General features: G+C 32.8%; 7 protein-coding genes and 1 long non-coding RNA gene across 10 annotated transcripts; 4 read left to right on the top strand and 4 right to left on the bottom strand.

Annotated features, from left to right (window-relative positions):
- Positions 1–1,726: 1,726 nt before the first annotated feature.
- On the bottom strand, positions 1,727–4,775 carry LOC122588844 (transcription initiation factor TFIID subunit 9-like). 2 transcript variants are annotated; one of them, XM_043761059.1, is made up of 4 exons: positions 4,674–4,760; positions 4,042–4,259; positions 2,288–2,554; positions 1,727–2,164 (listed from the first exon to the last, which is right to left on the bottom strand). In XM_043761059.1, the coding sequence occupies exons 3-4, from the start codon at positions 2,543–2,545 to the stop codon at positions 1,886–1,888; spliced, it is 537 nt and encodes a 178-aa protein (XP_043616994.1). In that variant the 5' UTR covers positions 2,546–2,554; positions 4,042–4,259; positions 4,674–4,760; the 3' UTR covers positions 1,727–1,885. The 2 variants fall into 2 exon arrangements, with proteins under 2 accessions (XP_043616994.1, XP_043616993.1); XM_043761058.1 differs by lacking the exon at positions 4,042–4,259 and having other exon boundaries at positions 4,674–4,775.
- Positions 4,776–4,960: 185 nt separating this feature from the next.
- Positions 4,961–8,475, top strand: LOC122588770 (pentatricopeptide repeat-containing protein At5g42310, chloroplastic). 2 transcript variants are annotated; one of them, XM_043760965.1, is made up of 7 exons: positions 4,961–6,305; positions 6,484–6,636; positions 6,720–6,791; positions 7,184–7,388; positions 7,513–7,658; positions 7,925–8,170; positions 8,254–8,475. In XM_043760965.1, the coding sequence occupies exons 1-4, from the start codon at positions 5,124–5,126 to the stop codon at positions 7,286–7,288; spliced, it is 1,512 nt and encodes a 503-aa protein (XP_043616900.1). In that variant the 5' UTR covers positions 4,961–5,123; the 3' UTR covers positions 7,289–7,388; positions 7,513–7,658; positions 7,925–8,170; positions 8,254–8,475. The 2 variants fall into 2 exon arrangements, with proteins under 2 accessions (XP_043616900.1, XP_043616901.1); XM_043760966.1 differs by lacking the exon at positions 7,513–7,658.
- Positions 8,476–13,806: 5,331 nt separating this feature from the next.
- Positions 13,807–16,801, top strand: LOC122587415 (ribosomal protein S7, mitochondrial). Its single transcript, XM_043759577.1, has 3 exons — positions 13,807–13,920; positions 14,057–14,695; positions 16,489–16,801. Exon 2 carries the CDS (start codon positions 14,062–14,064, stop codon positions 14,647–14,649), a length of 588 nt encoding a protein of 195 aa, XP_043615512.1. The 5' UTR covers positions 13,807–13,920; positions 14,057–14,061; the 3' UTR covers positions 14,650–14,695; positions 16,489–16,801.
- A 1,861-nt stretch (positions 16,802–18,662) lies between these two features.
- Positions 18,663–25,930, top strand: LOC122586878 (protein translocase subunit SECA2, chloroplastic). The gene is made up of 31 exons (XM_043758893.1): positions 18,663–18,975; positions 19,083–19,217; positions 19,317–19,386; positions 19,489–19,553; positions 19,703–19,823; positions 19,990–20,081; positions 20,170–20,235; positions 20,313–20,377; positions 20,458–20,545; positions 20,642–20,707; positions 20,800–20,915; positions 21,004–21,094; positions 21,237–21,320; positions 21,423–21,515; positions 21,621–21,716; positions 21,818–21,903; positions 22,005–22,083; positions 22,214–22,327; positions 22,426–22,518; positions 22,585–22,648; positions 22,735–23,024; positions 23,122–23,177; positions 23,354–23,471; positions 23,565–23,645; positions 23,968–24,047; positions 24,284–24,338; positions 24,409–24,478; positions 24,574–24,763; positions 24,847–24,970; positions 25,056–25,130; positions 25,478–25,930. Exons 1-31 carry the CDS (start codon positions 18,796–18,798, stop codon positions 25,640–25,642), a joined length of 3,168 nt encoding a protein of 1,055 aa, XP_043614828.1. The 5' UTR covers positions 18,663–18,795; the 3' UTR covers positions 25,643–25,930.
- Positions 25,931–26,386: 456 nt separating this feature from the next.
- On the bottom strand, positions 26,387–28,104 carry LOC122589534. Its single transcript, XM_043761833.1, has 6 exons — positions 27,916–28,104; positions 27,399–27,584; positions 27,163–27,237; positions 26,921–27,046; positions 26,752–26,835; positions 26,387–26,624 (listed from the first exon to the last, which is right to left on the bottom strand). Exons 1-6 carry the CDS (start codon positions 28,028–28,030, stop codon positions 26,548–26,550), a joined length of 663 nt encoding a protein of 220 aa, XP_043617768.1. The 5' UTR covers positions 28,031–28,104; the 3' UTR covers positions 26,387–26,547.
- An 8,310-nt stretch (positions 28,105–36,414) lies between these two features.
- LOC122586898 (NAD kinase 2, chloroplastic) lies at positions 36,415–42,534 on the top strand. Its single transcript, XM_043758919.1, has 8 exons — positions 36,415–36,783; positions 37,783–39,546; positions 40,164–40,285; positions 40,904–41,045; positions 41,135–41,359; positions 41,694–41,768; positions 41,897–41,998; positions 42,146–42,534. Exons 1-8 carry the CDS (start codon positions 36,559–36,561, stop codon positions 42,347–42,349), a joined length of 2,859 nt encoding a protein of 952 aa, XP_043614854.1. The 5' UTR covers positions 36,415–36,558; the 3' UTR covers positions 42,350–42,534.
- Positions 42,535–43,276: 742 nt separating this feature from the next.
- On the bottom strand, positions 43,277–47,567 carry LOC122589357. Its single transcript, XR_006322252.1, has 2 exons — positions 47,494–47,567; positions 43,277–43,586 (listed from the first exon to the last, which is right to left on the bottom strand). It is a non-coding gene; the product is annotated as an uncharacterized LOC122589357 (long non-coding RNA).
- Positions 47,568–49,914: 2,347 nt separating this feature from the next.
- LOC122589354 (cycloartenol Synthase) lies at positions 49,915–57,965 on the bottom strand. Its single transcript, XM_043761642.1, has 19 exons — positions 57,791–57,965; positions 57,469–57,682; positions 55,531–55,716; positions 55,239–55,328; positions 54,888–55,082; positions 54,729–54,813; positions 54,406–54,572; positions 53,118–53,306; positions 52,862–52,975; positions 52,598–52,720; positions 52,397–52,519; positions 52,215–52,313; positions 51,961–52,017; positions 51,811–51,857; positions 51,586–51,729; positions 51,299–51,476; positions 51,118–51,198; positions 50,686–50,769; positions 49,915–50,155 (listed from the first exon to the last, which is right to left on the bottom strand). Exons 2-19 carry the CDS (start codon positions 57,664–57,666, stop codon positions 50,039–50,041), a joined length of 2,277 nt encoding a protein of 758 aa, XP_043617577.1. The 5' UTR covers positions 57,667–57,682; positions 57,791–57,965; the 3' UTR covers positions 49,915–50,038.
- Positions 57,966–71,258: the final 13,293 nt, after the last annotated feature.

Genomic DNA, 71,258 nt, shown 5'->3' with positions numbered 1-71,258 from the left:
CAAGAACAAAATAAATTCTGTAAAAATTCATTTAAGTATCTAACACATAAAAGTTACTGTGGTAAAAATTTAAGGACTTGGTTAGTTCGGGTGATCTAGAATAAAATTGATAAAGTTACCAAAAATTTCAGCGAATAAGAGCTTGTAGAACTAAATCATAAATCATTAAAACAAATACTCTATATTAAGTTATGTGACTTGTAACTTAATAATAGATGACAAATCAGTTGGGAATATTTTGAAAGTAGCCATATATGTATATATCATCAAATACGGGTTACAATGGATGGTTCTTGACCATGTCCATAATTGTAACTTGTTCATATATATGTTGTGTAGATTCTAGCGACCTTGTTGGACTTTGCATAACTACTTGCTTGTTGAGGTGAGTTTCGTGGCCCCTTTTTATTTTATTTGTTTAGGGGAAAATGATGCTCAAAACACTTTTCATTTCTTTAGTAGTTGTGCCAAAACTTTTTTGTTTTCTTGGACAAATACGTGTAATTATGAAATGTGTATGCTAGCTTGTTTGTGTTGATTCTATGATGCAATAGATGTCTGTTGATATCTATTGAAGACTATTGGAAAATTATCAACCAACTTTATACTCCAGCTGGTAGTTGTTGGTATTTAAAGCATGATTGAGTTGTTAACAGGAGTGATGGGGATTGTGTTGTTGGATAATTATGATGGCATTGATCAGTATTTAGTATGCTACTACATGTTTATATTTACACTATTGTCCAAAACTTGATATATCATGCACAGCAAACTCATTTGTATTCCTTTAAACCTACGAACTCACCAACGTTATGTTGACATTTTCGAGCATTCATTTTCAGGTGATAACAATGCTTAAGAAGATTGAGCTTATGGACTTTAGGAAGACCAATAAAGAGATCCTTCATGGACTCCTAGATTGCATGTGAAACATTGAACACTATTTGCAATTGTTACTTCTTTGCTATTTGAGGCGTGTTGCCTAGACTTTCCGTTTGTGAAAATTACATTTATTTGAATTTCATTTAGTATGACTCTATTATAAAGTCCATGTGCTATAACTATATCTTTTCGTCATATCCTACGATTCCGCCTAAGGTGGGGTGTGACAATCATAACCATTACCCCTTTTTTCTGCTCTAGTTCTGCCATTGGATACGCATTTGGTAACAAAAAGGAACTAGTTGACTATGTTAAATGAATCACCCTTCTACTTTATTTCGCCACATACAATACAAACAATTCTTTCAGGTTCTTCGTTAAAACCTTATCTCGTTGGAATTCCTATGGCTCTGGTCTTGGGGTTTTGTTGTAACCAGGGGGGAGGATCAGATCTGTAATGCAACGTATTCTGCTTACTCTTTTAACATGTCACAGTAACTGGGAAATACAGGTTCTTGATTTAACCCATAATTTCTTTGTGATCTTAGCCTCTGCTAGTCCCCCAATTGATCAATTAAAGGCGAGAGAACGGGTACATATATATGAACTGTAAAGACTTCTTTACTAACTAGAAATGAGAAAAGGCAAATAACCTATACTCTCATACTCGGATATATAAATAGAAATGTACACACAAGGGATCTTCAATGATGGTTTATTGGATGCTAAATGATGGTACTGTATTTGTGAAAGATTTTGTTTGCATTCATTTTCAATGATATCAATCAGTTATTGGACCCTGTATTCATGAATACACTTACATAGAGAATAAACAACACAATAATTTAAGAAACATCCCAAAGTTTGAGTTTCTCTTACTTTCATATAAAACATTTACCAACATTCTCTCTATGTAATCAGTATATATCATAAGTGATTTGAAGATCAACATTACGTGAATTTCCAATTTGTAAAACAAGTAAAATCAAACTTAACACATGGTTCACCTAGAGCGTTTGGAGCCAAGAGGAAAAGAAACTCGTTGACCGGGATTCTGGGTCAAGTCATTCCTCTGTTCTTGTGATGGGTTCATCTTAGAATCACTACCTTCTTCGTCTTCCTCTGTTTCTTCAACAGCTTCACTTGTTCGCTTCTTTGATATCACAAGCTGGTAATTTGGACTGATCAAGGTGTCTGACTCTGGAGGCAAGGCCATTCCTGGTGTATTTATCGACTTTGGCAATGGAATTTTGTTCCTGTTCCTTGCCAATTCTAGCAGGACCTTTCCAACCAAAAGAAGAAAAAGAAAATGGAAAAGAGCCTTTCAAAAAAAAAACCCATGTAATATAACAGTATACATGAGCAACACATGAAGCAAATATCCAAGTAAAATTTAGTGGATTACCTCTCGTGGAGGGGGTTGTGAGAAACTGAAATTCACTTTAGACTGAATAGCTAGTTTGACATCATCAGAATCAATAGTTGACTTTCCAGCATGTTCTGAGTATACCTGTGCATCTGTCAGCACATCTACCACATACCGATACCAAAGTTCTAGAAACTGGTGAATAACACGTGGTTCGTAGTTCTCAACCCCCATTGATTTCAGCAATGTTTTAACTATCTTGGCATCCCTTGGCAAGTCCTCTTCTCCATCAGCCATTCCTCAAACCTGATATCAGCAATTTAATCCTAAATTAAATTACTTCTTTTCTGGAATATCATTTTGCCATTCTGAAAACCAAAATTCATTCTGGAACAGATGATCTAACAAGTATAACGCTGGATAGTTATTGGAAATAAACAGAGGCAGTGCATATAAAAGAAAATGAAAATAACAATACTCTAAAATATAAGCATCTTCTAGTATCCTATAATTAAACATGTCTACAAGAAATATAACTATGTATGGCTGCAACAAATTTGACTTGTTTCAGTCGAAAGTTCCATCCACCAACTGAACTACCCCCGCCAATTACGTTTTGTTTTGAACTGAACCAACCAACCTATTCAACCTGACAACTTTTGATTCAGCCCAATATCAATGTGAGGTTTGAATAAAATTGAAGTATTTCTACCACCAAATATTTAAATCAATCTCAACTTCCAATCATAAATAGGTAGAAACCATCAAAGTAAACACTACAAATACGTGTCTTCTAGAGATGAACTACCAGATATCAGAGATTTAAGTATAATTGGACAAAACAAAACAAAAAAAATGCAGAAAACTGAAAGGATGAAGCCGAGTAAGAGCTCATGAGATGGCACAAAGTAATCAAGAAGATGGAGGGGATAATCTGAAGCATGACAAGTGTGGTTAAACTGTATAAGGACTGTTTAGTGCATCACAATCCAAGGTGAACAAAACCGTCTTGTTTGAAAACATGAGGAAACATTTATTATATCATGTAATTTATACAGGTGTATGATGATCTTGCCTTAACCACACCTACAAAATATACTGCCTGCTTTCCAGGAAACAAACATATATCTTTAGCTTAAAGGTAAGAGTTATTACGTTAATATTAAAAATTACTACACTTTTCTTAGCAAGCCCCCCAAAACATCTTCTGAATTGTCATATTTTATATGAAATTAACGTGAGAACCATGTTCTAGACTAACTGGTTTCATATCACAACCAAATGAAATTTACTTAATTGTACCTTAAAAGTAGAACTTAATTTTTATTACAAGTAAAGACTAAGGGGAAGCTTCAATCCTAATGTTCAAAAACACACGTCGAACCATAAAAAAAGAACTTCTTATATGGAACAGACCTAACTTCTGCAAAATCAACATTTCCGCAACTATAGATCACAAACTTCCTAATCAAAGAACAAAGGCCCTATATTCTCAAAAAAATCCCCTCACCTATACCATGTGAAGCATATGACAGGCAAAACATGTGAAGCATCCAATAATTAAAGTCTCACCAAAGTTGTAAGTTAAAAAATATAATGCCTACAATATAGAAAATGCAGTGCACAACAAAAGAACTGCATACAAAAACTTGATGATTTTCGCAGGCACAATTAAGGCAACGAAGCACAAAACAGATAAAGAACAATTACGAAGAAAAACCAAGTAAAAAACTCTCCTTAAAATATTTAATAAAAAGAGATAACTTTACAAAATTGTAGCCTAGAAAGGTTACCTCAGATTAACATTGTGTTCCGAGCTAAAACAAACGACACCCTTTTAAATGAGCTGGTCAACCTATCTGCCTATCTGGTTTCAAAGTCAAAAATACCACCGGCAGCTAAAGTTTCAATTTTTCTTATGCTAACTAAATCGAGTATCGTATGCATCGTAATACACACTCCATTGTTGGTATTTGGTGCCTTGGTGGTGTGTATTTCATCTGCGTATTACCTATTTTATAAGCCAAAACACAGTTTCAAGTGTTACTGCTCATTTTGACAGATTATATAGCAAGTATCATAGCACTAATTCTGACTCTGCTTATTTCAGAAAGAATTACCATATATAAAAAACAGTTAATTAGCTTAATCTAACTTATCGAGTAACCGATATTTCGATTAAAAACTTGCTATATCTCAGGGACCATCAAACAATACTATAAACAAAAGACTGGGGATAAATAAACTTATTTCATTTACGCATTTTATCAAACACTCACTATGGTAAAGATAGAAGGGATTAGAAGGTATGAGTGTAAAGCATAATAATCTGAGATCTCAATTTCTGAAAACTACAAAAGATTATAAATTTGGAATAAGATAGATAACTAAGAAAGGAAGAAAAAACAAAGATAAATCAGCTGACCTGAAACTGATTTCCTAAAAGTAATCAGTAAGGTTGATGTATGATGAGGAACAAGAAATAATGAAATAAAAGGATGAAGAAACAGGAAAATAGACATATGATGTAGCAGTTGAATATGGATAAAATAGACATTTGCATTTTAGAAAATAGAAAAGTGAATAAACAAATGTTTTAAAATTCGAACCCGCGTCTTGAAATGGTAAAGATTTCATCTAGACAGGAATCATCGTCTTAAATCTACCTTACATGAAGACTATCTTTACTTATATTTTTCAAAATCCTTTGTCTTTACAATCTCTCTGTAAAATCAAAGCTCCCTCACAGACCCATTTTAAAGGTATGTAACTGAACTCAACTTCCATATGTTTAACCATTTTTATTTTTTTTAATCTTTATAGAATTCCCTTTTTACATGAAAATTCATTCAATATATTTGCACTTGCTATAATCATGTCTATTGCTATCTTATCTTCCATTATTATAATCTCTAAACCCCAGTTTGCATTTTTCTTTAAACCCCACATCATAAAACCCAAAACCCTTAAATCTTCACACCAAAGAAACAGAGTAATTTTCCTAGCAAGCCCCATCAAAAGCCCGATTTTCGATACCCAAATCGATCAAACAACCTCACAAGAGCTCTCACCTGAGCTGTCCAACAGGTACATTCGTTTCCTCTGCGAAACAGGAAATATCGATAAAGCTATGGACTTTTTATCTCAGATGGAAGCTTTAGGGTTTCGTTTAAGTTATGTTTCATATATAGCTTTGTTAACTGGACTAGCAAGTGCAGGCAGGACAGTCGAAATTGAGGCAATTTTCAAAGAAATGGTTTTCTTAGGTTATCATCCAAGATTGAAACTTTTTAATGTTTTGCTTAAAGGGTTTTTGAAAAAAGGTCTTTTAACGCTTGCGGATAAGGTTGTGGAGTCGATGAATGAAATGGGTGTGTGGAAGAATCGAGAAACGTATGAGATTCTACTTGGGTATTGTGTTAGTAGTGGACGGTTGAAAGACTCGTGGGAGGTTGTAAATGAAATGAAAAAAGACGGGTTTGAGCCGGATTCGTTTGTTTATAGTAGGATTATTGAGCTGTATAGGGATAATGGGATGTGGAAGAAAGCGATAAGTCTTGTAGCGGAGATAAAGGATAGTGGAGTATTGATGGATAACAAGATTTTTAATAGCGTTATTGATATTTTTGGGAAGTCGGGTGAACTAGAGGATGCGTTACAAGTGTTTGAGAAAATGCAGCTAGAAGGGGTTACACCGGATATTAGTACGTGGAATTCTTTGATAAAGTGGCATTTTAAGCATGGTGATATCACGAATGCACTTGTGTTGTTTGATAGGATGCAAACACAAGGGATGTATCCTGATCCGACTATTTTTGTTACTATTATTAGTCGGTTAGGAGAGCAGGGGAAGTGGGATGTAATGGAGAGGACTTTTGAGCGTATGAAAAGTGGAGGGTTTGAACAAAGTGGAATTATATACGCGGTTTTGGTTGATATCTATGGGCAGTATGGAAAATTTGAGGATGCGGGGGAGTGTATAAGTGCACTAAAAGTGAAAGGAGTCCCCTTGTCGGCTAGAATCTTTTGTGTGCTTGCAAACGCCTATGCCCAACAGGCAAGTTATTCTTCTTCTTGTGTATTCTTAAGTTTGTAGTATTCTTATTTACCATTTTCACAGTGAGTTGTTGCTTTAGCATGTGAGTCATTTGTTTTTACATATAGAGATAGGTACTAGGCACAAACATTAGCTTTTAGCTTGTCTTCAAGAATTCTTGATTCATCTTTTTGTGCAGGGTATGTGTGAGCAGACAGTTAAAGTTCTGCAATTGATGGAACGTGAAGGAATCGAACCAAACCTGATTATGCTCAACGTTCTGATAAATGCATTTGGGATTGCAGGAAGGCATTTGGAGGCACTCTCAGTGTATCAACACATAAAAGAAAGTGTATGCCCTTCTGTCTATGTAATCTCTTGATACATCTTGTATTGAAGTTGTTTGTGCTAATTGTAGTTTAAATGCTTCTGAAGGGTGTAAGTCCAGATGTGGTTACCTACAGTACGCTTATGAAAGCTTTAATAAGGGCAAAGGAGTTCGACAAGGTGTGTAAATTGTAATTATGTGCTTCATCATTATCTTGTAATTCGACTTATTTTGCTCAGCAGTGGCACTTTTATCTCTAATACATCAACCAAGTATAATACTGTACCAAATTAACTTGGAATGAAATAGGTTAAACTGTTGAAAGTTGCCAAAAGTGCATTTCAAATGCATAAAACCTCTTAAATACTTTTATTCAAAGGATCTGATTAGTACTAAAAGAATATTATGTGGTCATGTTAAAAGAAGTTTGGGCAAAGTTTCCGGGTCAACCCAACTCAATGCTCACCCTTCCTACCTTCCAATTTCGCCACCTCTAGTTTCACTTCATTTTTCCAAAGCCTCTAATGTTGTCGTAGTTGATTAAATGTTAAGTGGATTGACACCATATCAGGTACCTGTAGTATACAAGGATATGCAGTTGGCTGGATGTTCACCGGATAGGAAAGCCAAAGAGTTGTTGCAAATTGCAATGATGGTTCTTGAACGTCGGCGTTAGTTATACCGACTAACGGACAGAGTTCTTGCCATCCAACGATTTAGCCAACAATGGGAGTTCACAACTTCACCTCCTTTGGATTTCTTCAAAGTCTGGTCAGGTACTTCATTTATATACTTTCTGTACACAAAATGGTGTTCTAAAAAAAATGCCATGATGATTATGGTTTCTAAAGAGGTGGCAATTTCAACCCATTTGTTTTGTATGGAAATGGATCAATGCAGGTTATATGTAATTGGTAATGGGACAAATTGGTAAACTGTATGAACTTATATAAACGTAAAAAGAGTCATTGGGCAACGACAAAGCAGCCAGAGGATGTCATTGGGCCTGAAAAGTTCATCGAAGGCATATTTTATTAGCATAAAGGGTAATGCTTGAATATATACTTCAATGAGATCTAGTGGGATTATAATAGATCATATTTCCATTGTTATTAGTTCCCCTTGATACATGTCTGTTCATTTTTAACTTGAATATGTAATCAGGCTGTAAATCCTGGTTGTTATCATGGCAAGCAACTCCATAATATGAATGCTCGTTTATTCATTTAATTCTGGATTTTGTGTTTTTTTTCTTCTTTTTTTGGGTATTGTCCCTCCTATAGAGAATTAGGTTTAACATTTTTTTTTCCAGGTATGCAGTTTATGCACGTTGAACATTGTACTTCTTCCAAAGCATTGCCCTAAAGAGGACATGAAAGGGTCTATAAACAAAGGCCCTGGGATGGTGGTAACAGTTGATTGATCGAGTCAATAAATCATTGTGTGTATCATTAAGAATTGGCCATTAGAAGAACACATATACCCTGAATATTGGAAATTTCTTGAATCAATTGCAAAAGCAGTATGAGTTAATCCCGAGTTCAAGAAGAAAGGAAAGGTATTTACTGCGCTTTTGGTTAATAGTACAAGCAAAGGTTGTTCCTGTCTAGCTGCTTACATACCACGCGTGTTGCAATGTAGGCCCTGCCATTATTGGACCATACCGCATGGAGTCTGCGCGTCACTGGCCAAGGATCGCAATTGCAGCCAATGCTATTATTTAGATTATAAGCGTTCCAGGAGGAATGTGCATTGTCTATGTTCATTGTTCACGGTATCGTTTCATTTTACGTTATTGAGATCCTGTTAGATACCTACGAATGAGTAACAATGATCCATTTTTTTGTATTTAGTTTTTGGTGATTTCGGTTAGAAGATTTATATTTTAATATGTCTGTGCATTGTCATGCAATGATTTTAATACACTTATGTGCTTTTTTTTTTCCGAAAATTCAGTCGGTATGCGACATCTGGGAAACCTCATTGTATAATGGTGAAGCCTTGCACGTACCCTAGCCAACGAGATGTTGACCATGGGCCGTTACAAGTATTCAGAGGAAAAAACCCCAAGACTTGCCAACCTGAGATGCCTCAAACCAGTTACTTAACCTAAACGAAGTGTTTAGGAGGGATATGTAAAAACTTTTATATTTTTCTTATGCGCTTGACAATAAGACGAAAGACATACAAGAATAACCAACCACGTTCCCCTTGAGCCATCGTTTGCTACCTAAAATAAAATATGCGGTATAAAAACTATACTTAATTCATCGTTTGTTATTAAAACCCTATATTATATATACGTTCATTACTCAATTTTTTTTTCTTTTTCCTATTGTATCTCAAATCCAATCCTCACACAACAATCATCTTTCACAACCATTTGTTGCTGTCTAGTTTGGTGAGCGTCATTTAAATTTATAAAAATTTATACATGTTTTCTGTTTTGTTTGTTTTTGTCATCATGAATACATTCTTTTTTGATAGTTAACAATCCAGTTAGTATTTTACTAGCAGATACACACACAGTATGATGGCAGAGGTTTCCGTTGATGATATCCTTGAGGAAATATTCGTTAGACTGTCCGTGGAGGATCTGACCCAATGCAAGGTGTTTGTAAGTCATGGTATTTTATAATCTCCGACCAGCGTTTCATTAAATTTCATCTTCTAAACAATGTCATTAAAAAAGCCAATCGAAACAATAACGATAATGGTATTGGAGATAGAAGGGTGTCACATTGTTGGTTCTTGCGACGGCCTTGTTTGTTTGACTCGTTACAATGTTGGGATTTTAGTAGTTAATCCCAGTGCTAGAGAGGCGAGAAAATTTACTAGTCCTCGAGTTAACAATACACTACGCCAATCATCATAATATTGTTGTGTAACACCCCAAAGATTATTAAGGTAAAAGAAATTAACCCCTTTTCATAGTTTTGACATTAAATTAAGTTCTTAGTATTTTATTTTTGGATATGGGGTTAATTTAGTTGGAACTTTAACGGATAGCGGGTAAAATAGCCACAAATTAGAAGTGGGTCGTGGCACCCCCAAAATGTGCCAGCCATCCAATTTTGCTTGGAGTCATCTTCCACTCACTCTTTTCTTTTCTCCACCATTTTTCTTCATGCAAGTTCAACTTATTCCTTTCAATTATCAAAGCAATTCTCCCTTTAATTCAAGAATAAGAACATTCATAAAAATCTTCACCATCAATAATCTTCAATCAAGTAATTAAAAAGTAAGGGTTTTGAGGTGTGGTGGTGGTGGCCAAATTATTCAAAGAAAAGAGGGAAGAAGAAGAATTTCCAATCTAAGTCTTGAATTAGCTCTTTGTGGTTGAGGTATTGATTTCCCTTAACTTAGTTTTCATCTTTCTTTTGAAATTATGGTTCATGGAGCGAACCAATTTAGAGATTTTGATAGAAATTATATTATGATTATTTTTCCCCAATACCTTAGATAACCTAGTTTGTCATTGATTTATATGTTAAGTTTGACTATGAAATTGATAAGTTCATATGAAAATTTTAGTTCTTGAGAAAAGATGAGTTTTGACTAGTTATTGAATTATTGATGAAAATGGTAGGTTGAACTACCTAGTATTATTGTTGAAGAAAGTGAGACTCAATGACAAATGGGTTGGGTTTTGGGTATAGGAAGGCTAGTGATTGAGAATGACTAGGTTGAACTAGTCAAGTTGTGAATATGAGCTTATACTTGTATGTTATGAGCATAGGTTGAAGCTTGTATGTGTGCATTATCTTTTAGCGTTAATATTGAAGTTGCGAAGGAGGTGAGTATATTTGCATACCTTTATGTTTATGTTGGGTCAATTGACCACCATGTTGAAGTTTGATTGTCCATGTGTGGAAAGACCACCATGTTGAAGTTTGATTGTCCATGTGTGGAAAGACCACCATGTTGAAGTTTGATTGTCCATGTGTGGAAAGACCACCATGTTGAAGTTTGATTGTCCATGTGTGGAAAGACCACCATGTTGAAGTTTGATTGTCCATGTGTGGAAAGACCACCATGTTGAAGTTTGATTGTCCATATGTGGAAAGACCACCATGTTGAAGTTATTTGTCCATGTGTGGAAAGACCACCATGTTGAAGTTGTTAGTCCATGTGTGGTAATTGATTGGCTTGTATGGATCCATATATGTGTTTAGTGTGCAAGGTGAGCAAGTGAATGTGACATGATCATGTTATAGGTTACTTGCAATAGTCCTTGTACTTTGCCCTCCTTCGTAATCGTAAATGTATGCAAGTATATTCACTAAGCTTTTGCTTATATTTTTAGATGTTTACCTCTTATAGGTAGTTCCGGAAGAAGGAACTAGTGTTGTTGAGTTGAAGGAAGTTGGATTAGAGCTTGAAGTTGGTTTTGGAAGCCTTGAAGGTATTAAGGTCATTCTTGGGTGAATGACTATCTTTTGGTGTAGAGACTTAGAGATCCCTCCCCTCTTGGCTCTTGGTACTTTTGGTTTTGAAAGTCATGTGTTGTAAATCTTCTGTAAACAATCAGGTATTAAGCTTTTTGGAAAGTTGGTGTAATTGCAATTTGGGCGAAAATCGTGTCAAAATGGGTAAACGACCCATTTGGTTGTGTTTATGGATGTTGTTTCAAATAAATATCATAACTATGTTTGTAAATGGGTAAAATTCTTGTTTGAACTCAAAAATGTTGTAATATGAGGTTTGGTTTTGAGTTGGAGAAGTTACAAGTTGAGTCAAGTATCAAATTGGGTCATTTTGTGTTCAGCATCAAATATGTGGCACGTACAGAAAGTAATGTGCCACATTTTAGGTCCTGTTCGGATTTAGGGTCTTTTGTGTGGCACACACACTTTGAGTGTGAGACATTGTAACTGAAGTCAGGATATGTGGCACATGAAATTATGCATGTGGCACATATTTGCTTCTGATCTGATTTTAACTCAAAGATGTGGCATATGCATATATGTGTGTGGCACATCTGGGTAAACAAAAAAAAAATCGAGTCTTGTCGTTTCATGTTGGGGTTTTGGTTATGATTCGTCCTCGGATGATTACAAGGTTGTATTAGGGTTTAAGGAAGCCCCATACAAGACACCTTTTCATGTGTTGACTTTGAAATCAGATATTTGGAAATCTGTAGGAAATTTAGACTATTGTTGTGAGAGTAGTAGCTGTAGCGATGCTATCTTTTACAGCGCGCGCTTCATTGGATTATGACAGATAAACAGAAAGATAAGCATATTATGTCTTTTGATTTATGTAAAGAGGAATTTAAAGAAATCCCCCTACCCCTTATGATCAGTCCTGGACTTCTTCGACTAGGTATGATCAAAGGCTGTCAGATGTGTTGCTTTGATAGTACCTTTAGTATATGGGTAATGAAAAACTACATTAGTGTAGAACATTGTTGGGAACTTTATGAATCTGCTCTACTGCTTAACCGATACCACAATTTTAGTACAGTGGTGAATTACACGTTACCCCATAGTTTCTTTGGTGGATGGCCGCCTATGGGCTTGTCTGCTTATTATTCGGAAGAATTGGCTACTCCTGTATATGTTCAAAGCCTTGTATCTCCTCATGGTAAATATGGGAGACTGATCAATAGAAAAAGGCAAAGCCCCCTTGTATCGACTGGCCGGATAGTAAAGAGACAAATGCAGACCCTTGAGAGCCTCAAGAGTTAATGGCAGGAAACGTATTCGGAATGGTGAGGTGGGTTCTAGTCATGTTATTTATCTAGTCATTATTTTTTTTAAACCCTTTTGTGCATATTGAGTTCTGTCATATTTTCTTTCCTGTCAAATGAGTCCTGATTTTTGTTGGTATTTTCTTCATACAAAGTGAAGACAAGAAGCTGATTAAAGTAAAGCCTTTAGATGGCATGCAAAAGTGAAGATCGAAGACTGTAGAGTTTTTGCTTGTTCTAGCCGGTTCGGATTGCCTTTGGAGTCGCTGTCTTATAATGAAACTTTGCATTTTGTAGTTTTTGCTTATCAATAAGCGTTCAATTGAATCAAAATCTATTTCTATCATTTCTGATCATTATTTGCTCACGGTTTTATTTACCTTGATAATTTAATTAGTTTCTTAATAATTAAGAAGCATAAAATATAGCATCAAAATAGCAAAGATACATATGTTTGATAGATACGAAACATGTTTTATATTTGAAATTATTAAATATATTTTCTTAATGTTTATTACGAGTATATGCAACTAGTCTTTACCTTTGTATTGACACATGAGCGATATAAGTCAATAATCTATAAATATTTAAAATATTTAAATTGAAATTATTTTAAGTCTAACTTATTTTGAGTCCAATTTGAGTTCATTGATTTTCTTGTATTTTCTCAAATCCCAACCACCTCCTACCACCACCACCATTATCTCTGACCACCACCATGATTTTTCTGCGATGACGACCACCGCCACCACGACTTACACATGTGTAAGTTAACTTACACAACTTACACATGTGTAAGTTACATGAACTCAAAATAAGTTGGACTCAAAATAACATGCTCCTATTTAAATAACCGATATATCCAATTGAAACTTTTGTTTATGTATATTATAAGAATTTGTATTATACTTAAATCTTTCGTTTTGATTAATGTGTCCAAATCTCTATTTCAGATTCAAATAACCCGAAACCCACCAATTGCCTCGTTTAAGCTTTATCTGACCTAACATGCAATTTTTGGATATTGAAGTTTACATCGGTTTTCTATTATATTATTTTAATTTTTCATTTTATTCATATCAATGTTTTAAAAGCTAAACTTAAGGTTGTACCGATTAAATTGGTCTTTTTGGGTTGTTCAATTCAAACTGTTTGTTTTTAGGTTTCAAACCATCCTTCGGTTGGACTTTTGAAATTTTCACTTTTTAGTTTTTGTAATTCTTTTATACTTGTAATAATGTAAAACAGTATCTTTGTTGAGTGAGTGTATTTATACTTTGATTATATTATCTAATGATAAACTTGATAGTATTTTTACAAAAGAAAACTTATATAAAATACTAATAAAACCTAAACGGTTCAACCCGACGATCCAAGTAACTGAAACGGATTTATTGGATTATCAATCCAAGTAATTGAAACCTAAACATTAATTCATATCCTTTGTTCCAAACACCAAGTTGTAAAATTAAAATAGTAAAAAACTCGTGGGAGTGAAAAGTTAAAAATCTCATCTTTACACAAAACCCCCTCTCTTTTTTTTTTCTAACCCTCCACCACCTATTTCCTTCATTTTTAGGGTTCCGATATCAAAGCTACAAAAGTCTCCATTTCAGGTAAATCCATTCTTTTAATTTATTACTTTTTTTAATCTTATAACTAAGTACAATTTAGTGTATATATTTAGCCTATATAAGTAATTTAAGTTTTATTTTCAGTTTTTGTATCTCATTTTAGGCTATTTAACCTTAGGTAAAATGATTCGAGTTGTTTCCGGTTACGGTCTCGTAAGACAACTATACGGTTCGTGTTCGCCGATCACACCACTTTTATCACACCATTATTCCACCACTAGTAACTCGAAAACCGTCTACACTGGCTCCGAAATACTCAACTATATGGGCGGTATAGATGGTGATAAGAAACAGTTAGTCCACAAACTAGTCAATTTTAGAATGAAACAGGGCAAAAAGACACGAGTTCGTGCTATTTTTAATGAAACGCTTCATCGTTTAGCTAAGACTGACCGCGATGGGGTTCAGATTATATCCGATGCGTTAGAGAATGTGAAACCGATTTGTGAAGTGGCTAGAGTGAGAATTGCTGGGAATGTATATGATGTTCCTGGAGTTGTGGCTAAGGATCGTCAGCAGACATTGGCTGTTCGTTGGATTCTCGATGCGGCTAAAAAAAGACGGACTAATCATAGCTCAGGATTGGATGAGTGTTTGTTTGCTGAGATAATGGATGCGTATAGGAAGAGGGGAACTGCTCGTAAGAAAAGGGAGAATCTTCACGATCTTGCTGCCAACAATAGGAGTTATGCACATTTTCGATGGTGGTAATACGGAGCTACGACAGGGCTGGTTTTTCGTTCTATCGGATTATCGAGTAAGATTTCTTCTTAAATTTCCAAGCTTTTTATTTATCTTTCGTTTTATATCACTTCTATTGTTGTACCTGTAATATTTTAGTAGGTGCCCAGTCACTTTGACCAGAAACCCTTAGTTTGACCTGAGTTTTAAGAAATGTTTCTTCGTCTTCATTTTTTTGATTTGGTTTGTAGTGAAAAAAATAATTCAAGTTTTTGTTAGTAGGCCCTGCTTTGTATCAGAGAATTTGTATGTACAATGCCCTTTTGCCCTCGAAGCATTGGAGCCGTGTGCACATAGGTCCTGCTTTGTATTGTGGTTTCATACTTTTATTATTTATCTGGAAGTTTTAGATTACATGGTGAGGCTGAGATGCCATGTACTGTTAATAACTAATCATTTGTAGTGCTAATTTAGTAGTCTTATGGAGTAGATGTAAGAGTGTTGTAATACACCCACAGATACATATGCTGACATAATTCAAGACTATTCTAGTTGCATGCAACCTAAAATTCTATTTACTTCAAGAGTATATGGTATGGAGACCCTCTCACACCACTATGCTAGGATCAGACCCTCTTTACTTTAACCCACTCATTTAATGGTATGGTTACACACCCGTCATACCAAATGAAACCAAACGTGGAGAATGGAAGCTTTCAAGCTTTTGAATAGAATAGCTGAAATCAGACCACAAACATATTATAAGTAGCGATATTGAAATAACCAATGATCAGAGAAACATGGCATCAGATGATGGTTTTTGGAGAGGTCACGGCACCAAATTTTGAACTATCACACATTCAAAAGGAGAACTGTTGTTATGGTCAATGGTCAACCAGAGCGATTTAGATTTAATCAGGATGCGATATTAGAACTTGCAACTCAGATATGATGTTTAGGAACATATTTTTGTCGTATAATAGCTTTATTATCCTATATCTCCATCATGTTAAGGAGTTCCTCACAAGTTGCAGTGCAGTCAGTACAAACTATTTTTGATGTATCATTTAACAATTGTGGGACACTAAAACTTGCCAAGCTCTCAAATAATTCCAACTTGATGTACCAGAACAACAAATAAGATGCACATAATTTGAAGTAATTCCTATTCTAAAAAACACGGGGTATAATTAGAATGAAATACAAGTGAAACTTGCCAAGCTCACCTTTTTTTTCTTCTTTCAATCTGGAGTTCATAGGCCTCTAAGCATGTTGATAGTCACTTGTGAATATATCTGCCGATGATGCATCTGTTGTTTTTTTGTATCAATTCTATGTTCCTAAACTTGTAAGTTTTCACCAATATACACAAAATGGTACAGTAAGTTTGCCCAGCATTTGGGTCTTTGGTTAGAGTAAATTTTTACATATCATGTCCTCATGTTCTGTGCTTGTACGGAAAACAATTTAATTATCAGTCTACATTGTTATGATACCACAACAATCATGATGGGACTTAACATCATTTTACAATGTTTCTATGATATAGACTAGCCTATCGTTCAATCAAAACGGGAGCTTGTAATCTATGATGTCTCTACCTTCTGCTTGTTTAGTTGTCAAATTATCTTGAGTTCTATTCTTCTTCAGTTCCAAACCTTGTCACCTATGGTCACTTCACTCACTTGTGTGTCCCCTCACCGCTTGAGTAGTCTCAGGAGTCTTGATGTGATACCTGTTGGTACATTGATCATCTGATATGTTGGTCTTTGCATTACTAATTTTATAATTACAACTTGAAGAAGGATTGGAACATTTCGCATCTTTAATAAAGTTATTCTTTTTTTTTTGTTTTGTCAAATTTTACAGGTTTTCTTTATCACTTATTGTTGCTCAGTACTATATTTTGGACTGGTGAAGATTGAGGATGCCAGGAAACTCCAATCCCAATTCCATGAATAAATGAATTTTGTTTACTGAACCACTGCTAGTAAGGATGTTGCTATTTTTTTAGCTCAAAATTTGCACCTGAACGGTTGAACCAACCATTTTACATCTTTTATAAATTTCATACCCTCTTGTGTGTTTAGCATTCCATATCTATGCGGATTTGTACGATGATTTTATACGAATCCTTGTGGCATAAATTTTAGTTTTTCATATGCAAACGTAACTTTGATTATGTTTCTAAGTGTCATTAACGTCGATTTTGGTTCTTGTTAGTAAATTTTCTAATGTAGAGATTAGTTGTAGGGCATCTTGGTTGATTATTATTATGTGTAAACAGTTTCTTTAATGTACTTAAAACGGTAGTGTAAGTGACATCTATTCCAAAATTTGGATGTTTTGTTTTGTAAGTTCAACAATCATATTCCCAAGACCCAGAGAAAAAGATAAATTGAGATGAGGACCCTATTTCGTATGAAACTAATGTGAATGTGGGGCAGTAATGTTACTATTTAGTTGGCTACTACGTCGCAAAAAATTTGATGTACGGAAATCCCTGAAACGCCAAAAAAAAAAGAACTTAATGGGTACCCTTCATGGTCTGATATAAGATGTATGTTTTGGTAAGAACATAATTTTCGTGTAATATCAAGAATCAAGAGAGCATACATCTCAGTGTTACAAATAACGGCCATATCGGCCGATGTATCGGTGATATATCGGATATCGGTCTTCAACTGATACGAAATGGGTTATTGGGTCAGCTTTTCGTTTGGTCAACTTTTGGTCAAACTCGACACTTATCGGTCATTTTGGTAAAAAAAAATTTTTTTTATTATTTTTTTGAAAATGAGTTAAAACAAAAATTAGGTTTCTAATTTCCATAGTTCCATTCACTACTTTCTCTTTCATAGGTCAATTCTTTAATTTTTTAATTCATCTTCAATAATTCTTTATCTTCAATGCTTCAGGCTTCCAACATTTATTTTGAACATTTTTGATCTTGATTATAACTATCTTTTTTTTTTTTTTATTAAGTGTATTATATATGCATTGTGATACATATTTAGAGATGATTTATGAAATTATTGACCGAAAACAAATCGAGTCAAAAACATGAGTTGAGGCACTATATTGTTATATAATACTTATGTTTAGATTGATGGTGGTTTTTATTTTTTAAAATAAATTCCTTTACAAGTTAAGGTACCCGATATATCGCTTATCGGTGGTCGACCAATTATCCTCACACTCAAAATAATGGAGTATAACGTGAGAATCATGATAATGAAATCTAAAATAATTATATTTTACTACATATTAAACAAACTGAAATAATCAAGCAAAGTATAAGTTTGATGAGTTCATAACGAAATTTGTGTCTTAGCATGACTTGTGGTTCAATCGTAACAAATCCTATGATAATGTTGCAGTTAACCATTTTCTAGATGACAGATACTTTGAAAGTTGGTAATAATTTATAGGAAAAATGATAAATCCCTTTAAATATTAACTTAAAAATCTCTTAAAACAATAAGAAAGTGACATGTGGTATTCACTAATTTTATTTCCTAATTTTGCCTCTGATTTTTTCACATGTCATCATCTCATTATAGGAAGATTTTTAAGCTATTTAGTTTGGTGGATTAATCATTTTATAATTTATAGAAATAGAACCATTTCTAATCTTCTATAAAATCAGATTTCTTAATCAAACTCCTACTCCTAAATTACACGTATGCCTAGAAACTACGACTCTCGAAAAAATCCATATTAATCCACCCCTATAAATGTGAAAAGTGAGACTCAAACCCAAGTGGATTCTCCAAAGTTAAAGACTTTACCAATAGATCACCAACCCATTATCCTTTACGTAAAAATGTTAGTTCATTTTTAAGAAGGAGAAATTTTTTTTAGAATGCTCATGTTATTTTCTTGCAAACTTTTTAAATTTTTTTTTTATTTTTTTATTGTACTACTACATCTTCATACTGGAGTACTATTTTATTTTCTTTCAAAACCATCTCCAAGACATAGAAATGTGTAAATCTAATAAAATTCTCGGATGCTTGGTGAAAAAACAAACATGACGGTTCGTGTATAAGAAACAACAAAATTTGGCACTTGTTTCTCATCCCTCCAACTGAGACCAACATAGATACAGTCAGATATATTTATACATACACACAAGGCTTACACTCAGCTCAGAGTGCAGCCTCCACACCGACAATGGCGTCTTTCTCTTCCACACTCACAACCCCCTCTTTTTTCACCAAACCCACTAACCCCCACCACCCCTCATCTCCTTCAAACTGTAAACTCCGCACAACTTCTTTCCCACTTCTTTCTTTCAACACCCAACGACGTCGTTTCACTCTAAAGACACCAATTCCAAAGGCATCTCTGAAAGTAACAGCCTATTCATTTGGTTTTTTCTATATATTCTAAAAGATTACATTTTTTCTTATGCCCACCAACTGTTTGATAAAATGTCTTGCTTTTTTCTTTTTCTTCAGGAGAATATTGGCAGAGTTACTAAAACATGGAGTGATTTCACTAGCTTGAATTATTGGGTTGTTCGAGATTATTATCGCCTTGTGGATTTCGTTAATTCGTTCGAAAATCGAATTCAAAAACTTTCTGATCAACAGGTTTTAGTGCTTAAAAAAGAAGACTTTTTTTTTTGTTTGCATTTTATGATGTTTGTGATGTTGTTTAGAATCTTGACTTATTTGTTAATGGTCAATCAGCTAACTGCAAAAACTGCTGAGTTTCGAAGGCGGTTGGGAAGTGGAGAGACACTTGCTGATATTCAAGCTGGTTGTTAGATGGTTTATTTTATGTTCATGGCATTAAAGTTTGTGTCTTTTTGTATATAATGATTATATAAATATATTTACTGAAGTTAGGATTATACTACAGAAGCGTTTGCTGTTGTTCGTGAAGCTGCTAAGAGGAAACTTGGCATGCGCCATTTTGATGTCCAGGTTTCTCTCTTTGTGTGTATGTTTGTTGTTGTCATTGTTGTATGAGAACTTTAACCAAACTAAATTAAGTTAATTTACTTATTTATACGTTTTTATGTGTTGGATTCCATTTAAGGAATTGATTAAAGTTTGGTGTTTGCTATTGCTAGATTATTGGTGGTGCTGTGCTTAATGACGGGTCTATTGCTGAGATGAAAACTGGAGAGGGGAAAACATTGGTTTCGACGTTGGCTGCATATCTTAATGCCTTGACTGGCGAGGGTGTTCATGGTATGGTTAATTTCGATGGTTGTTCATACAAGTTAGTTGACCTCTTCGTGTACCTTAGTTCTGTCAAATTATTGTGTGGAAGCTAGTTTCATGGAAATTTACAGTGTAAGCTGTCTGATACTGCAAAAGAATATGATTTGATTGGTATAAGTTTATTGATTTACAGTGGTGACCGTCAATGATTATCTTGCTCAACGTGATGCCGAGTGGATGGGACGTGTTCATCGCTTCTTAGGTCTCTCTGTTGGTCTTATTCAAGTATGTTATTAGACCATGAATCCGTATCTGATAATATATATAACTTAGAATTTCCTTTTTACTTCTTGTGTATTATCACTACATATAGAGAGGGATGAAATCTGAGGAAAGGAGGTCCAACTACAGATGTGATATTACATACACCAATAATTCTGTGAGTCCCTCTTAAGTTTTTTTAGCTAGAGTTTTCAGCACATTATGTTCTTACGGTGGTAAGTATGATTGTGCTAGGAACTTGGTTTTGACTATCTAAGAGACAATCTTGCTGGAAGTAGTGGCCAACTGGTTATGAGATGGTATTATCATACTTATACGCACAATGCATATATGATTTGATTTTAAGTTTCCCTGGAAGTAAAAGCACAATGTTTATCAGGCCAAAACCGTTTCATTTTGCAATAGTTGATGAAGTTGATTCCGTCCTAATCGATGAGGGGAGAAACCCATTGCTGATAAGTGGCGAGGTATATTTTTTTGTACTTTAAGGGAAGATGAAAGCATATTTATGTTCCAGACGAAAGTAGTATCTTAATAAATCTAAAGCTTTCTTTTCGGCTTAGGCTAGTAAAGATGCTGCACGTTATCCGGTTGCTGCCAAAGTAGCTGAGCTTCTCATTCGTGGCCTCGTACTCTACTTTCCTGCTCTTTCTTTTTGTGTGTATTCCTTTCTTTTAATATCCACTGTGCCTTACTGTTCTTTATTTCCTTTCATTCATAGCATTACAATATAGAGCTTAAGGATAATTCAGTGGAGCTGACTGAAGAAGGAATTAATTTAGCTGAGATGGCACTGGAAACAAAAGATCTATGGGATGAGAATGACCCTTGGGCCAGGTAGACTGAATTATTTATTTTATGATTTCATCTGATAGCTAGCTAGCCCGTCATTCAAATTCAGCTTGGTTTTATCTAAATATCGTAGATTTGTCATGAATGCTCTAAAAGCCAAGGAGTTCTATCGCCAAGATGTTCAATACATTGTTAAAAACGGGAAAGCTCTTATTATAAACGAGGTAATGAACACATCTTCATGTGGTAACTAGTTTATTGGTCTTATTTGGGGATTTTCAGTTATGTTTATTAGCCATAGCACAATAACATGGTTTAAACTACCATATTACCCTTCTTAATAAAATCCGCTTAATTATTTTGAAGTTGACGGGAAGAGTGGAAGAAAAACGGCGATGGTCAGAGGGCATTCACCAAGCTGTAGAGGCCAAAGAAGGTCTACAAATCCAGGTATCTGATTATGATTGATAGATTGTCATTTGGCATGGCATCTCACCATTCTTCTTGACAGCTCTTTAGAGTTATTAAAATTTTCCTTTCTGGACTTCTTAGGCGGATTCGGTTGTAGTGGCGCAAATCACATACCAATCTTTGTTTAAACTTTATCCAAAGCTCTCGGGGATGACAGGAACAGCAAAAACTGAAGTATTGACATTCTATTATTTTACTTAGACTTTAAACCCTGTGTGTCAATTACTTGCTGTCTTCACTTGATTTGTTAGGTCAACATTTTTTGTTACACTGTTATAGGAGAAGGAGTTCTTGAAAATGTTCCAGATGCCTGTTATTGAAGTGCCCACAAATATGCCAAACATTCGTAACGATTTGCCTATCCAAGCTTTTGCAGTAAGACATTAAGTGCCATTGACCATTCCACCATTATTCTATGTAAATAAGTTATATAATTATATTCGTTAACCATGCTTTAAATTTTTGTAATTACATAGACTGCGCGCGGTAAATGGGAATTTGTACGTGAAGAAGTTGTAAGTATGTTCAGAGTTGGTCGTCCTGTTTTAGTAGGAACTACTAGGTATTACAACAGTCTTCTCTCTTAAATTTGTTCGTCATATATGATTCATGGTGATCTGAACATGTCTATCATGTTATACTACTTTTTGCTTTTTGGTGCAGTGTCGAGAATTCAGAATATTTGTCTGCTCTTCTTAGGCAAAGCATGATCCCTCACAATGTCCTCAATGCACGACCAAAGGTTAATTTTTTAATGCAGCAATACTGTGGAATTTTTACTTCCAATAAGATTGATTATGGTTCTGAGGATATATTCATGTTCTTTTATAAAATTTAAAGTGAACATTGGAGCTCATTAATTATTGTTATAGTATGCTGCCAGAGAGGCTCAAACTGTCGCCCAAGCTGGACGAAAATATGCAATCACAATATCTACAAATATGGCTGGAAGGGGTACTGACATCATATTGGGAGGTAATCCAAAGGTGTGTTAGCTCGTATAATATCTTGTATTCTTGTAGATGGAGTAAATTTAAGGCAGAAAAGAATGTGGTGAAGACGTGAAGTATGTTGTTTATATCAGATGCTTGCACAAGAAGTTATAGAGGACAGCATACTTATGCATATGAGTAATGAAAATCCTGATGTTGAGGTTGACGAGCCAAAGTCACAAAAGGTAGTTTAATAAAATATTATTACTGTACCGTAGTATTCAGTTTCTTATCATCTCCCTGTGGTGTAGGTATTATCCAAAATGAAAATTGGACCATCAGCATTAGCTTTGCTAGCTAAGACGGCTCTGATGGGTTGGTGACCTTTAAACCCCTCGTTGTACGTACATGTTAATGTTAGTAGGACTATTTGACTGGATTTTTTTAAATATATTTTGCAGCTAAATATGTATCCAAAAGTGAGAATAAGAGTTGGACATATGAGAAAGCAAAATCTATTATTTTGGAGTCAATTGAGATGAGTCAGTCAGTGGGTTTGGATGAGCTGGAAAGACTTGTAGAGGAACAAGCAGAGATGTACCCTCTTGGTCCTTGCATTGCACTTGCCTATTTGTCAGTGTTAAAGGACTGTGAAATTCACTGTGTCAATGAAGGATTGGAAGTGAAACGACTTGGTGGGCTCCATGTGATTGGCACATCTTTGCATGAGTCCCGTAGAATCGATAATCAGGTATACCTACCAGAATATTTCAGGTTATTTGACTTTCATTCTTACATATAGAATCAGAAAGTAGGTAACCACTTTATATTTTTTGTGCTTCACAAAGCTTCGTGGAAGAGCAGGAAGGCAAGGAGATCCAGGCTCAACACGGTTCATGGTCAGGTAAGTTATTCTGTAAACTTATCAAAGCTGCAAGTGCAAATCAAGTAGTTGAATAAGTCCTTCATCCTGAATGTCTGTGCAAGTTGTATTTTCTTCAACTTTTTTTTTTTCTCTTTCTTTTCCTTATTGACTTCCATCAAAACAATGTAGGTAACTTTAACCAATCAATGTTACAGTTTGCAGGATGAAATGTTTCAAAAGTTCAACTTTGACACTGAGTGGGCTGTGAAACTCATCTCAAGGATTTCAAATGATGAGGATATCCCAATTGAAGGTGACTCAATTGTTCGTCAGGTGTGATTTTGCTGTTTAAACTAGAAAGAGTGATTCATATTAACATGTATTGTATAATCTTCTAACTTGTTTGATATTACTAAAAAATTTCAGCTTCTGTCTCTCCAAGTTTCGGCTGAAAAGTATTTTTTTAACATAAGAAAGAGCCTTGTAGAGTTTGACGAGGTGTTAGAGGTACCTACTTGTCAGCATACATCATCATGTCACTTGTATTCATTTTGCCTCTACTTTGAACTAGGGTTCTCAGTGATAATTGCTGTTTCTTTCCATAAAATCTTTTTATTGTTCGATTACCTATGGTTATTTATGTTGAGTTGCTATTAGAGTGTTGAGCTGGAAAATATAGCTTGTATAGATGAAGGAAATGTAGTTATACACTTATGCTGTTTGAAGTGCCAGATTATCTCTTTAAATATGTATTCTTTTTCAGTTTTCCAGTGCATAATTTAGCATTCTTGTTGTTGGCACTACTGAATACATGATATTCTGGTTACAGGTGCAAAGGAAACATGTTTATGATCTCCGACAGTTAATTTTAACTGGCGATTTTGAGAGTTGCTCACATCACATTTTCCAGTGAGTTCCCATCATACCTCTTATAATTTAAGCCATCTTCTGGATGCATTGAAATCCCTGCCATCCATTTTTTGGGATAAAAAATGGTAGATTTTATAGTGAACATCTGATGTAACAGATTAGATCACTATTTTCGGCATATTCAAAATCAAAATGAATGGAACTCAAAATAATTTGGAATTTTTTTTCAAGCTCGTAATTGCATGCATGCTGACTGTGCTAGTAATGTTTGTTAGGTACATGCAAGCAGTTGTAGATGAAATTGTTCTGGCAAATGTTAATCCATTAAAGGTACTGAATCTCTTTACCTAAATTCAAATTCTGACTAGTTGTATATTTCTAATCTCTGTAATCTACACAGCATCCAAAAAGCTGGAACTTAGACAAACTATTAAAGGAGTTTATTGCTATTTCTGGGAAGATTTTAGATGGTGAGGCCTAATTTTAGTCTTATCTAAACTTGGCGATCTTAGTTTGGAAATTTTGTTTCATATTTTAGAATAAATCATATGTGCTCTTTCTCCAGATTCGTGTATGGGAATTACCGTGGAATCCTTAGTGCAATCACTTGCCAATGTTCATGAAATGAGTGATGTAGATATTAATGACTTCAGGTTTTCAAATTTACCTCAACCTCCTAATGCCTTCAGAGGTATACGTAAAAAAACTTCTTCACTGAAGCGCTGGCTAGCCATATGCTCAGACGATTCACTCAAGTGCGTAGAATATTCATTTTTGATAATTTAGGTTTCCTTTTCATTTGAGCATTAAAGGTTTTTACTTGAGATGTCAACTGCAGAGAGGGAAGATATCGAGTTACTGCCAATCTTCTGCGCAAGTACCTTGGTGATCTATTAATTACTTCATATATGAACATAATTGAAGAGTCTGGTTATGCTGAAGAATATGTGAAAGAAGTTGAGGTAGTTTTTTCTCTAAAGCTACCATTATAGCTTGTCAGTTTTTCTTCTGTGTTCTTTTCATAATATATTTTAACCTTGAATCCAGAGAGCGGTTCTTGTGAAGTCCCTGGATTGTTTCTGGAGGGATCATCTTGTGAACATGAATCGATTAAATTCTGCGGTAGGCTACTATGATAGATTATTAATTGCAATATTTTCATTTTCCAGTGAAAAAAGCAAGTCTCTGAAATAGTTATTTCTCCCAAAGTAAATTTGTGCTCGTTAAAAATATGAAAAGAAGTTTTTTGGACCATCAGATTTCTCACTTAGTTGTAAAATAACCTTTGCACTTGCTAAAGCAGAGTTTAAACATTTTAATTTGTCAATTTCCTCAATTTTCCTCATTGGTTTAATAACAGATAAATGGTTATCATTACAACTATTGGTCTATATTTGATGTTGCTGTTCCCTTCATTATTTCTTTGCATAGGACATATGTTTTAAGTATAAGTTATGAGTAATTTGCAGGTGAATGTGAGGAGTTTTGGGCACAGGGACCCATTAGAAGAATACAAAATTGATGGTTGTCGGTTTTTCATTTCGATGCTTAGTGCAACACGAAGGTTGACAGTGGAATCGCTTGTGAGGCACTGGTCATCTTCAATGGAGTCTGAAGAAGTATATGCACGATGATCGTAGAATTAGAAAGATTATATGCATATATATACAATAATACAAACCACACATGCATGTATTATAGAATAGGTCTTACGTTTTAGTCTTCTTGTAGATTTAGTTGTAACATTAATGTCGAACACAAATTATTTGGTCATGTGTTTTTTTGTATGTAGTCGGAATTGTTGATATAGTTTTGAGATCAAAAGTGAATGTACCATTTACGTACAAATTTGGTCAGTACTTTCTAAGTTTAAAGAACTCATCTCAAATTATATAATACAGTATCTGTTCTTTTGGAAGTGAGGTTTAAACATCTATATTCATATATCATATCTATTCTATAGAGTTTGAAATTTTATGATCAAAAAATATATTAAGAAAGTTTACATTTTTTTTAAAAGTTGTAATATTTCATAGAGATCATAGATGAATCTATTGAAGTCAATATATTTGACATTTGAACTCTAGATCAAAGTTTCATTGGTGCATAATATCATCATTCTCTTTGTGGCCCCCTACCACAAACATATAAGATCAAAATTTCAAAATACAACACAATGTAATCACATTGTTGTATCAATGAACATTAATAATTATAGGTTAATTTCAGAAATTTAGGATCAAAAGTTAAGCACAACTAACTGAAGTTCACGCGTTTTTATATTATTTTTCTGAACTTTATGATTTTTGGAAGAAAAAAAAAATTATTCTATATGATTGTATCAATTAGTGTGTATCAATTGTCTATGCATGTATATATACAATCTACAAATATAATTCTTCATTTCTACTAGGTAATGATCTTATTTTATACACAAACAATCATCAATACATATAATATGTCAATCAAAACATCAATGACAACTCAACAAGCTAGACCTCTTAACAAAACAATCAACCCAAGCATATATATGTGTGTCCTATTTCCATAAAGCCATGGTCACAGTCATGACTGTGATTCCAATCCAATAGAAGCCTCCATGAAGAAATTTGTTACCTATGAAACCAAAAGTCAACAACAAAAAGTCAGAGTCAAAGTCGACAGATTGGACGACTTTTAATTTGATTTTGTACATTTCACATTGAAGTTTTTCAATTTCATGCTCAACAAGTATTAGCCAAACCTTGATTACTATCACCAGAAGGAGATGTTGCGTTTGCGTCTAATAATCGTACTCCAAGTCTACTGCAATCGCTACCAATAGCACCTGCATCGAAATTTAAACTCTTATATATCATAAGGTCTAACTAGGATATTATATATTCTACGACAAAGGATATCAATAATCGTACAGCTGCTGAAGCACGGAAAATGGGAAATGTTCATGAGATTGGTGTATCCGGGCTTGCAGTCGCATGTATGCTTATACGTATGATTCATGTTGCATGTCCCTTCTCCACAGTATGTCCAGTAACAAGCTAAAAATTATAAGACCATATAAACCTAATGTTAGAACACCCCAATATATAATTAGTTATATAATTCATCTTATATATCTCTCAGGCTTATAAAAAAAAAGAATTAGAGAAATTACGATCAAAGGCAGAAATATTATTAGGGACTGGAGGAGTCGGAGGAGGAGCCGGCATGCATGTATAGTCAAGAGAACCTGCAATATATAGAGAGAGAGATCGAGAGCAACAGCTTACATCAAAAGGTTATCGATCTTTAATTAGTATCAAAAATGGCTGCTAGTAAATACATAAGTAACAAACACTTTAATTTTTATGACATATAACACTTTTAACTATGAAAAGTGATGTTGTGTACAGTTGGGAATAACGCAAGGAAGGAACTGAAGATCATCTTCATCATGATCATCATCATCATGATCATCAGGGCGAGTGCGTCGCCATCCAGGATCACACTTGCAAACAAAACTAAATGGCTTAGTAACATCAATTGAGCAGTTCCCTTTTCCACAATTGACTTCTTCACATAGCTTACGGTTGTTATCTATACAATACATGTACAAGTTGTTATCAATATATATCATACAACATAAAGTATTAATGTCACCCTAGCTAGCTCATATAGCTAGGATATGATATATAAAAGTTTATATAAATAACTTTTTTTTCTAAGATTTTCCGGCCATTTGTCAAAGATTAATTATCCCAAGATGGCGAGCCATTTTTGGCTCACTATTGTAGCGTCTAACCGGGCTTTGCCCATGTATGGACGTTTCCAAACAGTCTAGGTAAGATCCAAACCTGAAATCTCTTATGTGCAAAAATGACTCTTCAAAATTAATTAGACCATATGGAAGGACATAATAATTACTTACCAAAGAGAGGAGAGAAAGTAGGTGCTAAATTGAAGTCTAGGCTAGCCATGGAAGATTGGATCATTACAAGAACAAGTAGTAACATAGTAAGTGAAAATATGGAAGAAGCAGCCATAATTATATTTTCTCTTAAGCAACACACATACACTTAAGAGGAGATATGTGTTTTACCAAATAGTACTAGTGACTTAGCATATGTTATGCTTATATATAATCATATCCTACTCCACATAGCGCGCTAGGCTTAGATTTTAATTCATCAATATGTTTATATTATATCTAATAGTAGGTATTGAACAGGCAATTAAATTTCATATCTTTTTACAAGCATGTCAAGTCGGGCATTATATTATCAAAATTTAAATTAATATATATAGAGTCATTTTTTTTATATTCTGTTACCAACTAATTGTAAAGTAATATTTAAGCACAATAGCATGAATTTCATTTGTTTAGGTATCATACATCACGTTCTATATTGTTATGTTCATATTATTCTATTCATCTGACCGACCTGGTCATGCATTTTGGCAAACTTATAAGTGATACTAATTAATAATTAAGTTGATATTTATCTATACTAAGATCATCATCACTTAATTTATTTTTCTAATAACAAACAATTTTAACAACTCAATTTGTATAACATATCAAACCCATCCATCATTAGATGGGTTCAATCCTTGGAAATGATTAAAGCATGTGGGAATTAAGTGAATGTATTTTATCGGTATCATAACTCTTACGGGGTGAGATGATGGGGATCCAATCTGGTTCTAGGGACAGGGCGTCATCCTTTATCTTTTTTTTATAACATGTATCAATAGTTTAGATTTAATTAGTTAGATATATGAAAAGTAACCAACTCCGCTTAGGTGGGTTGGCCAATGGTATCTTCTAAATTCACTATGTGGGCCCTAGAGGTGAGTTATCCCCAAGGTCTCGGGTTCGAGTCTTGGGTTTTTCATCTCAAGGTATTTTCAATGAGGAGAGGGTTGGAGGTCCAACAAATAGTTGGTTAAAATTATCTGCAGCACGTTTGAATTGAAACTAACTTTACAAAAAGATATATGAAAAGTAAATAAAAATTAAATTATAGCATGACATAAAAAAAAATGTGTACGAAATTTACTTCACAATCAAATTTAAACATTTCAAGACATCAACATAATTTGTCAATTAATACACAACTAGAACTAGCCATCAAATAATGAAGTTTGTATAGCCCAAATCAAAGTCAATATATGATATTAAGTGGTATAAAATGATAGCTTTTATAATGTCATATATAACAAAAAACGAGTAATAAAAGTTAAGACGTAAACCGAAAATACAGTTACTATTAACTACTTTTATGTTTTATCAAACTTAATCATGCATTAACATTAACATAAGATAAAGACTAAAAGGTGTTTGCTAAATTGTGTCATCGTGATAAATGCTAATGTTTACTTAATAGTTATCGCGTTGCTGGTTACATATATGCTAATGTTTGCTAAACTGTGTCATCGTGTTTGCTAAAAATCATTTAAATTAAAAAACAATTATAATTTCTAAATTATAATTTTTTATTCATATATGAATGTATATATATGTGAACAAATTTCGTTCACAAATGAGCATATCAGTTTATAACTAATACTAGTATTTATATGTGACCACAGGGCCGTCTCCGAGGATTTATAATTAAACCTCGGCCGAAAAAACAAAAATGGGCCCGTAAATAAGGTACACCAAACGATTATATTATATAAAATAATTTTTAAAACGACAATAAATGTTATATAAATTGACGATATAAAAAATAAACAATTTAAAGATATAAAACAAAATAAAATCTAAAACATAAAATGTAACACCCCGAGCTAGGCTCGAAATGAATCGAAAAGCATGACACAACATGGAGTTACCGTAGAACGAAACTATATGAAATTAAAAGGATTCCGTGAACCCAACAATTTAGTTATAATGTCACAAAAGCATAAGGAGCATTCATGATTCAACCATCAAAAGTTTACAAAAATAACATTCAAAAGATGACTCATGATCCTAAGCAAATCCCATCAACGGGTAATGAATCACGGATCCATGGTCAAGTCCATCATCTAGCAAAAGCACATCAAGCTCTAGGATTCTCTTGATTACCTGAAAAGTGTACTAAACAATGTCAACACTAGGTTGGTGAGTTCGTAGGGAAGAATGAACAAGAACACATATCAATGTAATCCAATACATAATTAGCATCAAACATGATCTAAGATTTGCACACTTGTACTCAATGTCCCTCAACGTCCACATATCATTAACAATTGTCATCAAGTACTAAAAGTACCTGTAAAATGTCATCAAGTACATATCGTACCCGTATAATGTCATCAAGTACTAAAAGTACCCGTTTGAAATGTCATCATGCACTCCATTATGCTCATTGCACGTAACTTGATCGTCATTGTCTACACAAAATCAACACCTTGTGTATATACTTTGTACGTTACTACTTTTGAAAGGCCTTTGATGTTTATATATAGGGTCACCCACAACCTTCTCACCACATCTCCAACCTTTCAAAGGCATTAACGTCTTCCATATATACCCAACTATCCTAAAAACATCTCAACATACACATACAATAACCATACAATGAAACACCTACTTGCACGTCAACAAATTCATCACACAACATGTAAATCACAAATGTCATCAATGAACAAAGTACATTTTCAGTCCGACTCTCAAGGGAGTAAGGGAAACTACGAAAACTCACATTTGCCTTGCAAATGTTAAGTTTAGAATGAGCTACAACTTCAATTGTTCACCAAAAGTTCCCGACCTATCAATGTATAACATAATGTCATCAATGTCACCTCTAAACCCTAGGACAAGTTAGTCTAGTTGATTCAAGTCGAGTCGCAAACCCACTAACGCTACAATGATCTTCCCGAGTAAGAACAAGACACTTTGGATCAACATTTTTAGAAATGAAGGAAGATTCGACCCAAATGAATGTTACCACAAGAAACTAGGCTCTCATACGATTCTAACGATAGGTCATATGACTCGATTGGACTCACGGTTTAAAAGTTACGATCGTTTAACGAAAAGTAAGTTTACTGGTACAAGGAAGAGGTGCGACGCACCAAGAAGGAGGTGCGACGCATTTTTTGATCAGAAGTGTGGGTCGGGACATTGGTGCGGTGCACCATTGAGGAGGTACGACGCACCTTTGCCCAGATCAGTCCCAAATCAGCAAAACACGAACAAAACTCAACCCAAACTCAAATCTTGACCTTGAAATCGATTTAGGAGGTTTCAAGACTCATTTTAAAGCATAAATAAACATCATTAAGTATAACTAAACATGTTTCATCATTCAAATCCAATTCTTTAACACATTTACATGTTTAAACCGTTCTTGACCCATTTGAACACAAAATTGACCCAAAACCTAGTTTTTGGCTTAGAATTAGTTTTGAGAAGTTCTTGAACTTGTTTTTGCACAAAATAAACTCATTTGAACATAACCCACTCAAGAATTTCACTTCATAACATCATTTTCAACCGAAAACGATTTTGACCTAATTTTTAACCCTTTGAAACCCTAGTTTTGATTTTTGAAGTTAAAAAGACCAAGAGTGCTTAGAGTTAGATGAAATACAAGTTTAATAACTAGAAATGATGAGTTTGAGATAGAAAACACTTACCAAAACTTCCACAAGCAACCAAACCCGAATTTGACCTAAATGGAGCTTTTTCTTGCACTTGAAACCTTGAATTTTTGATATGATGCTAGAATGATGATGAGGATGATGATTTTGTTATGATTTCTACTTGAATACCATTAAATTTGTGAATTAAATTAGAGAGAGATTGAGAGCTTGAGTGTGTGTGATTTGTAAGTAAATAAGAAAGAGAAAAAGATGGGGAAATGGATGGGGAAAAAGGGATAGGGTTGGGTTAACTTGGGTGGGTCATGGGTTGGGCACAACCCATGGGTAGGATCCATTTACATTTTACTAGTTAACTTGAATGTCATCTAAGTGAAAAATCGATTAGCACCTATTAATGATCTCAACTAGCACATAATTCTCAACTTGAACAATAAATTGGCCCATATGAACACATTGCACTCAATTGAACCTTAAATTGCACTAGAACATATATTGATTAACTAATACTTAGTCAAAAATACACATAGTCTAAGAGTCAAGAACCACATTTGTTACATAAAAGTACACCGTTTTTATTCAATCCAAATTAAATAAAAAATTTGGTTAAAAAAAATACATAATCATTCTATACATCAACACGTTTGTGGTAGTTGCATGTTTTTTTTCACCAATAAGCGTAAGTTTTTATCCGCGAAAGATATGTAAGTGAGTTTTTCTTATGTGTTAATTAGTTATCTAGTTTAATTTTTGGATGATTGTTAGGATTTGTAATAGACTTAGTTGATTACATATACAATTTATATATATAACACACACACACATATATATATAGGGTAGAGATCCAGGGAGAAGGTTCTTAAGGAGAGAATGTTCATTTTTTTTTAGCTTGTTTTTTTATTTTATTTTTCACTTTTTTATTCTTTTTTTAATTAATTCAATTCATAAAAAAATTTTACTAAATAAATAAAAATAAAAAATTTCTAAACCGAGTTAGTAAGTTATATATGTAAGGGTACGGTACGGGATTCGCCCTTAAGGATATTAATAAGGGGTAGTGATAGGTCATAGAGGGTGATAGGTCATAGGAGGTAATCGGTGATGGAGTGATCTATCTAACGGGTTTTGCCCTTAGCTATTATGGCTCCGTCATAAGCCGAGAAGCTTCACCTATAACTTACGGGCTATGCCCTTTGAAAAAAAAATATTTTTAAAATTTTTATATGGAATAAGTTAATTAAATAGAGAATGAAAAGAGTGATAAAAGAAAAAAAGTTAAAAAAAAATCAAAAACTAACCTTCTCACCCTTCTCTCCTTAAGGTTCATTCTCATTTGATCTCTATCCTATATACATATATATATACATATATATATATATTAGAAAATATAAAAAATCGGACATCGGCTCATCGTCCGCTTTGTTCCATGTGTTAGCCGACCTTGTGTGAACAGTTCTCACATGAATCTGACACTATATGTATTTGTATGTAACTTTATTATTAACATATATATTCTTCCAGAAAGTGTGCCTCATCTTCGTATATTGAGGCTCAATTTTCTTCTTTCTTTCTTATGAGAAAATTTATTTAGTTTTAAAAAATAAGATTGAATGTTTCATACACAGAAGCTTCTAATTTGAAAGACCAAAGGCAAAGTAGTTAAAACGTCAAAGGTCAAATCCGGCTGAGACGAAAATATTAGTTCTTCTCACAGTTATATTCTAATTTTTACAAGTTAAATTATATTGTATTTTATAATGATAAAAAGATGACACGTTTTCTCGTGTATAAATCAAAAAAAGATATATTTATGGGAGAAGAAAAAAAAGCATGTAAGCATTTAGATATTTATCCAAGAATAATATCATTGTTTTAGTTCTACAAGATAAATTTTACATGATGAAATATTTTCTCTTTTGACAGTTGGTATTTAATATCAAGAAAAATCTTAAAATACAATAAATCGTTACAAGTGATTTGAAAAAAATTCATAGACTTGTCCCGACAAAACTATGAAATAAAACCAATAATACATCTACTAATTAAGCTGACAAAATCATTTTCATAAAAAGTATCATATACCGACCCACATTCAATTTCTACAACAATATTTTGCACCAATAAACTTTTGACTTTATTATCTTAATAAACGAGTTACTAGAAATCACTCTATATATGTTGGGGGTAAAAAATAATTTAAAAATTAAATAAAATGATTATAATAGAACTTAATTGTTATAAAAATCTAGAATGATATTTGATGTTAATCAACTTTAGCTTAGAATCAATTAACATAAATTTTAGTATTGCACCAAGATCTCATCATTTTAATATATCTTAATTAATTAGAGGTAACTTTTTGCACCAAAATACATATATCAACCATCTAATTAACGACTCATATGTGTTTCATTAAAAAATAATAATAATAAATTTAAAAAAGAAAACAAAAAAAAAAAAAAAAAAAAAAAAAAAAAACTAACCTTCAAAAGTGAAATTTCAAGCATATATTTGAGTCACAAATCATGATATGTAAATGTAATGCGAGCATAATATCTTTTCGACTCATCTAAATGTCATTTTCGACCATTGTATTATTCCACCTTTTCACACTTCTGATTTGTGGAAAATCATGAAATTAATGTAAAGCTAGCTTCCTTGTATACACTTGACCAATTCTATAGTTAAAAAATTTTCAAATTGGTTATACTTTTATTACTTTGTCTGGTTCAAACTTGAGACTTATAACAGCCAAAGTGCCAAGTCTTGCTTAGGATATATATATCTCGATCTTGATGTAAACTCTAATGTAAAATATAGTGTAACATTTGATAACAACTACCTTTGAAGTTTGATAGTTATTAAACATCTCTATCGTATTTATAAAAGTTGGTTCAGCAAAGATCATTTTGTTACTCGTACATATTTATCAACAAATAGAAAGAAAGACAGTCTCGATCTGTCTTTTTTATTCAAAGATAAGTTTATTACTCGCATATATGTGAACAAGTAAAAAGCAGCAGTACGTCTTTTGCAATATAACATTATTTGCATTTTGCAAATTATAAAAATCTTTGTCTCTCACACTCACACATGCTCAAGTCCGACGACGATGGTAATGGTGTAGCTCAGATTATACCACACTAATGAAGTACTATAAGAGAAGACGACGATGATGAAATGGTGTAGATCCTACTCGATAAGCAACTTGTCACACAAGGATTCGTGACATTAATGTTCCTTTTTATCTCTCACTCTTAGAAGTGTCTGACATGTACTTAATATATATGACATATATCTAATATCATAATCCATCCAAAATTAAGAAGCACACACTCAAAATGTGATTATACTCAAAAACCCGTTAAACTAACACATCGAAAAGTCTTGGATTTGATTAAGTTTGTTGGTGAAAACTGAAAACATATTCGTTTGTGTTCATGAACAGCTACGAACAAAAGTAAACAAGCTAACATGTTAACTAATAATTAATGAATTGAGCAAAACAAATTACAATATATCAAAATTAGAAGAAATAGTTACAAATAGTTATATATATAAAAAAAAGTCTAAATTTCATATGAACCAGTGGGTTTGGCCGTTTGGCCCCGTGCTACGGGGCTTCAATAGTCGTCTTGATACAATTTCGTTATATTAGTGTATTTGCGTTGAACCTACAACAATCTAACTAAAAATCATTCTACCATAGATATAAAAAGTAGATAGTTATTTAAAAGCAATACCACAAACGTGTTGAAAAGTTTACGACATCAGATACACATATGCAAGAAAAAACCAAAAGCCAAAATAAAAAAACATGGATGAAAATCACAAACACTTTTGCAATATTGAGCACATAAATTTAGTTTTAATGCAAGAAAAAAAAAATCAAAAAAGATAGGAAAAACAAAATGTTAAATAAAAGTTTTCCATATACAAGTATTAATTAGTTGAGAACATAAAAGATAAAAAAGTTGTGGAAACCCCCCAGACCATATATATGAGTATGCAATATCGAATTCAACAAAATCATGCCATAATAAATCTCCCCCATATTACATATTTTGAAAGTAGTGGTGGTTTCAAACAAAGATAGGTGTGAAATTAGTACTGTTTTACATTAGTATCGAAAATCATAGTGTTTTGATTCATTTCGTTCCAATTTGTAATTCGGTACCATTTTTTTGATATTGTTTCTCGGTATTGAGGTCGATCGAAAATCCCACAAACCAACAAATATGGATATTGATCGGAGTCCCATCTGGAATTTGATACCATGATACCATACCGAGATGGAAATGAAAGAAAGAAACTGCTCAGAGCCGACGTTTTTGGATTTTGAGTCTCAATATCTTAGCGGTGTGTAGGAGAGGTTAAGATATAGACATATCTTACTTTTATCTAAGTAGAGAGACTATTTTCATTTTCTATTTCTAACGGTAGAAAAAGCCCTCTAATTTTCATATAGGATCGAGAATTAATTCCGTGACTTATGTCTATAGAAACCAAGGTGTCACCATTAATCTAATTATTTGGGTTGTGAGATGGAAATGAGATGATCGAAATTTATTATGCTCATCCTTCCTTGGTTTCACAATGTAAGAAAAGAATAGTAGTTTGGAGATAAGTCGAAAGTTGTTTGGCAATCGTTTCTCCATGTGTCGTTATCCGACATTTCCATATCGAGAATAAGTAAAAGTATATTATATCATTATCTATCTATCTAGAATAATTCGGGTAACTGAAATATAAATATCCACAAAATAATGTCAAACAAGCACAATAAAAACCAAATCAAATCGAACTCAACACCACCACCTTTTTATCTCCTCTTGTTATTATCCACACTCCCCAAATTTCCTCAATCCACACACACACGCACACATATACATACAAAAACTACATATATATATATAAATTAAACAAACACACAGAGACAGACATTGATTGTGTTACGTTATAATAATTCTATGGTGGCATGGCGTCATCATCATGTCACCTGGTGATTGTCGACATGAATCATCCAACATCATTTCTACACAGGCCATTTCCCACCCCCAAACCCCATCTGTCCGAGCTTCACAGATTCAGTACTTTATTAACAAAATGGAGATTTCCTGAACGACGTCGTATCAGTGTGGTGGTTGCTGCCGGTGCTGAGCTTTCTAATCCTTTTTCAGTCAACATTGGCTTGGATTCTCAGGTTCATTTTTATTTTATTTTTCCTTCTAAAATTAAATAAATACTTTATTGGGGTTTTCATTATTATGGATATGTTTTTTGTATGCATTTAGCTATAATATTTGAATCGATATTTGTATTATATAAATTCAGGGTTACTTGGTACATATGGAACCCAAAAGGCCCAATGCCCTTGTATATTGCTAGTGAAATGAAAGGATTTAAGTTGTATTTGGATACGGGTTAGGAGGTTCCGAGTGTGTACAGCTATATAAGTCGATATAATCCCCGTGGACCGAAATAACAGCGTTGCCCTAATTGGCTAATTAGCAAACCCCTTGTGGTTGTCTCACTAAAAGTAAGCTGATCAGGGGACTCCAAGTTGATCAACAACTATACCGATTTGTAAACATTCAGATTTGTAACTTTTAGGAATCGTTTTGGACAGTTTTTACTGTCATATCCTTTTTTTAGGTGTTCTGTATATATGGAACAAAGACTAATTTGGCATTTCTCTTGTGACCAGACTGCCAAAACAAGAATATAATACTTTGTAATATCCCAAGACAATACCACCCATGTACCCAAGCCTTAAAGGGTCGAATTGTTGTTTTTGAAACATGATCTCACGATTTGAAGTCATATCTCATCACTTGATTTTGTCATTTGTAATAATCTTGTAGTTAAGAGGATTATTAGGAGGTTGCTTTAGGAGGATATAACATTACTCTATACTAAATTACAAAGGGGCGAGCTCATATACAATTATTATCTGATATAACCCGGAGACTGAGTGAAAGATGCACGTTAACAGATATTATCTATTTTTAGGGTAAATTTGTGTCTGTTCGATTACAGTTATGATATTACTAATAGAAGAAAAAAACCCTTGTTGAATGTGGTATATAATTATTTCTTCTTGATAGTTTGTGACGACCGTTGACGCTAATTTAAGCATACCAAGGTCATTAAACCTTCTTTATGATATTAAGTTGCTGATTATTTTCTTTGTAATTTCTAGACATACCAGTCCCACAATTTAACACAGTTACCATGGGTCGGTCCGCTTCCTGGAGATATAGCTGAAGTTGAAGCATATTGTAGAATATTTAGAGCTGCTGAAAGTCTTCACAATTCGATAATGGACACTTTATGTAACCCACTTACGGGTGAATGTAGTGTTTCTTATGCTTTCCCTTCAGAGGACAAGCCGTTACTCGAAGATAAGATAGTATCTGTTCTTGGTTGCATGATATGTTTACTAAATAAAGGAAGAGAGGATCTTCTTTCTGGCAGATCAACCATCATGAAATCATTCAGTGTCTCGGATGTAGATATGATGGAAGATAAGCTTCCACCACTTGCCCTTTTCAGGCGTGAAATGAAAAGATATTGTGAAAGTTTGCACATTGCTCTTGAAATATTTTTGACATCAGATGATACTCGAAGCTTGGATGTTTGGAGAAAACTTCAAAGGCTGAAAAATGTGTGCTACGATTCGGGTCTTCCTCGTGGGGACAATTATCCACCTCAATCACTATTTGCTAATTGGAATCCTGTTTATTTATCCACCTCAAAAGAAGATATTGGACCTACTGATTCTGAAGTTGCCTTTTGGAGGGGTAGCCAATTGACAGAGGAAAGTTTAAAGTGGTTAATTGAAAAAGACTTCAAAACTATTGTTGATCTTAGAGCGGAAATTGTGAATGATGTTTTCTATGAAGCTGCATTGAAAGATGCAGTTTCATCTGGGAAAGTTGAACTGATCAAACTTCCAGTTGAAATAGGGACCGCACCATCGATGTCTCAGGTTGAGACGTTTTCAACTGTCATTTCGAACTCAATGAAAAAGCCGATATATGTCCATAGTAAAGAAGGCGTTTGGAGAACATCTGCTATGGTTTCTAGATGGAGACAATATATGGCTCGGTACAGTTCACCCAGTAATATTCAAACTCGGGATAAGATGTCAGAAGTGCAATCAAACCTTTCATCTAACTCAAAGGTAGACATTTCTGTTGAAGAAAATAACGTGGAGTCTTCAACCTCAGCTAACGAGTATACAAGCAGTAACGGAGCGGTGAATGAAATTGATGAACATCAAAACGGTGTTTGGTTTGATCATCGTATAAATCCTATTGAATCACAATTACCACCTTCCAATATTTTCTCTAGAAAAGAAATGTCCATGTTTTATAAAAATAAAACTCGATCCCCTATGACTTATTTTATCTTTGAGCGTAAGAGATTGGAGAAGCAAGCCAAATCAAGAAAGAAACAGAGTTATAATGGGTCATTCGTTGATATCGAAAGGTCAAATGGGCCAGCTACCAATGGAAACTTATCTACTTATAATGGAAACAATGTTAATAATTCTCTCCCATCTCGTTCCAGTTTGAAAGATTTCAATGATGCAGATAGGCATGCAACAAGTGTCACTTTAGCAGATAATTTAGAAGGTGATGGTCGATCTTCTGTGGTTTTTTCAGAGAAATTAAGCAGTGGGAAAATGGCTGGGTATTCTAGCAATGAGGATGAAGAACTGGTTGAGGGAAATATGTGTGCTTCTACAACGGGTGTTGTAAGAATTCAATCAAGAAAAAAGGCAGAAATGTTTTTAGTGCGTACAGATGGGTTCTCTTGCACTAGAGAAAAAGTTACAGAATCTTCATTGGCGTTCACTCATCCTAGCACCCAACAGCAGATGCTTATGTGGAAATCATCACCTAAAACTGTGTTACTTTTAAAGAAGCTCGGTGAAGAACTAATGGAACAAGCTAAAGAGGTACTTTCACTAGCATATTACTGATTAGCTAATAGACTCTTCTTGCTGCAAACTAAAAAAAATCACTTCGAGTAAGTATCCTTTGCTCATGGTTTGCGTGAACATTGTGATTTATCAAGCTATTTCAATTGGGTTATGATGATAAATTGGATATATTAATACATATTTTAATTTTTAAATCTTTTTTCCCTCTAGCCTTTGAGTGTGATGCCAACGTTTTTGTATACGGTGTTTTGCGCTTCTTAAATGGTCATGGTATAGAAGTACTTGATATATTGCTTTGCTATGGTATCATGAAATTTAAAGATACTCCTTTGTTAAGTATTTCTTTCTAATTTAGTTTTGTAGTGTTAATTTTCACTATAATTTCTTTTGGGATTCTATAAACAAGGAGATTAGATAAGTTCTTCAGTTTTCGCTACAGCACTCATGCCTATCATGCTCCTGTAATATGCAACATCTGCATTGATTTTAACTTATTATACTGTAAATGGTAGTAAAAAACCTATCAGTTCATAAGGTTAACACTGGAATTGTTACATACCTACATCCGGAGTCCCGGACTTATATAGCTTACATATTAAATATTCTGACAATAATTTCTACGTGAAATACAGGCTGCCTCTTTCTTATATCACCAAGAAAACATGACGGTTCTTGTGGAACCTGAGGTTCATGATATTTTTGCAAGAATACCAGGATTTGGGTTTGTACAGACCTTCTACAGTCAAGATACGAGGTATGGTGATCATATCAATAAAGTAAAGGTGTGCAGTCATCCATTTACTTCTGCATGGCTTGACTCGGGATATCTTTTATTACAAATTAAATGTTTAAAATATAATAAGTAAAAAAGGGAACAGGTTGAAGAGTACCTACGATGCATTTTTGAACCATACATCTTGAATCATTAGATCCATATATTCATTTAGTAATAAAAAAAAAGGGTAGATGGGTGGGAACCCTCTGGTCCCATGTACGTCTTGGTACCAGAGTGCATATCACATAGAAGTATAGAACTCATGCCCGGTAAGTCACCATCCTCACACATGGATCACAAGATATAGTTTCTCCACTTGTCTGGTCACATGATCGCGGTACCACTGAGGTTTCATTGTCTAATTATATTTAACTCGATAGTTATCCATACAAGCAAAAACATGACATAGAAGTGTTTTGCAGTCAGCTCAGACTGTACATAAAGATTTGCCCATTATGACTTGTTACCCAACCCAGCATCCCTGCCCATTTTCTTCATCTCTTAATAAATAATAGCAGTTATTACATAGTGCCCTGGAATCTGGATTGCCTCAAAGAGACAATTTGCTAAAACATATTCAGTTAATTTTTTATGTAGTGATCTTCATGAAAGAGTAGATCTAATTGCCTGTTTAGGAGGAGACGGGGTTATTCTGCATGCATCAAACTTGTTTAGAGGTGCTGTTCCCCCTGTCGTTTCATTCAATCTCGGGTCTCTTGGTTTTCTCACATCACATGCTGTAAGCATCTTACTGAATTTGTGAGATTAGCAAAGTTGTCATTTTTAGTAAGAATAGATTAAATTGCTCATAGATTTCTTGTGGTACAGTTTGAAGACTATAAGCAGGATCTGAAACGAGTCATCCATGGAAACAATACACTGGAAGGTGTTTACATAACTCTTCGGATGCGTCTCCGATGTGAGATATTCAGAAATGGGAAAGCAATGCCGGGCAAAATTTTTGATGTTCTAAATGAGGTTGTGGTCGATCGGGGTTCTAACCCATATCTTTCCAAAATCGAGTGCTATGAACATGACCGTCTTATTACTAAGGTTGGTTGCTAAGTTAGTTGGCTCATCGTTCATTTTTATTTATGAGTGTTCAAAAGTGCAAATGTAATATTGGCACAATGGCACCAACTTTAAACGTCACAAAGTGCCAGTACTCGGTTTCTTATCAGATGGTTCTGTACTTGCTTTAAGGAGAAATTGCAAATAATATCAGCTTACTTTCACTGGGTTTTCTTTTAATCGGGTCAAATGGACTTCGAATATCATTACCAAGCCTATGTACTCTTTTGATACAACAAGCCTATGTACTCTTCAAAATTGAATTTTTGGTAATCTTGATTAAAAGCTTTTAACATGCTGACATGTTGTGTGATAGGTGCAAGGTGATGGAGTCATAGTAGCAACACCTACGGGGAGTACAGCTTACTCTACAGCCGCAGGAGGTTCCATGGTATGCTAAATCCTTTCGCATTTTACATTCATAGCCTATTGTTATTCCGAACACCCCATACTCGTAATAATATATATTACGGTAAGGTTGCAAGAAGCTTATATGTAAAGGGCTTTTAATGAATGCAGGTGCATCCAAATGTTCCTTGCATGCTTTTTACACCGATTTGTCCACATTCCCTCTCTTTCAGGCCTGTTATACTTCCTGATTCGGCACGCCTTGAATTAAAGGTGAATCAACCTTCTCATGCAGTTTGGCTCTAATATAAACGCTTTCTCTATATAATTTTTCCAAGAATATGATTTTTTAGGATGTTGATCATGTTATATTGTTGAAATTCATGAGACAATAAAAGACAAGTTGTTTTCAATTTGCAGATACCAGAAGATGCACGAAGTAATGCTTGGGTATCGTTTGATGGAAAGAGAAGGCAACAGCTTTCTAGAGGAGACTCGGTGCGTATATGCATGAGCCAGCATCCACTTCCAACGGTCAATAAGTTTGACCAAACAGGAGACTGGTTTCGCAGCTTAATTCGTTGTCTCAATTGGAACGAGAGGCTAGATCAGAAGGCTCTCTGATTCCTTTTTTAAATCTTTTTACCAAGTTTCTTGTAAATTACTGTACATACACAGGTCACTCAACACAAAATATAGATGGAGGCTAGAATTTATAAGGTACTATAAGATACAAGTAATTATAATCATTGTTATGGGAAAGTGGGTTACCGTATTCAAGTCGTCTTATGAAAGAGTTCATAAAACAATTCAGAAGATTGCACCAATGTTAAAGCTTCGTTAGATTTGGTTGTTACAATATAACCCCAGTTCCGACTGAAAGATGGTTATAGCTGGGACGAGTTCTAGGCTTCTAACTTGGTTCAGCTCAAAGCCTCACTAAACCCAGTTACCAAAGTTTTGTATTTTTCTTTATATGAATGATGATTGTTCTATCCCTTAGCGATAACAATTGGAGTAAATACAAATTTGTGATAACGTTGGCAGGTAATTTTGTCATCTAATAGATGCTTCGTCTCTAGCAAACGCTTCATATGCCTCAACAAGTTCTAGTTCATAGCTCAGTACTTGATGCAATGTTACTTAATAAAAGATCCTATGAAGAATCTAGTGTAAACCGAGTCTGTAGGAGTGTTTTGGTTTTTTATTCAACGCCATCACTTTTCATGTTTGTGAGAATCCAGTCAGTTATATTGACAACTAATCCACGAACAATTCAAATTTACTTGCAATGGTAAAGAGGAACCATGATATGGATGTTTCTGTGATATAAACCAAGGATATCACCGGTCACGCCGCCAACTAGTTACTCGTTTTTTAAAGACTTGGTGCAACACATTATAAAAAACAAGGAAACCTCAGCTGATAAACTGTCACAATAATATTCTCGCTGAAAGAATAAATTTCACCAGAAAGAAGTTGATAGCTAAATTTTTGTAACGATTTAGATATCTAGTATAATCAATTTATTTGTGTACTAAAGTTCTCTAGTGAAGAGAAATGACAAGAGATCTAATTGCCAAGAAAAATTACTTGAGCAGATAAGCAATGACAAAATACAAAAATTTTACAGGGATCTCGCAACATCACAACATCACAGGATTACAGGAATATAACTCAGCCAGTAGATCCTACACGTACATAAAGAGCACCGACAACACCTACAAAGATTACCTCAAAGAAACATACAATTCCAATAGCACAAAAAGTTAAGATGGATAAGAAACTTAAGTCAACCTTGCAGCAACTTTGCCTTGGGGGCCTTTTGTTCAGTGACGAGTCTGTCCAAGCATCTTCCCCACTTGACACAAAATAAAAATGAAAAAGATTATCAATCCACCCATCAATAGAACAAAATTCTGTATTCAATGTTAGCTTTTTGCTAGCCAAAAGCATATAGGAAATTTAAGATACTCATTTTCCGGTAAACTCTGCATAAGAAATATGATAAAACCCAAAGAGGCACATACATCTAGCTTTTAACAGTTGAATATCCATACCGTCAGTGGAAAAAGTATGATAAAATATCATTGTGAGTATGAAGGCGTTAAAATCATTCTTTGACCAGAAAGAGTTGATCCTATACCATAAAGCCTACTTGAGGGTCAATTCTTACATCATATAGAATACCGGCAAAAAAGGATGACTGTTTACATTATTACATAATAAACATACTAGCTAAAGTAGGTCATTCTTTACAAGTCAGATTTTCAATAGCAGATCTTTGACACACATACCAACCTATCGATTGAAAGTTTGACATGTAAATCATCAAGTGCGATTACCAGTTCACATTGTAAAGGCCGTCCCTTAAAAGCATACTGCATACTGCATACTGACCGAAAAAGTCAATTTTTAACATCAGAAAGCATACTGTCAAAAAGGGTCCATACTCCATAGTTACATCCGCACAGACAAAAAGGGTCCATAACTACATCCGTACCGACAAAAAGGGTCCATAGATACATCGGATAGCATACCGACAGAAAAAAGGGTCCATAGTTACATCAATAGCACAAAAACTTGAGAAGGATTATCAATAAAAGTCAACCTTACTGCGCAACTTTGCCTGGGGCTATTTGTTTAGGGACGAGTCTGCTGCCTAAGCATCTTCCCCACATGACCAACAACAGAAATGAGAAGGATTATCAATCCACCCAATCAATAGAACAAAATTCTGTATTCAATGTTGGCCTTTTGCTAGCCAAAAAATATATAGGATATTTAAGATACACATTTTCCGGTATCCTCTGCATAAGAAATATGATAAAACACAAAGAGGCACATACTTCTAGCTTTAAACAGTAATATATCCAATTTCTAGGAGAAGGATCTTGTAAGAGGGTAAAATCTAGATATGTTTATATTCCAACTTGTCCTAACTAGTTGACCCATAGCCATGCTACAGTAACTCATGAATAACTTTCACCTAGGATCTTGCAGAGCTAAATCCACCATCATATTTTCAATGCATTCAAACTAAATACTTTCACCTAGTGTAACAAAGCCATTAACGAATCTATATGGTATATCCCTCACCAATAACTTTGGCTAAATACCATATTAGCAGTGAAAAAATGTACGATAAAACATGATTTCGAGTATGAAGGCGGTACTAGAAAGAGTTGATCCTTGTACCATTAGCCTACTTGAGGGTCAATTCTTACATCCTATAGATTACCGGCAAAAAAGGATGACCATTTAAACATAACAAACATATTAGCAGAAGAAAGTCTCATTTTCAAGTCAAATTTTCAATAGCAGACCTTTGACACACATACCAACCCATTGATTGAAAGTTTGACTTGTAAACCATCAAATGTGATTACCAATTCACACTGTAAAAGACAGGCAAACATTTTTCTTGGGAGCATAGCGACTAAAAGGGTCCATTGTTAACATCAGAAAGCACTGGCATTAAGGGTCCATTTAATACAGGTAAAAGCATACCAAAGGAAAGGGTCCGTAATTACATCGGAAAGCATACCAATAGAAAGGGTCCATAGTACATTGGAAAGCAAACTGGCGGAAAGGGCCCATAGTTACCTCGGAAAGCACACTGACAAAAGGTTCCATAATTTACTCCAGAAAGCTACTCATGGAAAGGGTCCATAAAAAAGCGTAATGAAATAAAAGGGTCCATAGACTATATTGGACAGCATACTGACAAAAGATTTACACGCCAAATATAACAGAATTCGGAACATAGATAACATACCATCGGTTAAAAATAGAAATATAATTTCTCATCACAGATCAAGGTGAAAGGGTTGATTATTTTACATCAAAGCATATACTCACGACTAAAAAAAGGCACATAACTAAAAAATAATATTAAAAAGAAAAAATACACACCCATAGCCATGTTACAATAACTCATGAATACTTAACGCATATCATTGCAGAGCAAATCCACCAACCGCATCATACTTCAAAGAAATACTTTCTAACACCTGATGTAACAAAGCCATTAACGCGTCTACAAGTTATATCCCTCACCAATAACTTTGGCTAAATACCATACCATTAGTGGAAAAAATATATGATAAAACATCATTCTGATTATGAAGGTGTTAAAATCATTCTTTGACCAGAAAGAGTTGATCCTTATACCATAAAGCCTACCTGAGGGTCAATTCTTACATCATATAGAATAGCAGACGTTCTAATACTGACGGCTAAAATGGATGACTGTCAACATAATAAGTGTACGCCAAAGTAGGTCATTGATTACAAGTCAGATCTTCAATAGTAGACCTTTGACACACATACTAACCCATCCATTGAAAGTTTGACATGTAAATCATCATATGTTATTACCAGTTCACATTTTAAAGACTTCAAACTTTTTTCTTGAAAGCATACTGACTGAAAGGGTCAATTGTCAACATTGGAAAGCATACTGGCATTAAGGGTCCATTTAATCCATGTAATAGCATACCAAAAGAAAGGGTCTGTATTCACATCGGAAAGCATACTAACAGAAAGGTAATGATACAAAGGGTCCATTCTTACAGTTATTTCAGAAAGCATACCGACAAAAATGATCCATATTTACATCGGAAAGCATACCGACAAAAAGGGTCCATAGTTGCATCCCGACTGACAAAAAGGGTCCATATATACATCCAAAAGCATACCGACAAAAAGGGTCCATAGTTACATCCGTACCGACAAAAAGGGTCCATAGATACATCGGAAAGCATACCGAGAGAAAGGGTCCATAGTTACATCGGGAAAACATACCGTCAAAAAGGGTCCATATATACATCCGAAAGCATACTGACAAAAAGGGTCCATAGTTACACCGTACCGACAAAAAAGGGTCCATAGATACATTGGAAGGCATAACGACAGAAAAGGTCCATAGATACATCGGAAAGCATACCGACAGAAAGGGTCCATAGTTACATCGGGATAGCGTACCGACAGAAAGGGTCCATATTTGCATCCGAACCGACAAAAAGGGTCCATAGTTACATCGAAAAGCATACCGAGATGTCCATAGTTACATCCGTACCGACAGAAAGGGTCCATAGATACATCGGAAAGCATACCAACAGAAAGGGTCCATAGTTACATCGGGAAAACATACCGACAATAAGGGTCCATAGTTACATCGGAAAGCATACTTATGAAAAGGGTCCATAGTTGCCTCTGGAAAGCATACTGACCAAAGGGTCAATTTACACCGGAAAGCTACTCATGGAAAGGGTCCATAGAAAAATACATATAAAGGGTCTATAGACTACTAAAAGATAGATTTACATCAAAGCATATACTGACTGCTAAATATAACATGATTTGGATACCATACATCAGTTAAAAATAAAAGATATTGGTTCATCAGCGTGATTACTACCACAGCTCATGGATAAAAAAAAAAACAAAAAAAGGGTCGATTATTTACATCAAAGCTTATACTGACTGCTAAAAAAACGATAAATGGAGAGTAAATATTGAACGAGGAAAAATTGAACTAAAAAAGCCCTAAATCATGGAAAAAAAACCCAAACCATGAAATCTTTAATTTAAATAAAATTAATAAAAAAAAGACAGTTTCTTGAAGAAACCAATTTGCAGAATGCAAACCCTAGAAGCGATAATTTGTAAGAAAAACCCTAAATGCAACGCAAAAAAAGTTGAAATACCGAAACACATATACAAAAAAGAAATCGTGTAGCTGTATGCAATGGTTATGTATATACCTGTGTATTGAGGTCGGTTGATCATCTGTCGCGTCTATGTAAAGCTACTACGTTACTTCACGCGGGTGTTAAAATTAAAAGAAGTTTTTGAATAAAAATATTTCTAACCAATCAAACTCAATTTTTAATTTACCTTCAACAAAAATTAAAATAGTTTATTCATTCATTTAAGTTAAATAAAACAAATCTATAAGTTAACTTTAAAAAAAGTTTAATTCAAAATATTTGATTTTTAGTGGATAAGTGTAAGCCAGAGAAATCAAATATTTTTAAAAAAATTTTAAACTAAAATCATTTTATTTTTAATAACTTGGACCTATTAAAATATGAAAAGTACACGGACAAATCAAAAAAAAATTTATTTAAATATACAAAAAAATATTTGTATACATCATGTAATCCAATAATAAAAACATATATATGAATACTTATTAACATTTAAAATTTTAAAATTGACATACTTTCTAACAAAGGAATAGAAAGTCAAAGCTTACTTATATATGATCTTATAAATTATCCTCTAATAGTTAATAAGAAAATGTCTAAAAATGACAAATCTGTTTTTTTTTTCTTTAATGATAATGATGTCGTCGCAATTTTACAAGAGATAGGGTGGACGGAGTGGGATAGGCATCACACTGATATCGGGGGAACACCGCCCCGTGGTACCGGTACCAGTTGGGTGGTGACCGGCATGGATACTATAAAAAAAATAAAAAAAAATGACATGGGCCCACTATAAAAAAACAAATTCATGGGCCCACTATATCCCATTTGATTCGACCGTTACTATAAAAATAAAAAAAAAAAAAAAAAAAACAAAAGTGACATGGGCCCACTATATTCGATCATTTCTTTTTTTCTTTGATTCATTCTCAATTTTCAATCACAAATTCATACAAAATTCACAAAAATGATTCGCGAAATGGGTAGTAAAAAACGAAAAGATTTGGTTGGAGATGGTATTGGTGCGGAAACACGAGCTTTGTATGAGATACGGATGGTCGATGCCCTAGTTTGTATGTTTAAGTTGTTTATGTTTAAGTTATTTGTGTGTTGAATAAAAAATTTATGTCTTTTGGTTGTATTTTGTGGTTGTATTTTTAATATAAGTTAAACTTTTAATTTGTTAAAATATATAAAAAAAATAATTAAAGAAAAAAGGGTGGGGAGGGGCGGGGAAGCACTCCGTGCATTTAGGGAGTGGGCGGGGAGGGAGTGAAAATCCGGGGAGGGAATGGGTGGTGAAGCACTCCTCCCACTCTAAAAGATTACAAATGTTATGTTTCTTTAACTCTATTTTCTAGTAAATAATAATTTAAGAAAATGAGATTGCCAACCATGTAGAAACCATCACATGTAAAAAAATATAAAACTATTGTCAAAACAATTTATAGAATGAATGTTTTAAAGTTTATATCAATCATGTTTGTATATCTATGATCATTTGAAGTATATTTAACATTTCATCTACAAGTAACACATTAAGATATTTGATTTATTATAATTGTAAATTGGTTTGGTTTATATAGTTCAACTACAAGATTAAAACCAAATCAGATAACTCATTATTTTGAAACCATCAAATTAACATCAAATTTCTGTTCAATATAATGGATTACAAATAAAAGTGATTTAATGTGTTGCTAACATCGATCTCTTATATAAATAAATCAAAATTCCCATGACATCATTATTTTCAATGCTTACTTATTATTATACTTTTTTATATTGATTTTTTTATTATCTTGATTTATGACATCATCCTATATAAAACTTAAATACTTTTCTAATTGATTTATGATTTATTTCTTTTATAGCCTAGTCTCAAGTAAATTAATTAAAATGTAATCATCTAAAAATGTTTTCCCTTGAAACGGCTATATAAGTAACTTAATATTAATATTACAAAGCTTTTATTAATAAGTCTGGGTTAAACCTGGCTTAATTAGCTAGTAACATCAACAAACTAAATTTCAGTGTAACTTGAAATTCTTAAGGATGGTCTCAAGACTCCCACCTTTCCTCTTTCTCTCATTATTTTCTACAATTATCAAAGATACATTCCACTTTTCCTTTAAATAAGAATAAGTCTGTGTATGATTGGTCCAGCCCAAAAGCCTTTACGTGTTTTGGATGGTTAAGATTCATGTTTGAAATCCATTTAAGGGACATTACTTAAGTAAGAATGAATTTAAGCTCTTTTATACATTTCGCCATATTGGTAGATGGTAGATAGATTAACTACGAGTGTAATTGAACAAGAGGTTCGGTTAGAGCTTGTAGACTATGTTTACTATGTTATCATATAATTCTTGTACATGGCCTCTATCATATGATTTATTTGATTACACGAATTTTATATCATGGCAATTGGCAAGTAACTTTCTTACCATCATTTTTTACAGAACTACCGGTTCATTTACTCAGAACATTAGATTTCAAAGGATCTACCAAAGGAAAGCATTCAAAACCTTTATGTTGAAAAATTTAAATGAATGGGATGATTAATATAGCAAGTAGTGTGCTACAGTTAAAAGCTAAACTAAGACGGTGCCTGAAGTACTCGGCAGCGGTATTCTCCCAATGCCCAGATAGGAAATATGTTTCTGTAAGCAGCATACGTGATCATGCAGTTCCTGTTAAACACCCCCATGATCTCCTGCACAATTTCAAAGAAAATTAAATTCACAAGCTGTTATGAAATATGGGATTGTTTCTGATTTAAATCAAACATAATTTAACGTAGTTCAATATATTGTGGGAACGAGATTAATTACAATAATAACAATATAAAAATATAGATACAATTTGAGAAACGAGATTTTCCTTTTGTAGATTTTCAAGTTGTCAAGTGTTTAATACTTGAATTGATTTGTATGCAACATACAATAGGTATTTTTCCTGTGCATTATTTTAATGGTTAATATAGCTGAAAACTGCAAAAATGTTTACAAGGCACTTGCCACTTGGCCTCCTTGTTTTTTTGTTTTTTTTTTTTTGAAAATTAACTTTTATTCACAACGGCCAAAACCCCCAAATCATGGCCTCCTTGTTTAATATCTACTTACAAACATCACTAAACTGTGCCCACCAAATTAGATTCTGAATGTTCTATCTTTGCCCCAAATCATCGTGCAGATGCATATTTAATAACTTCGGTCAAAGACAAGGAAAATGACATAGGATTACCTGTTGCGGGAAATCTCCATTTTCCATCTGGGAATTAATTAATACTCTTGCTGCACGATGCAATGGTGTTGGATCTCTCTTGGCCTGAAAATAATTTGAAAGTTGAATAACTTCCGAGTCCAGTTTATGTGAAAACACTTTACCAATTTCTCAATTATCCATTGCTTTACTTTGTTGAAAATAATTGTAATTTTTGTACAGCTAAATTTCCAACTTTATTAGGGTATCTCACAAATCAAGGGTTCCAATTTAGTACCTTACATTCTTAAATATCATTCTTGTTCTAGATATTGTATTGAAACAATTAGATAGATATACACAAGTTTTTTCTTGATTAGCAACAAATATTTTAGAACTATTGATTTTTGTTACAAGTAGGAATAAGCATCTGACAGTGTAAAACTAAAATGGAGAAAGCATTTGGTAACATACCTGCTCAGCATCAATGAGAGCAAGCATAGCCCATCCCGTATTTACCACATGTGAGCGATTTCCCTCAAGGTTGGTATATACCTATCATAGAACATCAACACATTCGAAATTGATAAGTCTATAGGTTTGGTACTTGGCATTCGTTTGAACATTAACATTATCAACATAGTTTCAATTTGACCTTATTTTGACAAGAGAGGTAGCTCTCTCCCCATCCACCCGAAGCAAGTTGTTTTGACAACAAAAAGTTACAAGCCTTGCGTATGCTAGAGCAGCTAGAAAAGTTCCTTCCAGCAGCCACTAACCCTTTGACTCCAAACCATGTGCCATATGTGTAGCAAACAGCCCATGACCCATACCTAGTGAGCATTTTGCAAAATGTTCAGAACAAAACCTAGATTGTCAATCCAATGTGCATACATTTTTGGCATGGATTAAGTCATTGCAATAATAAGCTGCAAAACAAACCATGAACCGTCTGACTCTTGGATTGTTTCAAGGAACATGGCAGCTTTATCAATGCAATGTTGTACTTCTTCTCTCCTATGCCCAGGGTACAGTCTTTTAAATGCCACCAGAGCTTGAATTGCAGCAGAAGTACATTCTACATATCTGAAAGATCATACCTAGTAGGTAAACAAAAATTCAAACATTAAGAAAAAAGATTTAGAGAAGGGGGTTTTGATATCTTACGGATAGTCAATAACAATGTCACCGAAAGTCTCAGCAGGATTAACCAGCTGAAAAAACGATTGTAGAGACAAATAGAAATGTCAAAAATACATGTTTTACTATCATTAAACTTATATTGCAAGGATACTGTAAATTAATTGTTTGTGTTACCTCCAACCAGCTATAGGATCTTGTTAGTTCATACGTTGCAAAACTACCATCAGCATTCTACAATGAAAGGGAAAGAAATGCTCAGATATTCGGTCAGAATGCATCAATGTTTAGATCAACAAGTTTCACAGCCAAAAACAAAGATGCAGATAGTTAAACAAGAGTGACCATACAGAGCACACACACACATATTCACACCAGTGAGTCATGGGCATTAATAAATGCAAAAGAATGATGATTACAACCAGAATTACCATTAAAGATAGAAGAACATTGACGGCATCATACAGCCGATTAGCATCCAATGGCTCATCAACAACTTCTGATGGCAATTTTGAAAGCATAAGTACAGCCTAGCAGAAAGATAAGTACGCAAGTCAAATGCTTAGCATACTAGAAGCAAAAAGATCGACCTTTTGAATAAAATACTAGTTACCTTGAGCCCTTCTGCAGTGCAATCTGAAATGGGCCAGCCATGGTCTGCAGTTGAGAAAGGCCAAGCACCTTTTGATATGTGACGATAAAAATAATCGAGATCGCCAGAACAGTTATCTAACACCTTTAAAGCAAATGGAAAGATTTCAAAAAAAGACCGACTAGGTTTAATGATAGGGTGAGCAAGTCTAACTTTCCAAACCTGTGAGTTCTTTATGTACATGTGTCCTTTTTTAAGTGTCGGACCAAATTCTTCAACAAGGTTTGTTGAAATAATTGCTTGAACAGTGAATGCAGTATCCCATAGTTGACTACCATTATATCCCTGCATTAGATGATTATTCATATAGTGAAATTCCTTTTTTAGACTTTAATAATAATAATAATAACTGTAGACAGCTTGGTACCCTTCACAATATAAGAAAAAACAGGTATATATAAAATGTAAGATTGTAAAGTCTGATACCTGCATCTTCATTCCATCTTCGGCAAGCCACAAATAATCATTTATTCTTGGGAGGTGCAACTTGAAAGCCTCTGAGTTTGGGTCTTCTGCCCAGCAGCAGAGCATATTTAACACCTAGAATAGAACAATGAGGTTTCAAAAGAGAAGGCTTTGGAGATATCAAAACGATAAACCCATGAACTATTTTAAACAAAAGGAATAAAGTATAATCAAAGATAGAAATATGTTAACACAATAGTTTTCAGAATCTTTTTACCTTGTTTACTGGACCTATGCAAATATAGCGAGTATTTTCATCCTCATAATGGATATGCTCCATTGCAGTGTGAAGAGCTTTCTCTCTCAATTTCTTCCCAGGCCAACTCATGAGTACAGGCTCCACAAACTTGTCAAGAGCTGCCCAGAGAATGTCTTGAATGAGTGGGTGTGGGTAGTAAAGATCTTCCTACAACAAGATAAATTAATTTAAAATAGAACTGTTAAACAAGTGAATGGAATATATCCTCCATGTTGATGTCTAAAACAAATTCAAATGAAAAAAGATATTAACAGTATCAGAGGTAATAATGATAGTCTTTCATTCACAACAAGCAGTTAACTACAGGAAGACTGTAGCAGACAGAAAAATATGTACACAAATCACATTCAGACTCTAACACAAAGCTGCAATTTTTTTGTATTTATTGTAAAGGAGGATTACCTCGGTAAATATTATCGAACTATGATATCGTAATTTCTATTCTATGTACAAGGCTATGATATCGGTTTAGGTCATCTAAGCCTACACCCAGGAAAGTAGTTAAGGAAACCTCGGGTGATCCAGAAACATGTTATGGTGTCCAATATTTTTCTACATGCACATGGTTGACAATAATTCTTACAATCAATCAAAAGAGATTTGCTAACTAGTGCCCCGGTTTGCAAATCCCCAATCAAAATAGGTCAAACATGGAGCAGGAGCACATTAAAACATAACATTGAGTAGAATTAATATAATATTTGCATTACTAGCATGACCAAGTAATTATGTAGCATTAGGAAATAGCTGCATCTTGCAGTTTGTCAAACAATGTATGTACGAGTTACTCGTGTTTTATGTTTATTTTTCAAAATACAAAATAAAAGAAGCACTGCATCCTGAATTTCATAAACAAGAAATCCAGATTGAAAGCTAGAAAAAAAATATAAAAAACAATGAAAACTATGCACAAGTCAATTTGCAAGATGTTAACTAGAAAATAAGTAGCTCCTTAGAAAAAAGGTGAGTCTAATTCCAAAGTGCTTCTCCCACATGGCGCCAAGCCGTTAAGTTCACAAACACATAGAGTAATATACTAACAGGAATAAAAATTTCCAAGTACAGCTAAAAAGAATTCTTTTGAACTTTCACTTTGTGTTAAATCATAACCACCAAGAACACTGAAAGCAGAGGACCCGTACCATTACTCAAAGCAAATAACCTGGGTCGTTTATAAGTTCCAATATGTGGTAAGTGCTATTGTAAACCACATATAAGAGCATGAGAACAGAGCAAGTAAACAAACCTTTGCACAGAGGTTTCGTGCAACATTCCAGTCTACATCATGATAGGGGACAGTAAACAGCTCCTTTCGCAAGGCTAAAACTGTGGATGTGATTGGTCCAACAAACCTCTTCCCATATAAGTATGACATAGGCAGGTAGACCATTCTACAGTGACACCACATCCTACCTGAAATGGTGGGATAGAAGTTTAGCTGTATAGTTATTATTTTTTGGCACCTAATGAGCTAACAGATAAATGATATTGAATTGAAGGGATTAGAAGTCCTTGCTAACAATTATAATATATATATAAGCATAACAATGATTAATAAAAGGCGAGTACCTGGATGCATCGGAATGATATATGGAAGCATCCATATTTCAGGGGGCAATGGATTATTTCCAGACCATTCAAATACACCAAGTACCTGTTTTTAGCAACATATAAGATGAATAGATAGGAAACATAAATTAAACTAAGATCAAGGGCAAGTTGCTATACTGAAAGCCAGAACTTTCCCCAGGATGTTATATATGTGGCACCACCATGGTCCAAAATCCACTTCCGTCCTTTCTCCATCGCCCCTTCTCCATCATTAGCTCCTTCACCAAGCAATCTCAAGGTAACATAGTTCAAGGCACTACCAAACATGGTGCTATGACCCTCGATGTGTAGACCCCATCCACCATCTATATTCTGTGGTAATGAAGTTTTATTAAAATCTCAATGACTCTTCAAAATGTAGATGATAAAGAATCCTTTTAAAAGAAGTTCGTAAGATAGAAGAAGCAACTATAGTTATACACTTTTCGTAAGGTATATCCCAAATAGAAAACATTGAACTATACATGCCTGGTGATTGTAAAGGTAACGACACATCTCCCGTTTATGTTCTTTGGATAAGACGGCATTCAGTGCCCCAGTAATAGTTAGAGTAATAACCTGATACATTGATAAAGCTTTGTAATATCAGCATTTACATTGACTATTCATCTCTTGAAGAAGGTTGTACCTACGTAAATACATAACGTCTTCCATTCTGAAAAGCTGAAACTCTCACAATGGTGAAAAAAAATTTAATTTTTTTAACTTGAAATTTTTTTTACAAAATGCTAAAATTCATGGAAGGAAAAATAGGACTAACCAGACCAGGCAATAAAAACATAGGACCACCATAGTCCCCTGGCCAATGTCCATCATCTGCCTGGATGGTTGAATGGAACCCAATAGCTCTTTTTAATACATCTGTTACTTTATCATCTGTAATATCTTCGGCATCTTTTATATTGACTTTTGGTGGGAAAACAGAGAGTGATTTCTCCTTTGCAAACTACAATTTTTGAAAATTAAATGAAATATAACATTAGAAGTCAAATAATACACTAGAGCAAGCAACCAAAAAAGAAGCTAATGGAACAACTAAATCAAGGTGTTTCATCAATTGATGTTATAGAGACATTGAAGATTCTGTATTTCTGTCAGTAAATGGTCCAACACAATGTAAAATGGATCATGACACTTGTCAGCAGTTACTAGCATAAGAATTGTCTTGAAGATTTTCAAGACCGCACCAGAACTCGTATACAATAGATATAGTTGGAAACGAATGTATATACCTTATGTGAGGAAAAAATCTTATGAAACTATAACTACTTGTAATCTTGTATACCAATTAGATACGAAAGAACCATGAGAACCTTTAAATTATAACTTGATAAGTTCATATGTATGCTATACGTGAACAAATTCATTCGCATATTAACAAATCATACTTTATATTACATATGTTCATATGTGAATGGTTCTCACATGAACCTTACCTTATATATATGATATTAGTAAAGAGCTGCCAGGAAAGGTTTTTCTCCAATCTTTTGTTCTATCAAATCAGCATTCTTTTAGAAGATGCTAGGATTTCAGATATCACCATCAAGAGTCCATTACAGTGTTCAGATTAAAACAGCAATGAGAATATAAAGATAAAAACAACGTAATATAGAGGCTTGTCTAATCCCAACATACCTAACTATCATCCTACGTTTGAGTAATCCAGCGGGTCAACTAAACAGGGAAAGATTATCTATCATCTCCATGGTTCATTATTAGGCCATGTTATCTGGTAACCACTAGGATTTACAATAAAATTTATTTATAATCTACCCTTCTATTTTTAAGTCAAAATCATACAAGATTACAAGGGACATATGAACTAGCCAAGCATATTCAATTCAAGTCATTGGTCCACATTCACACTAGATAAGATGGAACAGATATGATGTTGAGAGAACTAAATGCTGAATTTAAGTAGGACCATATGAATTATTAGTTGGTTTTCTGGTTCCGCCATGTGTCGTGTATCTGCTATCTTTCTATATTTATACATCATATTATCATATCTGGTGTTTTACTGGAATCACCAATTATGTTATATTGCATTATTATAAGCAATTTAACTATACTTTTGGGACCATTGGCCTGAAATTTGAACATGTACATGATGCCCATTAGGCCATTGCTCTACCTGCCAACTAAAGTTTCCAATGCCTCTTAACTTTTTATATTCACTTTTTTACATTATACATTTCACTCCCTACATTATATTACCTGATGTAGTGATGTTAATTTTGTTGCTTTGGTTTAACAACAAAATGCAACATACATACAAACAGGCCACAATTATAACCAGCATTGGCTAATCTCGAACGCTAAATGCCGACATAACTTACATACATCGTCACATGAGAACAACCAAATCACATGTGTAACAGATCAAATCATGTGAGAAGTAAAAAGTAACTCTGTGGACTGTGGTTTTCAAAAAAAAAACTCTGATCTCAATTAGGACCTCCGCCGATATTCACATGTGAAATAACACCTAATAATTATGTAGGTCTAAGCTTCTTATTTGAATTTTCCGTTATTCAATTATATCTGAGATAAACACATTCTAAACCCTTACATATCATATACACATAAATAGATACATATATAATAATTATAAAATACCTCAACAAATCTGATAACATAACACAACGTAAGATACATATACATACACATATACATATAGAAATAAGAAATGTACCTGAATGCGCATAAGCAGATCTGAACTATGCTTCTTTTCGAACCGATTCTCGTGAAACGTCTGTCGAACCTTTTCGATATCAGCGAGTTCTTCAGGCGAGCCTAAGGTGGGATCAAACTCCCAAATTTGCCGGCCGATATGATCGTTAGTTGACCGGAGCCACGGATTCCCTCCCTCAGCGATCTTCAATTTCCACATTGTTTGCGTTTACTCACTTCACAAAATCAGTTACAAAATTCAGTTACATTTTCAATAAACAAACACTTCACATAATAGATATAGAAATGTATATGTATATAATTAATTAATATAAAATTAATACATTTTGAAAAACAGAAAATCGCTTGATATTACTGAAACAGATTCGAGTGTCCAGATTGATATTGAATTCGAAATTGTAACGATTTTTTTGGAAATAGGGGCCGGCTATTACGTGTGTGTAGGTAAGAGAGAGAGAGAGAGCACAGCTATAGCTCTTTTTCAAAGAATATGACTGCCTGCTACAGCTACTACATATATAAATGGATTTTTTATTTTTATTTTTATTTCTAAATGTTCTTCAAGAAATATCGTTAAAGTACTACTTACATAAGTAGTCCCTTTGAACTAAAACGGTCCATATGGTTACACTAGTCAGGACTAAGGTGTTTATGGTCTCGAATCTCGATTAGCTATTTCGATTAAATTTCGTAAATCATAGTAAAAGAACTTTTTTTAAGGCATACTAGCATGTCACGTATGCGTTACAGCAGACACCATTCATGTAGTGATTATCGAAAATAATATAAGTGGACAATCAATTAAAATTAAAATTTTCAAATAAGAGAAGAGTTGTTTTTTGTAAGATAGATATTTTAGACAATTCCTCCTCAGTAACTGCCTCATGGTAGGATTTATTGTTTAATTGATCACATTGAGAAATGATGGAGAGAACCAGTACCGTACAGTTGCAGATCCTGTTTTTTTTCTCTTGTTTTTGTAAGTAAAAAAAATTGTTAATTAAAACTTTTTTTTCATATTTAAAGTTCATCCGAAAATTTTATGATAAATGTATACCTATCTAATACATCTTGACGAAAACCTTTAAGGATTTCGTCATTGAAAAATATATATTTATTAACATTTTATAAAAAGTAACGCGGATGCAATCTAATTTTTATATATATAAAACGGCAACTTATGCTACTCAAATAACTAAACTATGTGTTTGCTAATAATACGATTTAGAACTTGATTTTAGTATTTTAGAATGTAAAGAATTTTACACGAATTGTTATAGTGTGTATCGAACTTCAATCTCGTGCATTGTATGTAATAAACTTTCAAATCATTTGCATTGTATGTATCTGGTATATGTGGCAACCATATAAGTGTCACTTGTAAGTTTTTTATTGGTCGAATACATACAATACACATGATTTAAAAGTTTATTACATACAATACACAAGATTGAAATTTGATACACGTTATAACAATTCATGTAAAGTTGTTTACATTCTAACATACTAATCCTTTAGAACTTTTGAAAACCTAAAAAAAACCAATATTATTTTGTAACCGTAAAAGTGTATATATATATATATATGAAAACATACATGATAACAGTTAATATGTATATTTAATAAAATAGTCTTCTATAATCCATAACTCTATAGAAACTATAATAACGAAACTGACGTCACACATAAGTGATCACGTGATAGTTTGTAAATGTTCTACGTGCGTTGTTATTATCACTACTCATTATTGATAGTACATCATGAATTCCCTCTAGAAAATACTATCACAATTGAAAGAAACATGAAATAGTGAAGCACAAATCCAACATTGCTCCTCTAAGTGCTTCACAAGGTCAAGGGTGTAGTGTTAATGAATTGATAAGTTTTGGCAAGAAATTAGTCAATGTGAGCTTGACACGTGGTTTAGAAAGAAAAAAAAGCCAAAATTAGCCAAATTCTTGTCAAATCTAGTGGTGTAGTGTAAAACTTGCCAATTTTGTGGTTAGAAAATATTTACCAAATAAACTTTTGACTTTCATTAAATTTAAAAACACACTATAAATAAAAAAATAAAAACATATGGGTAGTTTTGGCCGATGCTAGTGAACGTTGGGAGTGATCGTTTTTTTTTTTTAGTTAAATTCAAACGTTAGGAGCGTCTGAACGTTTTTTTCTTCCAACCTCTATATATACATACACATACTTTCTAACAATATTATCTCAAATCCTTTATCACTTTATCAAATCATTTCATTCATCACAACCAAATGACGCATCATCGGTGGACTGAATAAGAGGATGTTTTGTTGACGAGGTGTTAGATTTTGAGGCGACCTGACCCTTTGACCGGTAGATGTGCAATGGCTAACCTAACTTCAAGCATGTGGCATGACATCAATGAAATGTTCAACAGGGACACGACTGGAGTTCAACGGAGCGACACATCAACTAAATTGTCATTTCAGGAAAATTATTCACACATGTAAGCACTTTGAGGCAATATGTATAAGGTTGAATGCAGAGAAGAATGTCTCTGATGAGTTGTTGAATGAAACGGCGCATCAGAAGTACCGTGAGGAGTTTAAGAGGCGTTTCAGCTACGAGTACTGCTTGAGGGGGCTTATCGTGGTTGGTTTTTAATTGTTTTGAATTAGGAAGTGTGTTTTAGTATTTTAATTAAGTGTGTTTCAATATTTTAATTATGTAATGTCTTTAAGTATTTTAATAAAAGATGTCTATTTGGCTATTTAACAACAACAAAAATTTATTCATAATTTTAAAACATTACAAACTTATTAAAGAGAAACATACAACATAATAGTGTTTCAGAATAATTCAATAACGGAAATTATTCATTGCTTTTGCCCATATGATCAGATGGTCCAAAGTCATGATTGCAGAAGCAATTTGTTGCACAACAATTGTAATCTTATCGATCTTCCCCTGCAAATAAGTAAAGTATTGACTCTCAAGATCAGTATAATACCCAATGTAATCGATTTCTTGCCGACACCATTGTTTCTTCACATTAAGTTTTCGCATAACAACAAGAAGTTCTTCTTTGACCCTTTGGTGGTTGAGGATATCAGCCATGATACCCTCATGCACTTGATCAACAGTCAATTTTGTTGATGAATAAGACATTTTTGAGATGTATAAAAGTTTGTGTTTTGAGATAATGTTCTAGATGAAGGACCCAGTATTTAAAGAGAAACTACAACACGTTCTTCCAACGTTCAAAATTCAAAATATTTACACAATTAGTCCCCCCAACGGCAGAATTCAAAATATTTACACTTTCAGTCCCTCAAACGGCCAAAAATTCAAATACATTTACACTTTCAGTCCCTGAACGGCTAGTTGTATTGTCACTCTATAAATACAAACATAGAGCTCAATTCAGTTGCATTTTACCATCAAAATATTTCCATCATTCTAAAAACTCATTCTTTCGAACCAAATGGCATCCTCATCGTCAAAAAAGAATGTTCACCAACCTCGTCTGACCGAAGATGAAATGAAAACACGAATCATAGCTGATATCAAAGAAGACACCCTCCTTCAAACTGATCTCTCTGGGGTCATGGAATACCTGAGGGAGAAAAGACGACGATGCGAGCAAAAGGTAGAGGCAATACAAGCGCCACGCCGCAACGTTTCGAAGCACGAAGAACACTATTCTTCATTTCTACAAGGGGAGATCAACAACTTCAAGAGTGTGGTCGACGATGTTTTTAAGGCCGGTCACACGTTGGATGACCTGTGCACTTCGGCCGAATCGTACCACGACAATTGTGGGGAAGGCAAAAGCACGTGGGAAGTCAAATGCCCACAACACGACAAGTGGTGGCTCAACGATTCGTGGCTTAGGAAGTATGTCAATTAGAGATGATAATGACGAGTAAAATCGTACGCAGTGTATTTCGTGTTTTTATCATGTATTGTCTTTTTTAATTATGTGTTTTTTTAGTGTAAAATGTGTTTTAGTTATGTGTTTTGAATAAGTTGTATATATGTAGAAGTTGAGGGGGAAAGTTTAAAAAAACAAACAAAAGTATACGCTCCCACATGCCAAAAATGACCACGTGACCTTGCCCAACGTTCACTTTCATTGGTCAAAACTAGCCGATGGTTTTTGCCAATGCTTGCCGATACAAGCCGATTTACATGCTATAGTGTAGCCGAAATGCCGATGTTTGTCGATGCTTCTTGCCGATAAAACAAGCCGCCTACATCCTTGCCCCTAATGATCACTACTCGTTACGTAAAGTTTAAAGTCTTTTAAAACTCTTCAAATCTGCCTACCAATTTACCAAATACACCCATGATCCGATGATCTAAACAAAATCCGAGTCATTTTCCATTTCGGTTGGATAAGTTTTTTAATATTTCATTTGATGTGATCTAGCTTTAGTCCAAGGACCTCAATGTGAGATGGCTCAGTATCTCACGTGCATATGCATTGGTTCTCTTTTACCAAGTGTATGCCATTTGTGATTTGTTTTTGCCATTAATTTCTTTTCTATATGTCGTCCATTGATATTTTCATTGATACAGTCTTTTTGTTGGTTTCTGATTTCTTTATTTTCCAGTCATTTTCAAAATAAAAAATAAGATTCATGTGATCATCTGACAATGTTTATATTTATCTGATGAAAACCACATTAATAATTAGATGATGATGATAAATTAATTAAAAATTTTTTATCTTATATAACAATTATTGTTTAAACAATTGTAACATGTTTGTATATGTTATATATGGTAAAAATTTACTGTAATTTTATAATTTATATACATTAAATTCGGTTTTAGCATACATTTTTGGTATAATTTTATGTTTTTTTTTCTCCTTCTATCTCCCTTTTGGTATAATTTTATGCTTTTTCTTTTTTTATATTTTTAAAAACAAAACACATTCTAAATAAAAGATTTGATATGGTACGGGCCCTTATTACTATTAATAAGGGGTATCTAGCGGTGATTAATGAATAATCTACTAATAAACTAAAACAAGATTGTAAACCTTATAAAGCGACAAATGGCGTAATCTTTAGTCAACACGTGTCTACTTAATTTATCCTTATTTAATTACAATTACAATTGTAATTTATCAATATTATTAAATTATAATAAATTAATCCTAACTTTAAATTGTCTTACAATGTTATACGAAGACCTCTATAAAGTTCGGTATATTTATTTATTTATAAACTTTTTAGTCAGTTTTCATATATAAATCAAATTTAAATATATATTTTTGGCTATGTTATTTCTTATATTAAATAATCCAACATTTATTTGTTACTTTTTCTTAATAAAAATAACTTGAAAGTATTACATTAGAGTTTAATGAACACATTTAAGATAAGGTGACTTAAAATTAAACTCTAACTCTTGACCGATAAATACAAAACACATTATAACCTTATTTAACATATCGTTTTCTCATTAATAATTTTTTTTTTTTATCAATTCTTCAACTCCTATTGCTTATAATAAGTTATTAACACGGAGATTTAAAAAATTGAGTTTACGATCCGAAATCACAATGCTATTTTTCGTCATCTACTATGCTTACAAGTTCCGATTTTGATGTGATTGTAAAAACTTAAGGTAAATTCAAAAGTCAAGCTAAAAACATATATTATATTTATCATTATTGTTTATTATAATTTAGTTTCGATCATCAGTTTACTTTAACCACAATTTATTTCATACTTAGGAATCATGTATGTGGCATATTCGAATTTTTTTATGATACAATATATATAGCTACCGCACGTCGTACGGGTATTAGAACTAGTAAGTCATATAACATGATAGGTCATAGGGGTTGATAGGTGATCTGTTGATTTACTTAACGAGCTTCGCCCTCAACCTTTATGGCCGTGGGTTACGTCCTTTAAAATTATAGAGAAAAATAAAAAAGAAAGAAGGGAAGAAAATATGAGAGGGAGAGCCAATGAGTAGTCGAGATTTGTTCCTTGTGTGTTTTAAAATAGGTGTCCTCAAAAGGAAATGATATACCTTTCTACAAAAATAGTATTATTATCTTTTTAATAATTTGATCATGACATATGTATATATCAAATGACTAAAATTAGAAAAGAAAATAAGTAGATAACAAATGTTATGTTTTAAAATTATTAAAATGATTATTATGTTATTTATTGATATATATCATTTTATCGTCCTCAATTTATCTTTTTCCTTGCATATATCAATATCAATGGGTGACCACCCTATAATGGTTTGGTATTCCATATTTTAAAGATTTTTAATGCTTTTTTTAAATCGTATAAGATGTATTTTATATATGTTAGACCTATAATTCTTCATAAAGCATTTTTCCTTCTCTTCCTTTTTACTTGTAGCTTTAAACTACTTAAATGTCTATAAGTTATCAATATCCCTAACAATTAAAACACACAGTCTACCAAAGATATCTTGCAATGAATAAACTTCAAATATTCATTTTTTTAACTCATAAAATAATTAATTCACTTTCTTTTTTATGTCAATAATCTTTACATTAATAACTTACTATACTCGCCGCCGCCACCATTACCACCACCACACTCCAGCCGCCATTACCATCATTACAACATCACGCATGCATCTATTTATAATAAGTGAATACTAGTATCCAGTGGCGGAACATCCATAGGACCGGAAGGGGCCATAGTCCCTTTAGAGTATTGGATTGTAATTAGCAATTATTTAATATTTAAGGGTAAAAAAACAAATCTATATGTATTTACCCCGCAAAAAATTGGGAAAGAAAATATGTAGAAGCAAATTTGAAAAAAAAAAATTTTTTTACCCCCCTTATAACTATGTTCAAGTTCCGCCGCTACTAGTATGCTTATAGCAGCATGCTTTCACCATTATTTTTAGGGGAGAGGGGGAGAAATTTTATATTCGAACATGTAGTTTTCATAGGGAGAGTTTGTGAGAGGGAAACATGTTTCTTTCTTGCTTTAAGTAGCATATTGGTTTTTCCCATAAAGTTTAATGCAAGGAATTGTGTTGTATCATAAGTTTGTGCTAAATGTTAACGTTTGATTTGGTGATATCTATAATACCTTATAAAGCAAACTGGATTCCTCCCTTAACTTAATTAAGAACCTGATAAGACAAAAATGCCCTTAAATAATCTTCCTTGCTAAGCACCCTCTCACGTGATATACCAACTATGTCCTTCAACCATTTTCGTCTCTAACAAAGTAAAACCATATTAACGCCACCACCAGATTGTCTTTCCCACCACCGCCGCATTGCGCGGGTACCATGCTTGTTTTTATATAAACTCTATGTTATATTTATCATTTCCTATCGTCTTCTTTCATTAATGCCTCAAGTCTTTGAAGGCAATATGAAATTTAGTTATCTAGGTTTCAAATTTTAACATTTATTTTGAAACAATATAAATTAAACTCTATCAATCTATCTACCATCTAGGCATCTATCAATCTACCAATATATATATATATAACAAAGTTCTAAATTCTTTTATGGAGAAACAAGGACCGTTAGATGAGTTCAAACTTTTAATTACAACCCTTAGATCTAAATGATAGTACCATTATCAAATTTAATATTAAGTAACATGATATTAGTCCATCTACTTTGGATAATTTACACTTTTTTGTTTTCCATCACTAATTTACAGTTTCCACCATTAATATTTAATCACTAATATTAAGAAAACACAATATTAGTCTTTGTATTTGAAATAATTAAATTTTGTATATTTAATAAAGTATGTATATACTTAGGAAGCCATAGATCGATCGATCAGTGTAATGTGTAAACATAATGAACTAATATATATACTCATGCATGTATGAGTTTATATTGTAACCGTATTGTTAAGTTATCAAATCGTTTACAAATAATATTATATACATTAAAGGTCTTTTAGATTATCCGACTATTATTTAACTAATATAGATAACTATTAATTTATTAATAAAAGAAAAAGCATGTCATTCACTATATATACTAGATACTAGATTAAACTCGTATGTTGTGCGGGATAATTGAGAACAAAAATATAAAAACAATAATTGATAGTTACATTATTATTCATAGTTATGGTAATATAAAGAACTATCAGATTACGACTGATAAATTTTTTTTTTATAATTTATGAATATATTATATACGCTAAGTATAAAAGCAAGACTAATGAAACATAAATATTTAAATCATAAAAGTCTTTCTCATGATATATAATTATTAAATATAATACAATAAATACTTTTCAAGAAATAAACATAATATAATAAACAATCTTATTTTATAAAAGATAATTATCATTGAATTAATTAAAAAAAAAGTAGTATAATATATATAATCTTTGTACTTATATATAAAATAGAAAATTAAATATTAATGATTAGGATTATGATTAATGATTATGATCAAAATTGATGATAAAGATTGTACATGGCAACATATATATAACAATTTAAATGGAAACTATGGCACCTCTTTAAAAATCTAATGTGACAAAAAAACTAAAAATGTCACCTATAAAACTATCATCTCTTAGTTACATAGAGAGATTGAATACATGGTATATAATTATAAACACATAATGAGTTTGAATTTTTCATTACATGCCTTCAATTTTTTATTAACTTAGTTTAATTTCGTACGCATATTTACATTTCAATGCAAGAACAATTACCTTTTATATATTGACAAAATATTACAAGAAAAATAAATTAAAAAAGCCATTTTTGATGCAAATAAAACTTTACATAACAATACAATTCTATTTTAACATGTTTTATCTATAATTAATAATTATGTTATTTTTAAAACTTATTGTGTTTATTTCGCGTATTTATATTGTCTCGCGTAATATACAGAAAATATAATTTTACTTTTATATATACTAAAATACGATTTTCTTAAATAATTATTAACCAACTGAAATATTTTATTTCATTTAATTAACATTTGCTTATGTTGTTGATCCTATCAAACTGAAAAACTTATTACTTGACACTTTTTAATAAGTTATTCATTATATGTTTTTCCTAATAAATCTAGAAGTTGAAATTTAGGGTATCTTATAAGATTATATTATGAACTTTCAAATCTTAATTATTGTATTATAATTTGCTTTTACATAAGTTATGTTAATTAAAGTAAATATTAAAAGTTTAAGATTTTAATTTCCTAAATATTTTAGTTTTTAAATTTGTTACATAAATCCAATATTGTTTCAAATATTATTAGTATTAATAATAAAATTCAACCATGATTTTAAAAAAATATTTTGAAAATTTCTAAAAATTTAACTATAAGTACATATTTCGAAACCTCAATATATTGATGTGAAATTAATTTTAAATATTTCAAAAGGTTAACTATAAACACAAAAAGTAAACTTTCAAAAGGTGAGCTACTGGCAAGGTCTTAAACCTTAAGGAAATCAAATCCATATAAACATTAAAGAGAAGTCAAATCCATATAGAGCTCTTATTTAAACATTAAACTACGTGAAAATTATAAAAAATGACTAATATAGTTACACTAATTAAAGAGAAGTCAAATCCATATAGAGCTCTTATTTATATTCCGCTAAACAAATCTGTTTATATTGAATTTCAAACTATCACTTGACACAATAATTTGAAGTGTTACTAATTGTTTATAGAAACATAAAATCATGAAATTTTATGTTTTTTTTTTCTATATAAAGACATACATTAACAACAAGATACTAATTAATTTACAACTTTGGCACCATGATAATAATTAATCTATTTTCAACATCTTTTATATATGGTTGTCAATGTATGATACTGTGAAACGATAACTTGTCACTAATTAAATATGTTATCTCGCGTATTACGCGGGACAATAATCTAGTATATATATATAACAAGGCCCTAAATTCATTCTTAAACAAATAAGAATCCTTGGATGAATTTCATCTTTGTTTAATAACCATTAGATCAAATTTAATTATTTTAAATTTATTAATTAAATGACAATATTAATATTTTTACTTTATATAGTTAGACAAAAATTCCCCCTTCAAATTATAAACCATAAATAATAATAATAATAATAATAATAATAACAACAACATACGTGTACCTAAAAATTCCCTTCTAAGTTATGTACCATAAATAATAATAATATGATAATTACTTCTTTCATTCAATTTATATAATTATTAAAACAATAGTTAACCGAGCCTTCTAAAGCATCCTTAAAACTCAAAACTATTTTAAAAAATTGCCACGTAGGATTTATCCTATGTGGCATCCCCATATTTTTTCACAATTATTTTAATCTTTTTAATTATAAATATATCTAAAAAATCTTTTAAAAAGTCGATATATACTTGCAAATCTCCATTTTCTTTGTTTCTGATCCTTTCCCATCATTATTCTTTAGTAACATCATTTTATTTATTTTCAAATCCTCCGTCTGTTTTTATTAACCTTAAGTATATTCTTTCTTTTAAACCCCTTTTTTTTTTCTATTAATTCATCATCATCGTCGTTGGTCTCCTTTCCATATATATATATTTTTTTGTATTTTATCTATCGTTGCAATTTTCCATTAATAACTAAATAAATTTGGATGTGGGTGTTAATTACTTTCGGGATGTTATTTATAATTTCATATACTCATTGTTATCACAGTATGAACCATATATAGTTAACATGTTGATTTATTTATACTGAATCACTTTTTTGTCTTTTACTTATGATATATTTGACGATAATTTTGGTTATGTTTTGTTTGCACTAATTAACATCGTTCACTCCTTTTTGTATTTCATCATTAGGTGCTGTATCACAGGCATATATCGTGATTTTGGATGTTTCTTTAAAACATTTTATTATACTTTAATGTTAGTTTTTGTTGTTTGTGAATTTTAAGACTTATATTTTATTATGATACCTATTTAGAACCAAATTTTATTTTTGATTGGATAATAATTGTATTTTGATTATTGTCATTGAATTGTAAGTTTTGTAGTATTTTATTAGTATAATATATATATATATATATATATATATATATATATATATATATATATATATTAAAATAACCATACCATTCATACCAGCCGATAAAACCAGTAGTACTGGTAAAACCGATACCGATACCTACTCATAAAATAACTACTGTTTTAATAATTATATATATATATTTCTACTTTTACTAATTGTCAATTAATTGTTACATCGAAACTTTTTTAATTTACGTAAATTATTTTAAACTATCGTGCATTGTGCGGGTAAAATACCTATCTATATATTAAAACAGTAAGAATTATAGCCTTCTAAAACCTTCTTTCAACCCAAAGCTAACTTTAAACATTGCCACATAGGATTTTATCCTACGTGGCATCTCCACATTTTTTTTTACAATATTTATCTTATAACCTTTATATTTTCTCAAACCAATCTAATTTATTTTATTAAATATAATATAAAATATTAAATCAAAACTAGATTTAAAAAAAAAATCAAAAACCATATTAAAGAAAAGGACGTCCAATACATCTAATAATTTGGCAAATATATTTTTGACAAAAATAAATATTATTAAAATATATCTATATATATAACTTCTAAAACTATATCAAATTTCAAAAATTATTTGAAATATTATTAGATTACATATGACAAATTAACTTTGGTGTTCCTCTCCTTGGGCGAAACACATAAAATAAAGTAACCAAAATTGGTTGTTATTTTAGCCACAAAACAAAGTCTATTATATAATGATAATAATAGTTACTTGAGTTTTATAAATGAGTTTGTTATTGACGGGGGTAAAATACTTTATTTCTTTATTGTGTTTGGGATTTTTTTTCCTGTCACTACATGAGGTATTTCTTTCATATATTCAGCATAACTGAAAGCAAAAACCATAATGATTTTCTCTTATTTATCTTATTGGTTTTTACTTATTCGTATTGTATATATATGTATTTTATGACTAAATTATTGTCATGTTTAGCTTTTTGCTTTGTAGATATTATTATGTTTGATGAATAGACATTATGCTAAATTATCTACTTACGTTTGATTTGTTGTAATGTTAATCTATCAGGTGAATACATTCTTACGCCATTTATGGCTACACAAATGATGTTGTTGATGATATCAAAATATCTTAGGTTAAATGTTGTGAGAGGGCGTATGTAAACAATATAGTAGGTTAAGTGAATGTGATATCGACAAGTTGGAAAAGACAAAAGGCAACCAGAGTGATCCAGAAATTAACCATTAACTATAACATAATCAATTTTTTCATAATAAACCTATAGAATAGTTATTTACTAATGCATAAAATAACCTTTTTAACTAGCCAAACAAAGAAAAATACTTTTTTCTTTTTTTACATATATATTTAACTTTTAATCTAAAAAAACTAACAAATAAATTATATCATAGTGTTAATTGTTTTGAAATACAAAAGTATTTATATTTATATATATATATATATATATATATATATATATATATATTTGACAATAAAATACTTAGCAAATACGAAGGTTTTCATGTTTAAAACCAAACGAAGTCTCATGGAATACAAGTAAATCATTATGTATATTCTTGTTATTTTATACATTTTATTAAAAATACAGCTATATTACCAAACGCTTAAATATATCTAAAAAGCTTCAGCTACTAACTTCCAACTACAGCTACCAGCTTGCAGCTAGTTTTGCCAAACATATCCACAATCATCGTATTATTAAGATCGCATGTATATCTATTTTTTTATGAAAAGATTTAGTTAAATCAATTAGGATTGCAAATAGTTTTTCCAAATCAAGACTTTATATTTTTACTTTAATTATCATTAGAAGTTCGTAAATATACTGATAGTTCGCAAAAATACATGTAAGTCTACTTTTATTTTGTAGTGTAAGATTTTTATCAAACTTAATTAGAATTTTGAGGGTACTTGCACAATGTGGCAAAGGTGATGACGACCGATGGTAACGACGATGCTGGTGACAACAACGGTCGACGACGGTGGCGATATGGTTATTAATTTAAATGTAATTTATGTAAAATGACTAGTGTAGTTATTAAGAGTTGATGATGCATATCGTAAATAATTTCATTAAGCGTATTATAAACAAATTAGATTAGTAAGGGGTTAATTTGAGTAGATAGGGATTGGAAATATTTTGAGGGTATTTTCGTTAGATGTAGTATGTGGTTTGAGAATATATTGAAAGTTAGAGGTATTTTGGCTTTTTTTAAAAAAATAAAGTTTAAAAGGATGAGAAATAATTTGTTTTATCTATACTATCTTATAAAGCATTTTGCCCCTTTTTAAAATCTCAAAAGATGGTTTGAACCACCTAAATTGCCCACATTTTTTATTCACTAATTTAAACATCTCTACCTAATATACCTATAATACCCTTAAATCTCAACCACTCATTTTTTGTTTCTCTCTCCTCCATAAATCATTTTATTTTCTAATTTATTCAAAATCTTTTATCTCAAAATCCGTATATCGATAAATTATTAAAATTGCAAGGGTGTTCTTAAAATTTCATGCTCTTTCATTACATATGTCATTCGATATAATTTCGATGAATTTTTGAATCCGATTACAGAGTCCGTACGGCTAAGACATTTGACTATTATATTATATGACTTATCACCTCCTATGACCTGTCACCCCCACCATCTCACCGCCGCATTGCGCGAGTACTATTGATCGTAAAGGTATAAATATGTTATACTATATTTTTCTAAAATGTTATACTATATTTAT

This window comes from Erigeron canadensis, chromosome 2, assembly GCF_010389155.1.
Source record: "Erigeron canadensis isolate Cc75 chromosome 2, C_canadensis_v1, whole genome shotgun sequence".
In the NCBI taxonomy this organism is placed as follows: Eukaryota; Viridiplantae; Streptophyta; class Magnoliopsida; order Asterales; family Asteraceae; genus Erigeron; species Erigeron canadensis.
Note: the sequence above shows the minus strand (reverse complement) of the source record. Positions and strands in the feature narration are given on the sequence as shown.

What these genes read in the sequence shown, in the direction of transcription:
- LOC122586878 (XM_043758893.1), top strand. Translation starts at nt 18,796, where the DNA reads ATGGCGTCTTTCTCTTCCACACTCACAACCCCCTCTTTTTTCACCAAA. An exon ending in TGCCTATCCAAGCTTTTGCA is followed by an intron (nt 21,717 to 21,817) that starts GTAAGACATTAA and finishes GTAATTACATAG; the next exon opens with ACTGCGCGCGGTAAATGGGA. An exon ending in GTGACTCAATTGTTCGTCAG is followed by an intron (nt 23,472 to 23,564) that starts GTGTGATTTTGC and finishes AAAAAATTTCAG; the next exon opens with CTTCTGTCTCTCCAAGTTTC.
- LOC122589534 (XM_043761833.1), bottom strand. Translation starts at nt 28,030, where the DNA reads ATGGCTGCTTCTTCCATATTTTCACTTACTATGTTACTACTTGTTCTT. An exon ending in TCCTTGCGTTATTCCCAACT is followed by an intron (nt 27,238 to 27,398) that starts GTACACAACATC and finishes TATATATTGCAG; the next exon opens with GTTCTCTTGACTATACATGC. An exon ending in TTCTGGTGATAGTAATCAAG is followed by an intron (nt 26,625 to 26,751) that starts GTTTGGCTAATA and finishes TTGGTTTCATAG; the next exon opens with GTAACAAATTTCTTCATGGA.
- LOC122586898 (XM_043758919.1), top strand. Translation starts at nt 36,559, where the DNA reads ATGGCGTCATCATCATGTCACCTGGTGATTGTCGACATGAATCATCCA. An exon ending in ACATTGGCTTGGATTCTCAG is followed by an intron (nt 36,784 to 37,782) that starts GTTCATTTTTAT and finishes TGTAATTTCTAG; the next exon opens with ACATACCAGTCCCACAATTT. An exon ending in CAGCCGCAGGAGGTTCCATG is followed by an intron (nt 41,769 to 41,896) that starts GTATGCTAAATC and finishes TAATGAATGCAG; the next exon opens with GTGCATCCAAATGTTCCTTG.
- LOC122588844 (XM_043761058.1), bottom strand. Translation starts at nt 2,545, where the DNA reads ATGGCTGATGGAGAAGAGGACTTGCCAAGGGATGCCAAGATAGTTAAA. An exon ending in CACAACCCCCTCCACGAGAG is followed by an intron (nt 2,165 to 2,287) that starts GTAATCCACTAA and finishes TTGGTTGGAAAG; the next exon opens with GTCCTGCTAGAATTGGCAAG.
- LOC122589354 (XM_043761642.1), bottom strand. Translation starts at nt 57,666, where the DNA reads ATGTGGAAATTGAAGATCGCTGAGGGAGGGAATCCGTGGCTCCGGTCA. An exon ending in GTTACCTTTACAATCACCAG is followed by an intron (nt 55,083 to 55,238) that starts GCATGTATAGTT and finishes TCATTACCACAG; the next exon opens with AATATAGATGGTGGATGGGG. An exon ending in GCATAGGTCCAGTAAACAAG is followed by an intron (nt 52,976 to 53,117) that starts GTAAAAAGATTC and finishes GTTCTATTCTAG; the next exon opens with GTGTTAAATATGCTCTGCTG.
- LOC122587415 (XM_043759577.1), top strand. Translation starts at nt 14,062, where the DNA reads ATGATTCGAGTTGTTTCCGGTTACGGTCTCGTAAGACAACTATACGGT.
- LOC122588770 (XM_043760966.1), top strand. Translation starts at nt 5,124, where the DNA reads ATGTCTATTGCTATCTTATCTTCCATTATTATAATCTCTAAACCCCAG. An exon ending in CAAACGCCTATGCCCAACAG is followed by an intron (nt 6,306 to 6,483) that starts GCAAGTTATTCT and finishes CTTTTTGTGCAG; the next exon opens with GGTATGTGTGAGCAGACAGT. An exon ending in GGGCAAAGGAGTTCGACAAG is followed by an intron (nt 6,792 to 7,183) that starts GTGTGTAAATTG and finishes ACACCATATCAG; the next exon opens with GTACCTGTAGTATACAAGGA.